This window comes from Saimiri boliviensis, chromosome 6, assembly GCF_048565385.1.
Source record: "Saimiri boliviensis isolate mSaiBol1 chromosome 6, mSaiBol1.pri, whole genome shotgun sequence".
Taxonomy (NCBI): Eukaryota; Metazoa; Chordata; class Mammalia; order Primates; family Cebidae; genus Saimiri; species Saimiri boliviensis.
Window position 1 is genome coordinate 59,640,836 of NC_133454.1, and position 60,948 is coordinate 59,701,783.

Below are 60,948 nucleotides of genomic sequence, written 5' to 3' on the forward strand. Positions count from 1 at the left end.
ATCATGCAAGATCGCCATTCTACAGTCCAGGTCTTCCCACACGTCCAGAGGGCTACGGACCACATCAGGACAAACCGGTGTACTTAGCACATGCTGGGAACCCCGTCGGTGTTTCTGGAATGAATAAATTTGATATTTATTATTTCTTACTCTGAATTCTCCTCACTAGGAAACTCAAATCCTTCTTGGATGTGGAGTATAAATGGTTTATATTAACCATTCCCTTACTTTTTCGAGCCATGATTTCTATGTTTTTAAAGCAGTGCCAGTAGTCAAGGTACTCACTTAAGGGACATCTAGCCTAGAATAGCATGGAGATGTCACCGTTTGTATTTTACGTGAATTTTTTCTTTCACATTAATTGTTGTAAGTGATTTCACTGATACAGAAAAAGAGGTAAAGGTAGGAGGGAAGCCATGAGTAGCTAAAATAATAGATGAAAGGTGAGACAGACAGCCTTTATCTCCTTGATTATTTACTTATTACATGCCTAACTTTGGGCAAATATCCAACTGGTATTATACTCCATTACCTAATAGTAAAATAGGTACATTAGAATTTGCTCTACTGAAAGAGTCGAGAGGATTACAAACAAGGCATGAGAAGTTCTTAGAACATTCAGTCAAAGTTATCAGTACAGTTCTTTGGGTGTTCAGGAATTGAGCAGTACCAATATCCACTCTTATAGCATAGAATACAAACAGAGATAGTTCTGAGATGTATCTGTGTATCCCATATTTCAGGGATCCCAGGGTCTTCTACTGCTAACATAGATGAGGAACAGGCAGAGAATTCCAATTACCTGGTTGAAAAAAAGGTTGAAAAAAAACTTGAATTTCGTTTCACATTTCATTTTGTTAGTGGGATAATAAATACCTAACCCAAATTTTCTTTTTCTCTTTCTACATAAAATGTCCAGAGAAAATGGTAGAAGGAAATCATTCCACAGTGACTGAGTTTATCCTCGCTGGACTAACAGACAAACCAGAGCTCCAGCTGCCTCTTTTCCTCCTCTTCCTGGGAATCTATGGGGTCACAGTGGTGGCCAACCTGGGAATGATCACACTGATTGGGCTCAGTTCTCACCTGCACACTCCCATGTATTATTTCCTCAGCAGTCTTTCCTTCATTGATCTCTGCCATTCCTCTGTCATTACCCCAAAAATGCTGGTGAATTTTGTGTCAGAGAGGAACATTATCTCCTACGCAGCATGCATGACTCAGCTCTACTTCTTCCTTGTTCTTGCCATATCAGAATGTCACATGTTGGCTGCAATGGCTTATGACCGCTACGTTGCCATATGTAACCCACTGCTTTACAATGTTGCCATGTCTTATCAGGTCTGTTCCTGGATGGTAGTTGGGGTGTATTCCATGGGTTTGATTGGCGCCACAGCTCACACAGTCTGCATGCGAAGAGTGCTTTTCTGTAAGGCTGATGTAATCAACCATTACTTCTGTGATCTTTTCCCACTCCTGGGGCTCTCCTGCTCCAGCAATTCTATCAATGAAATAGTAGTTTTGTGCTTCAGTGCATTTAATATCCTTTTCCCCAGCCTCACCATCCTTAGCTCTTATATCTTCATAATTGCCAGCATCCTCCGTATTCGCTCCACGGAGGGCAGGTCTAAGGCCTTCAGCACCTGCAGCTCCCACATCTCAGCTGTTGCTGTCTTCTTTGGGTCTGCAGCATTCATGTACCTGCAGCCATCATCTGTCAGCTCCATGGACCAGGGGAAAGTGTCATCTGTGTTTTATACTACTGTTGTGCCCATGCTGAACCCCCTTATCTACAGCCTGAGGAATAAAGATGTCAAAGTTGCCTTAAATAAGTTTCTTGAAAAAAGATGTTTCTTGTAAAGGGGGGTGTTTTGCTTTAGCAAAAAATTTTAATTTCTGGAAAAGGCTGATAAGGAAACAATCTAGACACAGCAAGGTATGTCCACAAGTAATGAGATGGTTGCTAGTACTTGGTTATTTGGAAGAAAGATGCCAAAGGTAAGGCTGAATTTATAGAATCAGTAACATATGGACACCATTTATGGGATGCAACAGAGTTCATCCAACCAGAATAACATGTATCATTTCAAAACATTTTTTAAAAATTTCAAAAGTCTCCATGTGAGTGATTATACTTTATATGTATAGAATATGGCAGTTTTTTAAGGCAAGACTATGTTACTTTAGGGAATAGTTATATCTCATCAGTCCCTGTGATATTCTCAATACCTGTGTACCTGAGCTTTTCTACTAAGTGTATAGGGAAACACTTTTGGAAGTGTTATCTCTAAAATAAATAACTGCAACCATTTTGAATACAAAATTCAATCACTAATTCTTACTGTGTAGAAATATATTAGGGAATATGGAGGCATATGATGGGTAATAAAACAGTTTCTACCCATAAGGAGATAATACTTAATGGAAGAGATTGACAGTAATAAATGCTACTAAATACATTTTGTATATTTTGACATATATTTATGTAACATTTCTTGCACCACAGTTTTGGGGCTATGCTACCATTTCCATTTTCCTAATAATCTTGTACTAATTTTCCTTTATCCCAGAGATATAATGCATTTTTTCCTCCACATACACTATAGAATCCCAGAATTTAAAATGACATTCTTTTATTATTGCAATTGTAGGGGTTATTTATTCCCACAGAAAAGTTAAAACAGGAAAACCATTTTCTGAATAATGGCAAATACCCCTCTTACCCAAAATGTACTGTATACTCCGGCTGAAAACATTTTTTTTGAGGGGGAAAGGAGACTTTCAGCCTATAAATTTCTTCTTCTATCCTTCACCTAATTAAGCTTAAGATTTTGAGAGCAGCAACCAGAAACCTCGGAAGTCCTTCTGGGAGATAATTGTTCCCATAAGTGAGTCTCAGTAGTTCTTGGTAGAACAGTCAGTGTCTCAGCTCCCGTATTCTCTCTTGTCTGTGGTAGCAGCACATAGATAATTTTTCTTGTGTCTCCCTAGGATAGCTCCTCAGAGTCTCGGAATCAGATATTTCAGTTTGATTCTGAGCTACTGTTAGAGGACAGGTCATGGTTGTATTCTTTCTGATGCCTCTGAGCTTCAAGGCCTTCAAAAAAAGTTGCATTAAGGAGATCAGCGTGGACATCTCCAGGGCTCTTCACTGTTCACATCTATTATGCTGTGCCCAGAAGCGGAGCACAGGGACACTAATTTGTCTTTAATTCTGAATAAAAATCACCTGGTTAAATCACATTTTATAAATCTTCTGTTGAATTGGGCAGGCATAAAATAGCACTTGCATTGTCATCTGCTTGCCTCCAAGTATGTAGCGTGAACACTCCAATGTGATGTCATCTTCGTCTCACCATAAACCCGTCTTCTAATGAGACAGAGGTTATTCCACTCTTTGAATCATAGAGGAAACTTCCTTCCCGATTTTCTGTGTACTAATCAATCCTTATCTTTATACTTCATGTTTTTATCCTAAAAATATCTGTGTGTATATCTAGTAAATATATATGTGTATGCTTATGTGTAGCACAGATGTATGTGTGTGTATTGTATATCAACATGCATTTGTATTGCTTATATATATATTTTTAAGTGTATAGACTGGGCACAGTGGCTCATGCCTGTAATCCCAGCACTTGGAAGGCCAAAGCGGGTGGATCATGAGGTCAAGAGATCGAGACCATCCTGGCCAACATGGGGAAACCCTGTCTTTACTAAAAAATACAAAAATTAGCTGGGCATGGTGGCGCACGCCTGTAGTCCCAGCTACTCGGGAGGCTGAGGCAGGAGAATTGCTTGAACCCAGGAAGTGGAGATTGCAGTGAGCTGAGATCGCACTATGGCACTCCAGCCTGGGCAGCAGAGTGAGACCCTGTCTCAAAAGAAAAAAAAAAGTGTATGTATATGTCTTTTTATTTAATTACCCTAGGCATTAAACAACATCTGGTAATTTTTGTTCACATTGATAGGTGATAGGTAAAATGATAGTTTATGATTTTTCTGTTTCTAAGCATTTGTTTGTATATTAAAACTATTAAAATGCATTTGTAATGATAAAATATGTCTGAACCATTTCTAGTTAATCTGACAACTGGTGGAAAATATGGTATTCAAGTGTTGGGATAGATATCTGGTGGATTCCAAACTGGATATAAAACACTACCACAGAAAAGAAGGATGAAGCACTGTGATAAACTTGGATATTGTTCTGAGTTTAGTTTATCTTTTATTCTCTGACACAACCATGTATTCATTTTCAAAAGAAAACAATTTCTCATGTGCACTTACCACTTTCAGGAACTATGGGTATGTTACAGAAGTAGAGTTTAGGCAGAATTATTTTTATGTTCTCCATTAGTTATGGTTAGGCTTGACTGCATCACATCACACACATACATGTACACACACACACACACACCATGGATGTGTGTGTGTGTGTGTGTGTGTGTGTGTGTACATGTATGTGTGTGATGCTTTAAACCAGAAGATGATTCAGGAGTGGTACAGTGGCTCATCACAGATACAAGATTTTTATAAATTGTTGCCTTCCTGGTTACAGCATACAGTGTTCATCTTTGGTCTCAAATAGTTGCTCCAGATCCATCCTTCATCTCCACCACCCAGCCGTCACACAGAAATATATGGAAAGAGAAAGGAATGTTCCTTAAGTTGAAGAACACTGCCTGGAAGTGATACACCTCAACTCCACCTCGTTTCCCTTTGGTAAAGACTTAGTCACATGGACAAACCTTACTGCTGAGGAATTGAGAAGTGCTATGGTAATCTGTATGGCCTTGTGCCAAACTAAGGTTCAGGAAATTTATTGCTGAAGAAAAAAGGGAGAATGAATAACAGGTTTTTCCACACTTTCCGCTATTTGTATTAAGTCATAGGTGACTCTATTGTTCTCTCTAGAGTTTAATATTTGGATTTAGCATTCCATGTAAGAATAGCGTTAATTGTGATTAAAATAAAATGTGTAGTACATACATAAAATATACCAACATTTTAATAACGATTAAGGTCTTCTTGGAAGGTATATGTAATGCTGGGTAGAGAAGTTCCTATAAAATCTTGGCAATTCTGGGCGCATTCCTATTGCCTTCCCTTCATTCATGCTGCTTCCCCATCCTGAAACGGGTTCTTGACTTCATCCTGACTTTCCAAATTTAAGCACCTTTCACTGACAAAACAAGTGTTTCATTCATACGCATTTCTCACCACTCCAGGCTATAATTAGGTACATCTACAGCTCATCACGCAAACTATAACAACGGCTCATCACGCAAACTATAACAATGATATATTCTCTGGTATGGTTTACTGTTAATGAATGCTTGTATTATGTCTATAAAGACTATTAAACTCTTGAGGAAAATAATTGTGTCTTGCATCAAATCATGTCATATTTATTATTCTATGGTTTTCTAATTATTGACAAGCAACAGTTTTTCACAGCTTGTGATTGAATCTATTACTAAGATTTTATTCTTTTTACAGCAATTTGCAAAAGAACTTCAAAAAGTAGATTAAAGCTCCACATCTAACAATAATTTAATGCATTTCAAAGTTAACTTAATTAAGAAAATTTATGGCGATTGCTGTTTCAAAAATGATATTGTTACAGGATCTTTGGGGTATTGCTTTTCTGGCCAGAAACCTCTGTGGCCAGTAGCACCTTTGCTTGAGTTTTGCTCAGGCCTTCTAGGCTTTTTCTGCCTACTAAGCCAGGCAGGCTGTGCTAGGCTCACACTGCTGGCCTGGATCCCACACCTCCAAGGGAAACTGTGAGTCAGGTGTAAAGCGGCAAGGGGTGTTTGAGTTAGTGTGGGGTCTAGCCACCACACACAGTCAGATACACCAGCTGCTGATGCAGGATGGGCAGCTCCAGGCGCTGATACTCTCTGCAAGGCTGCAGCTGGACCAGGTGCATGGCAAGCAGCTTCCCCAGCTGACACCAGAGAATGTGGTGGCACTCAAAAGCTTGGAGACACCAGGAACTGCAGGGCCCCAAAGAAGGAGTCACAGTGCTATCTCGGGGAGCTCCCAGGTCTGGGATCCTCAAAGCGCAGCAGCTCTTCTTTCCTTCTGTTCACCCACAACATGGTAAGCAAAGGGCATGTTTCAGCCCTGTTTCTGTTATAGCTCTTTTAGCCTTGCCATTCAGTGGGTCCCAAGTTCTCATCCTGAGATCAGAAAGAATGAGGCATGCAGACAAGTGGAAGGTGAGCAAGACACAGAGGAGCTTTACTGCACAATAGAATAGCTCAGAAGAGCCCTGCAAAGGGCAACTCCTCTCCATGGCAGGGTGTCCCAATGAGTGTCAAGCTCTTAGCAGAGAGGGTAACTCCTCTCTGCTAGGCAGGTCATCCTGTCAAGTGGCCAGCTCTTATGAGAGAGGCTGTTCCTCTCTGCAGCTGGTAATCCTATCATCTCTTTGGTTCTCAGAAGACAGGAGACCCTGGGGTGGGCAGCTCCTCTCTGCAGCTGGTCATCCCATCATCTCCCTTTTGTCTCTCCATCCTCTCTTCTACTCCAGTTTGGCTGAGTCTGGGTTTTTTACAGGCTTCAGAGGGGAGAAAGCTTGTACTGATTAGTCCATGAGTGGCCCTGGGCAGGCCTAGAGAAAATCACCGTAAGTTCCCCCTCAGGCCTATGGGACTGGTGACCCCATCCGCAAGCTTCAGGTCCTCTCCAGCTTGGAGGTGGGGCTTCACTAGGACCCCTTACCTTCTGCCCAGGAGCCAGTCTGCCTCCTGCTGCTGGTCATGACACCCAGGCTGTTCATGTCAAGGGGCACCTGCAGGTCAATGCCAGGCTGTCCTCAGCACCCCTTGGCCTCCCTCTCATGCTGGTTGGTGTCCAAAATTTAGGGGACGCTGAGGTTTCAGGGGCAGGCATGTAGTGCTGTTCTGACCATGTGGACCCCCTGCTGGGCTGCAAAAATGCCTGGGCTTGGTCCTGACTGAGAGCTGGCACCAACAGCAGGGAGAAGCCAGGCAGAGGGAGCAGGCACTCTCAAGCCCATGGAGGGTCAGGAGGGCCTTCCTGGCCCCCAAGTCTGCAGAGATGCCTGGGCCTGCAGCCACAGCAGATGAGGCAGGATGGCTGCAGCTATACCCAGGGAGTTCCCACCCTGCCAGCTTGGAAGGGGCCAGACTCCTGTTTGTCCCTGGCCCTGGAGCATGCAGCCCCAGCCATGCCTCTTTGAAGCCTGGGTTGGGGGATCTAGGCCCTCACTGGGCCTGGGCTGTCATCCAGGGGAGGGATGACATCAAGGCAGTTCTTCCCATGGCCCTAGTGCTAAGGGGAAGCCCACGGCTTCACTTGGCCAGCTTGTGACCCTGACTCAGGGGTACCTCTAGGAGCCAATCTCAGTCCCTGGGACTGGAGGTCGGGAGTGTCAGTCTTGGTGGTCACCCAGATGTGGGGCAGACCCCTGGGACTTGGCCCTGAGGGCAGAGCCTCCTCTCAGGGCACAGAAACCTGGCATTGTCAGCAAGGTGGGCACGGTGGCCATACCACTGGCCAGGTACCTGAAGCAGATGCTACCTCTGGCCCATCCTCCGCACTTCATGTTCAAGCACAGAACCATGCGGGGCCCAGCTCTGCCTTGGGGCCGTCTCTGCCTGGCCTCCATGCAGGACCGCACTACTCCCGGACCAGGCAACTCAACCCCGCCCCTTCACAGTAGTTCCCACCGGGACAGACTCCTGAGACTGCCTCCTCCCTAACTCCTCCCCACAGCAGCAGCAACAGGCAAAATTGGTGACACAGGGTCAGGAGCTGCAGGATCTCTAGGCCTGGGGGCGGGTCTTACATGGTCACGTGAAGGTGGGGACAGCTCAGTTGGCTGCCTCTGAGATGTGGGGGACAGGGGTCCCACCACTATTACTGCTGTCCCCGCAGCTGCTCCTGCCACCACCTCTGACCTCCCCACTGCAGCTGGCACTACGGTAGCAGCGGTTCTGGATGGCTTGCTGCTGCAATCAATATAAATTTAATAAAGCATGAAATATAATTTTACTTCTAAAATAATTTAGTTTTATATAAGTATAAAAATAATTTCTATAACACACAGGTCTTTATTGTCCCTCAACATCACTCTTATTTTTTGAAGAAAAAAAATTATCTCTTGTTAGTAATCATGACTCCCTGTTAGGCTTACTAGGAACTCCTCAGGGTCTTTGGTAGTATCTATCATAGTTTAACTTGGGGGCTGAATGAAAGCATTTTCTTCTCCATTGGTCTGAAGAGAAGCAGCCCCCAAATTAAAACATTTCAAGCATTACTGTTTTATAAATGCATCATATCAAAATATTGTTAGTAGAGGTAAATGAAAATGAACACTTTCAAATTTTAGAAACATGTGTTGTTATTTCTGATTTCCTATTTTCCCTTCGTGGGGGAAGCACAAATCACTTTGGACAATTCCTTTAGTTTATGTTTTTTAAATTTGCTGAAATTTTAAAGTTTTCGTTGTCTCACTAAAGAGATGAAACTCACTAGAGCTCCAACGAAGTCTCTCACATCCTTGATTCCAATCCTTACTATAACAAGAACAGTGAATCAACATGTGGCAAAGGGGAAACACGTGAGAACCAATAGGGGGAAAGGGAAATTCTAATTGTTTCTTTTCCCAAGAGTTAACATTTGTGGGAACAAAATCTAGAGGGAGGTCATTACCACTGTTTGTTCCTAATCAGACTCTTACTCTTACCCAGCACATAAAATCCTCACATCAACCACCCTTTGCAGAGTTCCAGATGGCTTTAGGCATCAGCTTTGCCAGAGACCAGGATGAATGACTCAAAATAATTGCCAAGGTAACTTTTGGGCTATGATCGCCTCATATCATCAGATTCATTTTTTCCTCGAGACTAATGGAGAAGAAAAATGTACAACACTGAACTCTGGCAGAAAGGAAGGGTATGTCTGTATTTCAGTCTTTGACTTTAAAATCTTGGAGTGTCCTGTTCTAGCCTCTCTCGTAGTGCAAAGAGAGATGCACACAGCTATTCATCTGTCTCTGCCAGTCCTTACTCTCACATTCACACACCTTGTTCAACAGTGGTTCCCTTGTCATCTACTTGTTCTCTGCAGTATACATTTATGGCAAACACATCTGTGTTTACTTGTTTCAACTCAGGCAGTATGAGGGTTTTGTTCAGTTATTTTGAATCCATGTTAACTTATCTCTAAGCTTCTTTCAGCAATTTAATTGAACATGTATTTATTGAGTTGCTATATGCAAGGCATTGTGCCAACCACTATATTGAATTTATAGTCTAGTACAGAAGAAAAAAAAGTAAATAAATGATAACAGCACAGAATGAAATTAGTGTTACATGTAAACATAAGAAACATGTATGGACATGGAAAATGACTTTATAAGGTGGAGTTTGCACTATGAAAGCCCTTAACTAAACATCCTTAACTATTAAATAGGATGTCATAAGATAGAGGTGATAGAGAGAAGAGAAAAATTAAAGGAACACCATGTTCCTTTAAATGAGAGAATATCAAATGTTAAAACTGAGAGAGTACCAAATCGTCAAATCATGTAATAGCCAAATTATGTAATACTTGTTGGGACATAAAAGAAGAAAACTTTTATTTTGGTTGTTAGATGATAGCAATCTTTGAATGGCATAGATATTGATTTGAGCTTCCTATGAGGAAATAGAAAATATTGATGATTTAAAGAGGCTACTGTTTAGTAAAAAATAATTCTGAATCTCTGTGTTAACATGTGTATTCATGCAGGAAGGAGCAAACACAAGATATGATGAAGGAGGAAAAAAACCTTCAGCCGTCATTATCGGAATAAAAATTTGGGCAAATAGAAGGTATTTCAGAAAAGGCTCAATAGATTACAATTAAAACAACACTGATATTTATTAAGTTCTTACCAACAGACAAGAACTATGCATGATTTGATTTTTACATGAGAATCCTATTAACATTTCTATTTTTTAGAGGCTTGAAGATGGGAAGTAATTTTCCCAAGATCACACAGCATGTGTGGGGTTGAGATGATATTTTAACCCAGACCGCCTAATCTAATATTAGAGCCCATTAGAATTATAAAATCATGAAATATAGGAAGCAGAAGAGATATTAAAGATGATTGAATTCAAGCACCCATCTCATGCTGTGTCCTTGAATGATGTCTCCTGAATGATTATACAGGTTTCACTCTGACATTTCTGGCTTAAATTAAGGTGTGTCTGACTTTTAAAATGTTCTTTTTTGTTGTAAAACCAAATATTTCTTTCCATCATTTGAAGCACTTAGCTTTAATTTTTTCTCTCTTAGAGACATATGCAATGAGTCCCGTACATCTTAAATACAGCAATAGTTTGAACATCTGGATATAAATGCCATGTGCCACAGATATTTATACTGTGCTAGCTAAAAATCCTCAGTCATGTCAATAATTTTTCAAACAACAATATTTTAGATCATGTTTCTGATATTGTCCAGTTTTTCTATATTTCACATAAAATATTGAACCCCAAACTGAAAACACTAATCCAGCTGTTGCTTGAGTGTTACATAAGACCATAAATTTCTTTCATCTAGAATCTACAAATTTTCTTTGCAAAAGTAAAGATGTATTAGCCTTTTTTGAAAAACCACATCATGCTGTTGACTAATTTTGAATTTAGACTAAAATTGTGAATTGTAGTCTAAATTGCACTGTAGTCTATTTTGCTCTATTAATCCACATAGCCATTATCTTTAAATTTTATGGAGTGCAGAGGCAAAATATATGATTGTAAAAGTGACCAGTATAGAAGACATCTAGTGTTTGTCTTCCAAAAGCCTTCTCGGTTTTGGAGAATATGGGTACTTTTCTGATCTTCTCCAATTCAGCCTTGAAGTACACTTAATGTAGACCAATCATAATTTTCTGCCCCACCCCCACCTGCCACCCCGCCTTGGCCAGAATGGGATAATACGTGACATGAATTGACACCAATATATTACTCCCTTGTGATTATTTAAATTAGAACAAGAGATGCCAGTCCCTCACTGTTGGAAAAGTTCCTGAGATAGAAGGATGCAATCAGCCAAGCAGTTATATTCCTTCCTTGCAGAATAGCAGGTCTGGATGAAGAAAGTTGAGAAATAAAGAACTAAAGTTTCAGGCTGAATGATGCTGGTCATTACCCAGTTCTTCAGACATTTTTAGCTGAAATTCTTGTAAGAAAAGTGACTCAGACCAATATAACTAATTTTATAAACTCATCCCTTCTATTTTTTTTTTTTTTTTTTATAGATGTGAGGTCTTGCTTTGTCGCCAGGCTTGTCTCAAACTCATGGGCTCAATTGATCCTCCACTTTAGCCTCCCAAAGTGTTGGGATTATAGACATGAGCCACTGCACCTGGCCAGGACTTCTATATTGGTAAATTATAAAGAGCATTTGGTTCTCTTTCCTATTTTGAGTAAAATGAAATTCTGATCACTGTGCAATTTGATGTGCATGATGTATTTATATCCTAGAGAATATGGTAGGAAGTAAAAGAATCTTCTGAAATAACAGTAGCTTGCTTTCATATTGAGCTCAAAAATTTAAAAATTGGCATTTTCTCTTAAAAGGTTATGAACTAAATTTTAATATGCTTGATGTCTGCACTTCCTCCTCTGGTCTACCAGAATTATTGACTGTTACGCAGTAGCAAGAGAGGCTCAAGAGACCACTGCATCCTGTTTCTCCTCTGATAAGGTATAGAATATGTAATGATCTGCAAATAATTTCTCACACACACAAACACAGCTACTGGGAAGGCTGAGGTGGGAGCATAGATTTAACCAGGTTCAACCAGGTAGAGGCTGCAATGAGCCATGACAACACTACTGCCCTGCTCTAACCTGAACAACTGAGTGAGACCATGTATAAAAAAAAGAAAGAAAGAAAGAAAGAAAAGAAAATAAACTATAGGTAGCTTTTTCTGAGCTTGTATTCAGGAACTCTAATCTATCCCAACAAATTGGAAATGTTTTCCCAATGGTGTAACTTTTAAATGACACTTAGAATAAATAAAATTTCACCAGGCAATTGAGGGATAGGATTTAGTTACTGTTTAACCTGAAAGAAAGCATAAATAAAAATTCAGATAGCTAAGATAATATGGCACATTCCAGAAACTGAAAGGAACCAAATGTGAACTAGATCTGGAGAATAAAAAGAAGTAGTAAGTATATTCATTCTTTATCTTAAAAACAATGAAGAAGATTTTTTACTTCAGGGTCTCCAAAAGTAGATTTTCCTCTGTTTTATAGATGAGTGTATTATGTAATTTAGAAAACGTACCTCATTCTATTTCTAAGAACTGAGATTGTTAGAAACTTGCCCTTCTAGCTAATAAAATATGTAGGTTTCAATGTTCCAAACACCACACATGGAATAAGTTTTCTTCCTTTTTGATTTCCTTTAGATATAAGACAATGAACACTAATTATCCTATTACCTTTGAATATTTCCAAGGTATTCACAACTTCTGTGTCCCTTTCATTTTGTCTATGTACCTCCTTACAAAGGATATTCCTAACAAAAAAATTTAAATATAATGTAAGCATAGCACAGTGCTTCCCAGCTTCATTGTACACATAGAAAATGGTAATATTTCTGTGGCACAAGAACTTAGCACTGTATGTTCCATTCATGGCATTTCAGTTCCATAGAACTCAAGTCAGAAAGAAATGTTACAGTTATGGCTCTTGTAAGGATGATTGTCCATCATATTCTAGATATTCTAGATCTGAGCCAAAGCAATCAGGAAAGAGAAAGAAATAAAAGGCATCAAAATAGGAAATGAAGAAGTCGAAATACCTCTCTTTGCTGATACAATTCTATACCTAGAAAATCCTAAATAATCTGCTAAAAGCCTCCTAGAATGGATAAACAACTTCAGTAAATTACAGAATACAAAATCAATGTAAAAACTCAGTAGGATTTTTATACAATAACAATGTCCAGGTTGAGAGCGAATCAGGAGCAGAATCTCATTTACAATAGGCACAAAGAAAATGAAATACCTAGAAATAGAGCTAACCAAGGAGGTAAAAGATCTCTACAAAGAGAACCACAAGACACTGCTGAAAGAAATCAGAGATGCTACAAATAAATGGAAAAATATTTCATGCTCATGTATTGGAAAAATCAATATAATAAAAATGACCCTAATGTCCAAAACAATTTATATATTCAATACTATTCCTATCAAATTACCAATAATATTCTTCATAGAATTACAAGAAAATATTCTAAAATTCATATGGAACCAAAAAAGATCCGAAATAGCCAAAGAATTCTTAAGCAAAAAGTATAAAGCTAAAGGCATCACACTACCCCACTTCAAACTATGCTATAAAGCCACAGTAATCATAAGAACTTGGTACTGGTACAAAAACAAACACGTAGACAAGTGGAACAGAATAGAAAACTCAGAAATAATGCCACAAACCTACAACTATCTGATCTTCAACAATGCCAACAGAAACAAGCAATGGAAAAAGGACCACCCATTTAATAAATGGTGCTGGGATAACTGGCTCGCCAGATGCAGAAGATTAAAGCTGGACCTCTACCTGTCACTATATGCAAAAATCAACTCAAAATGGATCAGAGGTTTAAACGTAGGACCTCAAAGAATAAAAATCTAGGAAGACAACCTAGAAGACACTCGTCTCAACATCAGTCATGACAAAGAGTGCTTGGCTAAGTCCCCAAAGGCAATTGCAACAAAAACAAAAATAGACAAGTGGGGCACTCATCACCTCAAACAAAAAGCATGGGAGAAGATAATTTGCAAATTAAGTATCCAACAAAGGCTGAATATCCAGAATCTTTTTTAGGTAGCTTAAATAAATTGACAAGCAAAAAACAAATAACCCCATTAAAAATAGGCAAAGGACATTAACAAACACTTCCCAAAACATTTAAGCCACCAACAAACATGAAAAAATGTTCAGCATCGTGAATCATGCGAGAAGCACAAATGAAAACCACAATGATGTACTATCAATAGAGTCAGAAAACAACAGATGCTGGCAAGACTGTGGATAAAATGAAATATTTATACTCTTTTTGTGAGAATGCAAATTAGTTATTACTATTCAACCCAGCACTGGGTATATGCCCAAAGGAGTATAAATTGTACTACCATAAAGACACAAACACTCCCAATTTATTTATCCAGTCATCTACTGAAGAACATCTTGATTGCTTCCAAGTGTCAGCAATTATGGATGAGCCTCTATAAACATATATTATCAGGTTTTGGTGTGGACATAACTTTTCAGCTCCTTTTGGTAAATACCCAGGAGTGTTTTTACTGGATCATATGATGAATTTGTTTAGTTTTGTCAGCAGCTGCCAAACTGCCTTCCAAAGTGGCTGTACGTTTTTGCATTCCCACAAGCACTGAATGAGTGTTCATGTTGCCTCATATTCTCCCCAGCATTTGGTGTTGTCAGTGTTCTGGATTTTTGCCATTCTAGGAGATATATACAGTATTTCATTGTTGTTTTTATTTGCATTTCTCTGATGACATATGATGTGGAACATTTTTCAAATGCTTATTTGTTGTCTGTATATTTTCTTTGGTGGAGTATTGGCTAAGGTATTTGAGCCTTTTAAGATCAAGGTTTTTTTTTTTTTATATTATTGAGTTTTAAGACTTCTTTGTATATTTTGAATAATAATAGTCCTTTGTTATACGTGTCTTTTACCAATATTTGCTTTCGATCTTTGGCTTGTATTTTTATTCTCTTGACCGTGTATTTTTGCAGACCTGAAATTTTAGCGTTAAGGAAATGCAGATTAACAATTCTTTATTATGAATCATGAATTTCATGTTTTATCTAGAAAGCCATCACTAAATCCAAGGTTATCTAGATTTTTGTGTTTTTTATAGGTATTTTATAGTTTTGCATTTAATATATTTAGGTCTGGAATCCATTTTGGGTTAATTTTTGTGAAGACTATAAATTTTGTCTAGATTTTATTTTATTTTATTTTTATTTTTATTTTTTTTTGAGACAAAACCTCACTCTCTCACTGCAACCTCCACTTCCTAAGTTGAAGCGATTTTCGTGCCTCAGCCTCCTGAGTAGCTAGGATGAAGGTGCCCACAACCATGCCTGGCTAATTTTTTTATTTTTAGTAGAGATGGGGTTTCACCATGTTGGCCAGGCTGGTCTCGGACTCCTGACCTTAGTTGATCCACTGGCCTTGGCCTCCCAAAGTGCTACGATTAGAGGCGTGAGCCACCATGCCAGCCTTTTTTTTTTTTTTTTTTTTTGAGACGGAGTCTCTCGCTTTGTCGCCCGGGTTGAAGTGCAGTGGCAGGATCTCAGCTCACTGCAACGTCTGCCTCCCAGGTTCAAGCAGTTCTCTGGCCTCTGTCTCCTGAGTAGCTGGGACTACCCACATGTGCCATCAGCCCCACCAATTTTTTGTATTTTCGGTAGAAACGGGGTTTCACCATGTTAGCCAGGATGGTCTCGATCTCCTGAACTCATGATCTGCCTGCCTCGGCCTCCCAAAGTGCTGAAATTGCAGGCGTGAGCCACCGCGCCCAACCTAGATGTTATTTTTTTACATGTGACTATCCAATTTGTTTAAAAGGCTTTCTTTTTGCTATTTTATGTTGTCTTTGTTCATCTGTCAAAGATCAGAATCTTTGTGGATCTATTTCTGAACTCTATATTCTGTTGTGTTAATCTATATGCCTGTTATTTTTATGAATTACAAATTGTCTTGATGACTGTAACTTTAAAGTAAATCTTGAAGTTAGGTAGTGTCAGTCCTTCAACTTCATTCTGTTCCTTAATGTTGTGTTGGCTATTCTGAACAGAAGTTACAGAAGTTCAGTTTCATTTTTGCGTCCCCTTTAATTTGCAGAGAGTGGCTATGGACATCCAGTGGGTAGTACGCACACACACACGCACACACACACAGACACACACACACACAAAGATACATTTTCTGGAAGAACACGTACATAAAAATTAATCAATTGTTAAGTATTTATTAAGTACTGCCTTAAATGGTGATGCTAATTGTATATATCTACCAATTCCCAGAAACGTTTATGCAATTAAAGTACAGGTGTTGAAATGTTACCACAGGCAAAAACATAAGCATATAAGAGACAGGCACAAAAAGAAGCATGAATCCTTGAGGTCAGAATTGGAGTCCGTTCTCCAAGCAAGCACACTAGGAAGAGATGTAATATTTTCTATTTCACAGCATCTCACTATTATTATCTGATTTGGGGTGGCAAATGGGGTTAACTTTAATTGCTCCCTCATTGCCACCAGTGACTAAATCATGAGAAATGCCCAACGGTATCTGAAGAAAGTAATCCAGGGAGAATGAGTGTGTTCAAGTATTGATAGTATACCCCCTTGGGACCTCCTTACATAAACACCAAATTTCAGTTCCTGAGGCTGAGATACTACACTCTACTGGAAACCTGAGAAGGTGACTTCGATTTTATTTTACGATAGGGCAGAAAATTCCACATGGTCTATATGGACAGCATGAGTGTTCAGAGATATTACAGTTTCAGATTTTGTATTTAAATTTATGATTCATTTAAGCATATTTTTATATGAGGTGTTAGATATGGATCTGGGATCAATGGTTTTGGTTTTGGTTTTGTTTTGGTTTATTAAATGAACGGCCAATTGTTTCAGAATTATTTGATATTTGTTGAAAAGACCATTTTTCTCTATTTACTTGCCTTTACACAATTTTTCAAAAATCAGTTGACCAGCCGGGCGCGGTGGCTCAAGCCTGTAATCCCAGCACTTTGGGAGGCTGAGGCGGGTGGATCACGAGGTCAGGAGATCGAGACCATCCTGGTCAACACGGTGAAACCCCGTCTCTACTAAAAATACAAAAAATTAGCTGGGCATGGTGGCCCGTGCCTGTAATCCCAGCTACTCAGGAGGCTGAGGCAGGAGAATTGCCTGAACCCGGGAGGCGGAGGTTGCGGTGAGCCGAGATGGCACCATTGCACTCCAGCCTGGGTAACAAGAGCGAAACTCCGTCTCAAAAAAAAAAAAAAAAAAAAGAAAAGAAAAGAAAAGAAAAAATCAGTTGACCATATATGTGTGATTCTGTTCTCAGGTTCTCTGCTCTGTTCTATTGCTCTACAATTTTCTTCATCTATACCACATGGTCTTGATTTAACATATAATTATAGTAAGTTTTAAAATCTGGTATTATGAGCCCTCAAACTTCGTTGTTTTTCAAAAGTGTTTGTCTATTACACTTATTTTTCTTTACATATACACTGTAGATAATTTTCTTAACATCTAAAAAATTTCTGTTGGAATTCAGATTGAGATTGCATTTATGATACAGTTTAGGAAGAACTGATTTTTTAACAATATTGGTCTTCCAATCCATGAACACAGTTCATTCCTCCATTTATATATGCCTTCTTTGATTGCTTTCATTAACGTTTTGTTTTCAATATACTGATCTTGTGCATACTTTACCAGACTCAAAACTGTATTTTGGTGCTGTTATAAATGATACTATTCGTTTTACTTTTGATTTGCAATTTTTGGTTGTTAACATATGGAAATATAATATATGTTTGTATATTGACTTATCTACTGACTTTGCTAAATTCCCTTATTAGTTCTAGAAGCTTTTATTGTAGAATCTTTGGGATTTATTATGGAGATAAACATACTGCATGTAAAAAGAAAAAGTTTCATTTTTTATTTTATATTCTCTTTCCTTTTTTCTTTGTTGCACTAGTTAGAAGTCCCAGGATGATGTTAAATGTTTCTAATATTTTAAGCATCAATTCTATATTTCAGTTCTAAAAGTTTTCTCTGCTTCATTTTTTTATAGCTTATATTTGCTTGCTGAGAACGTCTATTCTTCCATTTATTTTAAATTTGTTTATTTATACCTTATAGACCACAGTCATAATAGATGCTTTAATATTTTTGATAATTCTAATATCTGGGTAATCTCAGGGTTGGTATCTGTTGATCATCTCTTCTGTTGAGAACTGATTACATTTTCTTGATTTTTATATATGCTAAATGATTTCAGATTTCATTCTGGACACTTTTCATGTTGTGCTATTCAGACTCTAGATACTATTAAAATTATCTGGAGCATACTGATTTTTGCTTGCTTCTTTGTTTGTCTTAACACATTGTCAATCCATAGCATCAGACAAATAGTTCCTCTCGCCTTCCATGGGCAATGTTTCCAATGTCAGTTCGATTTTCAAAGGCTTTAATATGCTGCCTTGTGTTTGTCCTTTAAACGTACCACTCAGAAGTTAATATAAGGTTTTGCCATTCACAGGTCAGTCTAAGACCTGGGCGGTGTTTAAAATTGTAGTTTAGTTTTCCAAGCCTTTGTGATAGTTTCTTGGGTCTGCTCCACATATGTACAGCTTAGGAGTGAGCTCTGGCTTTGTTTCTTTCCCCAGTTCTCTTACGTAAAAAAATATACACCAAACTCTCCTCTTGACCCCTTTATGCAAACACAGCACACACACACACACACACACACACACACACACACACACACACACACGCACTTCTCCATGTTGGCATCCTCTGTTCAGAAAGTGAATTTTGTCTCCAAGCTTTTGTTTCTCATGCTATTGATTCATAGTTTCAAAATTGAGGCTACTCTTGCAATACCGCTGCAATTAAAAATAGAGAGAGAGAGACAATGCAGGAATTCCCTCACATGCTTTGCCCAAAGAGGTCTCTTTTATCAGATTTCCTAGTGAAAAACATGGGTTATCGATTGGGGTTTCAGCATGCTGAGCAGTCCCCACACAGTTCTGTAACTTTGGTCACTCCCACCCCATTCAAAACCACAAGATTAGAGGAGAAATGTAGTAAAAACTCATATTTGTAAGGGTTTCTCCTCTAGGTTTTGTTTCCTCTTTCCCATCTGCCTCTGTCTGCTTGCTTTTCAGAGTTTTTATGCAAATAACTTTTGTGATTTTACCTGGAGTTTTAAGTGTATTCTGTAATAAAGAGGCTGTGGTGACCTTAATCCAAATTGGCCAAAACCAAAAGTTAAAGACTACAGTCAAGAATTTTTATCATCCTTATATTTTTATAAATCTGCCCTACATAAGAAGGCTGACTGTGGAATGTTAAAGCATGAAACCAGCACATCCATCAGACAGCTTCTTTGTTTAACGTCAGTATTTATGCTTTGCAGATGTGTGATCTTTTCTGAAGCTCAACCCTCTGGCAAAGATGAGGAATCTCTCGGTGGTGACTGAATTCATCCTGCTGGGCATCCCACACACGGAGGGTCTGGAGACTATGCTCTTGGTCCCGTTTTTGTCCTTCTACATCTTCACCCTTATGGGGAACCTGCTCATCCTGCTGGCTATTGTCTCCTCCACTCAGCTTCACACACCCATGTACTTCTTCCTGTGCGAGTTGTCCATATTTGACATATTTTTCCCTTCTGTGAGTTCCCCCAAGATGCTGTGCTACCTTTCAGGAAACAGCCGAGCCATCTCCTATGCAGGCTGCGCATCCCAGCTCTTCTTCTACCATTTCCTGGGCTGCACTGAGTGTTTCCTGTACACGGTGATGGCCTACGACCGCTTTGTTGCCATTTGTCACCCTCTACACTACAGCGTAACCATGAGCCCCAGAGCCTGCGTCATCCTAGCCATGGGGACCTCATTCTTCGGCTGCATTCAGGCCACCTTTCTAACCACTCTCACCTTTCAATTGCCTTACTGTGGCCCCAATAAGGTGGACTATTATTTCTGTGATATCCCAGTCATGCTGAAGCTGGCTTGTGCAGATACGTCAGCCCTGGAGATGGTGGGGTTCATCAGTGTGGGCCTCATGCCCCTCAGCTGTTTCCTTCTCATCCTCACCTCCTACAGCCGCATCGTCTGCTCCATCCTGCAGATCCGCTCTGCCAAGGGCCAATGCCGTGCCTTCTCTACCTGCAGCGCCCACCTCGCTGCCATCCTCCGCTCCTTTATGCCAGTGGTTCTCATCTACTGCAGCCCACCCCCAATCCCTGGCTTAATGCAACTGTTCAAATCCTGAATAACTTGGTCATGCCGATGCTGAATCCTTTGATCTATAGTCTGAGAAATAAGGAAGTTAAATATTCTCTGAGAAAGGTTCTGCAGTCAGTAGCTTTTCTTCCTGGGAGTTGATAGAGAAGGATCCGTAGCTTAACACTAATAACACCACAATACTTATAAAAGGTATTTTCTTTTGTGCATTAAGGAGCACAGATAATCATCACTGCCTTCTTTTTACAGGTGAAAAAGCAAACACTTGAAGACATAAAATGAATGACTCAAGGTAAAGTAACTAATAAATTTTCCTGCCTGGGGAAAATTATTTCTTCCTGCTTGGCAAGATATTCTGGACCTTCTCTTCAATTGTCTCTTCTATTTTCCTGCTCTTACATCCTCTCTTTCTCTCCTCTTTCTCCTTATTCTAGTGCTTTTTCATCTTCACTGGCATGTTTATCTAATTAACCCCTTAAATGTCAGTGCTGATTACATAAATCCTTCTTTGAAAGTCTAGAAGTTGCTGCAAAATGGAAGAGGTTCAACTCCATGGAGGTGGTATCCCACAACTTCTTAAGCATAAAGAAGTTGTATAAAATAAAAGAACTTCTGGATGCAATGTAAGGCAGGTCTCTTACGGATGAATCTGAGGCACTAGTGCACTCTGTCACCTATAAAGCCTGTTGGTCTTAGGCCTATAAACAGGCCTTGGCCTGGTGCTGAAGCAGTAGATGAAAGAGAATGTGGAGAGGGTAGATTAAAATGTCTGTGAGGGGTGACTGGTTCTGTCATTTTTTGGTATTAGAAAATTTAAGTTTGGCTGTGTAATCCCCAGCACAGACATGGGACATGGCAAAGTCCAGCCAAGCTGCTGTTTTATGATTTTGGTTACTCTGTTTACACAAAGACTTTGACTTTAGTTTTCTCCCACTTATATGTCTTTGTTCTTCTTCCTAGTGAGCTTAGCATAACAAATGTGCTATTACAATTCAGACCTCAATTTGATGGGAAGAAGAGCAGTGAGATTCCCTGAGAAGAGGGTGATGGGAAAGAAGGTGACCATGGGAAGAAAAGGAGGTGCTGAGAAGGGAAAGGCAGAGGCAAGTCTTCCTTCGTTTTGACTCTCTTGAGGATCTGAGGTCAGTCAAGGAATCTGCTAGATTGAATCAGACACAACATTTGTTTGGACCTCGTATGAGGGCGGTGAGCAGGTGCAGGCTTTTGTAGGGAACACATTGCTCACTTTTCTTAAGTTCCGTGCCTTTTCTTCTCCCCACCTGTGGTGCTCTTTCAATTCTTCAGCTGGACAAACTCATTCTCATCATTCAACATCCAATTCAAATACCATTTTCCATGCAAAATCTTTATCTCAAACAGAGTCAGAGTCCCCACTTTTCTATGTTTTGAATCAGACTTGACAATGTCATCACTCCATTGTGTCAGAATATGCTTTGGCAAAGCATTTTCCAAAAGCGAAAGTCAGGTTGGTTCATGGAGGGTGAGGACAAAAAAGGGCCAGATGGGGACTGACAATATGAAATTGACAGCTCATTTGTTGAGCAGATGTAGATCTGAATCCCAGATGATTTCTTGTTGTGGTTGGTGAAGCAGAATTTCCGTCTTTTCATATCCGTCAGTAAGCATCTCCAGAGTACTGAGAGCATATTCTTTTTTTAATCTTTAAATCAGATCATATGAATTTCATATGGAAATGTACACAACCTAGAAGAGTCAAAACAACTTTGAAGAATAAAATTAAAATTAGAGTACTCACATAATCTGATTGATTTATGATACTTTTTCAAAAATAGAAATGAAATGTACTTGTTTCTATATATATTTTTTAAGTTACGGGGTACATTCCTCTTCTAGGCTTTTGCACAAAACTTCGGTGATAGTCACAGTCATTGTCTTTTCCTCAAATGAGGGAACCTAATAGCCGTCGTATTTCGTCTTTGTTCAAAAAAATATTTATGGAGCTGTCATTAGGCAAAGTGCAAAACAGACAGGTAGGCAGGGAAATAGGGCACCAAAGAGCAAAATGTAGTAAGTGAACAGCACACACATTCAATAGATACTGAGGATATCAAGGCCCTCTGTCTAATCCTTCCTTCTCGTAGTTACTTAAAGTTTGGCCAAAAAGAAAATGAGTTGTCGAGGTGAGGAAATCTTCATTAACAGAACTTTAAGTCATCATTACTTACTAAGCACCATACTAAGCAGGGAGCTTAGTTAGTAGAAGAAGGAATTCATCTGTCTTGAGTTGTGAGCCTCATTTTCTTCCCTCGCAACATGTAAATAGTAATACCTTTCTTTCATTGCTGTTGTAAAGATTGAATGACGCAAAAGCAAAATACTCATCTGATTTAATGTAGGTACAATATCTTTTGTATTTTCAAGAACTTTTTTAGCTTATACCCTCACTTCATTCTGGTCTTTAATGCTCAAATGTTACAACCATGGAAAAGACTTCTATACTTCTGCTACTAAAATATCTCCCTTTCATCACACTTTTCTTATTTGTCTTGCTACATGTATATATTTTTAACTTTCATTTTAAGTTGAATTTTCTCTGCTTCATGTTTTACAGTTTATATTTGTCTACTGCGAACTGCTATTCTTCCGTTTACTTAAATGTTCCTTATGGAGCATAGTCATAATAAATGTTTTAGGTATTTTTCATAATTCTAATGTCTGGGTAATCTCAGGGTTGGTATTTGTTGATCATCTCTTCTGTTGAGAATTTGTTACATTTTCTAGATTTTGTGCATGCTAAATAATTTCAGATTTCATTCTGGACACTTTTCATGTTATGCTAGTTAGACTCTAGATCCTGTTAAGATTATCTGGAGAATATTGATTTTTGTTTGCTTCTTCGTTTGTTTGAACACACTGTCAATCCATAGCATCAGACAAGTAGTGTCTTCTTGCTTTCCTCTTGCCTTCCATGGGCAATGTTTCCAATGTCAGTTCAATTTTCAAAGGCTTTAATATGCTGGATTGTGTTTGTCCTTCAAATGTACTACTCAGAAGTTAGTATGAGATTTTGCCATTCACAGGTCAGTCTAAGCCCTAGGCGGTGTTTAAAATTGTAGTTTAGTTTTCCAAGCCTTTGCGATACTTCCTTGGGTCTGTTCCACATACGCATAGCTTAGGAGTGAGCTCTGGCTTTGTTTCTTTCCCCAGCTCTCTTATCTAAAGAAATATACACTAATATCTCCCTCCCTACCCCTTTATGCATACACACATACACACTGACTCATCCATTTATTATTATAAACTGGGGTTAATAATAGAAATGTAAAATTCATTTAACATTCAAAAGTCAATCAGTGTAATCCACCAATAAACAAGATAAAAACGAAAAACTTATATGCATTCTTAATAAAAACTCAGAAAATTCAGAATAGAGGAGCACTTTCTCAACCTGTAAAAATGCATCTACTAAGATTGATTGCTAACATTTCTGCTAAGTGGTGAAACACTGAATGTTTCCTCCGTCCGTTTTTGATCTTTCATCTCTCATTTCTAAATTCATCCTTTTTGCAGGCTCTGTAACAGTGAAGCTGAGCATTATAAAATAGTTTTTCTTTGCCCTCAGATGATGTGTTATGTGTTGTCAATACAGGGTGCTGAAGGGACACCTAAGGAGAAAAAAGTTTTGTCCTCCTGGTTAAGTCTTGTGTCTCCTGCCCAGATCCTATAGAGCATATTTTCTTTTTTCTCCAGTGTAGGGCCTCTCATGGTTTCTTTAGTGCTAAGCTTGTGTGGCTGGAAATTTATCCAGCAGTTGGCCACCACTGTTTTTTTTTTTTTTTTTTTTTTTTTTTTTTTTTTTCAGCACTAAACTGAGGCAGTGGTGGCATTGTGTTGCCAGAAGGCTTGGAAGAAAACTGCAACCCAACTGAAATCACTGTTCTTCATGCCCTCTCCCTATCAGAGCACATGCATGTACCCTGGGGGTGGTCCCACAGGGCAATTAATGTAGCAAGCTAGGTGCACAGTTTTGACCTGATGCAGTCAACCTGCTGCCTCAGCCCAGGATGGACAGTTTCATCATTTAGATCACTAAACCTTGCTAATTGTACAGCATTAGGTAGAGAGTTTGAAGACCAGTCTCTTACATTGTTATAACTCTGTTGGGGGAAGCAGCAAAGGAGAAAGGACTTACTGAGTGCATACATAAACCGGTTATGAGTAACATATAAACAAGGAGCAACAAACTGCGCAAGGCCGGAGGCCTCTGAGGAAGAAGGCCTCTCCACACCTCATGTTCCAGTGCAGGGTGGCCTCGACTCTTACCGTAAACATTGTGCTCAAGGATGTAAAACCCCTTCATGGCACTATGATGTGGCCAGACTTGTAGACTCCTTGTAAGGCCCGCGTTCCACCAGCTACACATAGATACAGACTAAAGATAACCTCATGTTCTTGTTTTGTGAAATTCCCAAATCGCCACTGTTATCAATCTTTAAAATGACACACCAGTTCCGGTTCACTGATTCGGTTCTGGCTCACTGATTCACTCCACCATCACCCTCTCCCCACCATCACCCCACCCCTACCCTGTAGATCAAAGTGATTGTCATCAATAAATAGTGTGAGAGACCAGAACTCGGGGCCTTCACTGTCTCCTCCAGTAATAAGTGATGCCGCCTGGTCCCACTCTTTGCACTCTTAATCTGTCTTTTTCTCATTCCTTTGTTGCCCCTGAACTCAGGGTACCCACAGGTGATGTGGGGGCTAGTTCCCTACAAATCCAAATTAAATGTACAAGTGCCTTAGAAATTATGTTTCATATAGAAAATATAAATTATCAATTACTACACAAGTAATATACATATTTAAGTATCGGTAATATACATTTATTATAAATATAAAAGATGTAAGCATAGAATAAAGACAAATAGTATACCCCTCAGAAATAATCATAATAATATATTCTTGTATGATTTTTACCAATATATGTGAAGTTGTATTCATTTACTTATATAACTACTAGATGACATTTAATTTGGTATAATCTTTCTGAAATGCAATATATAGCAAAAATTTGTAAAATACTCTTATTGACCCAGAAACTATTTTTCTAAGAACAAATTTTAAGAAAAAAGTATGAATAATGACTCAGCTATTAGAATGACTACATTTTGTATCATCAAAAAGGAAAACTAAAAGCAACCTAAATGTTTAATTAAAAGGAATGGAATAACACTCAATAAATATTAGCTATTCCTACTAACAGGATGCCTTAGAGCTGAATATAGTCATCAAGTTTATTTCGTCAATTCACCATTTTTAATTGAGGCCCAGAAAGAGGACATTATATGCCTAAATAGTCATTCCATGATAGTTACTTTTAAATATGTATCCAATGAACGTTTATTTTATCTTTTATGTTATTTTACCTAGTACAGCAACAAACATAAATTAAAATACTATTTAAATTATGATTAAAACAAAATGAAGGGAAGGACCAACATAGCTGATTTTTTCCACTTTGTTCCATTTTCCTACTTAATAGATTGTACTTATTTGGCTTAACACTCAGCCTTTCTGCAGAGAAAGAATATGTCATGCAGACCGCATTATGCAAGTTCCAGTGACAAAGTCAATTCTCTTTTAAATTAATATATGACCTTCTGGTTTGGATATATCTGCCATGTAACCTGACTGAATTGGGGGACTGACAATACCTTCAAGTGTCCTGTGTTTGGTATAATTTTAAAACTGGCATTCTGCTTATGTGCATCAGCTTGTTGGCTTGGTTATTATGAAATCCATTCCCAAAATAATGACTTCCTCTGGACAGACAAAATTAGATTTGCAAGTTTGCAGGGCTGAGAGCAGCTTCTAGGCTAAAATTAATATACCAGGGTTGTGACTGTCATTCTGTGGGGCCTTTTGAACAGCCTGCCAGGCTTCTCCTGGGATGTACTTATCTATATTAAAGATTCCCTACGCAATTATATTGATAGAACTGTGGAAGACAGAGGCTTAGGCATTTTGTGCTGGAGCCAGATTTCCAATGCAAGTCCTTGAAGTCCTGATTCTATGCCTTTTAATAACCAATAAACATATCCATGTAAGATAATTCTTAAATTTTTCTGCTAAAGTAACTCAAATGGCAGACGAGTTAATATGCTAAAAGCATGAAATGAGGAAGAGAAGACAGGTTAAAATTGTGGCAATTTTTAAGTCCCTTCTTTATATTCAACCTTCTAGTACATACACAATTTTAATGTAAAAATTGCTGGGTTTACACCATCACATTTATTTTTTATTTTTATTTTTAGAGATCATGAATGACAGCAAAGCACAGTGCTCCAGTCAAATTTATTTATTTACTACTATTATTATTATTTAAATATATATTTTATTGTGTTTTAGGCTTTTGGGTAAGTATGAAGAACATGCAAGATTGTTGCATAGGTACATACATGGCAATGTGGTTTGCTGCCTTCCTCCCCATCACCTATATCTGGCATTTCTCCCCATGTTATCCCTCCCTATCTCCTCACCCTCTGCTGTCCCTCCCCTAGTTCCCACCCCCACAGATCCCAGTGTGTGATGTTCCCCTCCTTGTGTCCATGTGTTTTCATTGTTCAACACCTGCTTATGAGTGAGAACATGCGGTGTTTGATTTTCTGTTCTTGTGACAGTTTGCTGAGAATGATGCTTTCCAGGTTCATCCATGTCCTTGCAAAGGACACAAACTCATTGTTTTTTATGGTTACATAGTATTCCATGGTGTATATGTGCCACATTTTCCCTGTCCAGTCTATCATTGATGGGCATTTTGGTTGGTTTCAAGTCTTTGCTATTGTAAACAGTGCTGCAGTGAACATTCATGTTCATATGTCCTTGTAATAGAATGATTTATAATCCTTTGGATATATACCCAGTAATGGGATATCTGGGTCAAATGGAATTTCTATTTCTAGATTCTTGAGAAATCACCACATTGTCTTCCACAATGGTTGAACTAATTTACACTCCCACTAACAGTGTAAAAGTGTTCCTATTTCTCCACATCCTCTCCAGCATCTGTTGTCTCCAGATTTTTTAATGATCACCATTCTAAATGTCATGAGATGGTATCTCAATGTAGTTTTGATTTGCATTTCTCTACTGACAGTAATGATGAACATTTTTTCATATGTTTGTTTGCCTCATAAATGTCTTCCTTTGTAAAGTGTCTGTTCATATCCTTCACCCACTTTTGAATGGGCTTGTTTGTTTTTTTCTTGTAAATCTGTTTTAGATCTTTGTAGATTCTGGATATTAGCCCTTTGTCTGATGGGTAGATTGCAAACATCTTTTCCCATTCTGTTGGTTGCTGATTCACTCTAATGACTGTTTCTTTTGCTGTGCAGAAGATCTGGAGTTTGATTAGGTTCCATTTGTCTATTTTGGCTTTTGTTGCCAATGCTTTTGGTGTTTTAATCATGAAGTCCTTGCCTATGCCTATGTCCTGAGTAGTTTTGCCTAGATTTTCTTCTAGGGTTTTTAGAGAGCCAAATCAAGAATAAACTTCCACTTACAATTGCTACAAAGAGAATAAAATACCTAGGAATACAACTAACAAAGAACGTAAAGGACCTCTTCAAGGAGAACTACAAACCAATGCTCAATGAAATAAGAGAGGACACAAATAGATGGAGAAACATTCCATGCTCATGGTTAGGAAGAATCAATATCATGAAAATGGCCATACTGCCCAAAGTAATTTACAGATTCAATGCTATCCCTATCAAGCTACCAATGACCTTCTTCACAGAACTGGAAAAAAAACCACCTTAAACTTCATATGGAACCAAAAGAGATCCTGCATAGCCAAGTCAGTTCTAAGCTAAAAGAACCAAGCTAGAGGCATCCCACTACCAGACTTCAAACTATACTACAAGGCTACAGTAATCAAAACAGCATGGTACTAGTACCAAAACAGAGATATAGACCAATGGAACAGAACAGAGGACTTGAAGGCAATGCCACACATCTATGACCATCTGATCTTTGACAAACCTGACAAAAGCAATGTGGAAAGGATTCTCTGCTTAATCAATGGTGTTGGGAAAACTGGCTAGCCATGTGCAGAAAGTAGAAACTGGACCCCTTCCTGACACCTTACACTAAAATGAACTCCAGATGGATTACAGACTTAAACATAAGACTTAACACCATAATGACAACCACCTTTTGATTGTGAAGTGATAAGCCTGAGGTCTAAGACTAGCAGACTGAAGACAGTGGCATGAAAAGCCCTGATTATTGATGAGAATTCATAGTTGCTGAACCAATCTTAAGACACTCTTCCTCCAGATTTATTGTTACATGAGGAAAAAATACTTCCTAATTAAAATAGGTTTTTATTTGAACGTTCTATAACGTTCTAGAAACTTTCTAACTGATATCATCAACTGGAGGCTACATTCTTGAGATACTAAACAAAAAATTACTTTATTTTAAGAAATGAACACCTTGAAGGAGATGATTTTCTTTTCAATAAATATTAAAGAGTAAAACTAATTTAGCATGAGTAGAAGAGCTGTGAATACAATATTAGATATTAAATACCTAATATTTTAGATATTAATTTTAAATCTAATCTTTGGTTATTCTTTTTAGTGTTCCTTGCTTATTATACCATTGGGGTTATTTTTAAATGTTTATTTTAGGTTCTGGGCTGCATGTGAAGGTTTGTTATACAGATAAACTCATGTCATGAGGGTTTGTTATACATATTATTTCATCACCCATCTGCTAAGCCTAGTACACAATAGTTATTTTTTCTGCTCCTCTCCCTCCTCAAAATCATGCAATTACGTGCAAATTAAACAACATGCTCCTGAGTAACTTTTGGGTAAATAATGAAATTAAGGCAGAAACAACTGTGGTCTTAAAATGTAAACATTGTCCAACCTCTTCTATCTTTTTAATTGTGAGAGGACTAAGAGTTTTAAAAAAAATGCTAAGAATCCTAAAAATACTTAAACCAATTAGAATAGTACTTTCATGGCTTCTTATCAACTACATGCTTAGCATCTCAAATCTGAAAATTCAAACTTTTAAACACTTCAAAATCTAAAACTAAGTTTTTCTTTTTTCAATTAAAAAAAAATTTTTTCCTTAAGTTATACAGGTGGTTTTTGGCCACATGAGTAAGTTCTTTAGCAGCGATTTGTGAGATTTTGATTCACCCATCACCTGAGTAGTATACACTGCACCCTACTTATAATGTATTATCTCCCACCCCCTCCCAGTCATTCCCCCCCCAAGTCCCCAAAGTCCACTGTGACAGAGCAGGAGCATGGTCATCTTGGACACTGTCACTTTACGCTCCAGCTCTCTTTCTAGCCTCATGCATTTCAGGAAAATCACTTCTCTTCTAACTACAAGCAGCCAGAAAGAGCAGACGGTAAAACACAGGTAAGACAGCTCAGGCACAGAGAAAGGTAGCAGGAAAGTATTTTGGGTAACTGCCAAACTTCACCCTCATACAGTGAGCCCCAGTAAAACAGTGGGCCTTAAATAAGCACATTCCTTTACCTTCAGGTACAAATAAGATAGGCAAGCTAAAAGCAGACTCCAGGTGTATGCCTGTCACTGCAGAAAAATGTATGGGAACTGACATACAACTCTCCCTCCCAGATAAGCACAATAAAGAGAGACAGAAGCAGTTCAAGCCTGTGATAAACTCTCCCACCCTGAATTCTTTTCTTTTTGTTTGTTTTGTTTTATTGTACTTTAAGTTCTGGGGTACATGTGCAGATTGTGCAGGATTGTTACATGGGTATACAAATGCCATGGTGGTTTGCTGCATCCATCCCCCTGTCATCTACATTAGGTATTTCTCCTAATGTTATCCCTCCCCAATCTCCCTACCCTCTGCTATCCCTCCCCATTCCCCCACCCTCCAACAAGCCCTGGTGTGTGATGTTCCCCATCCTGTGTCCATGTGTTCTCATTGTTCAACACTCATTTATGAATGAGAATATGCAGTGTTTGCTTTTTTGTTCTTGTGTCAGTTTGCTGAGAATGATGGTTTCCAACTTCATCCATGTTCCTGCAAAGGATATGAATTCATCCTTTTTTATGGCTACATAGTATTCCACTGTGTATATGTGCCACATTTTCTTTATCCATTCTGTCACTGATGGGCATTTGGGTTGGTTCCAAGTCTTTGCTATTGTAAACAGTGCTCTTAGTCTGTAAGAGAGTATGGCTCTGACCTAACTCAGCCAGAAGCCCATCTCTGGTTTATTTTCCAACATAAACCTATCCTTGTTGACTGTTGAGCCATGCTTTATGTTTCTTTACTCTTTCTTTAATTCTTACACATTGTATCATTCTTACGCCTTTGTGCCCTCATAGCTCAACTCCCACATAACAGTGAGAACATCATTGTTTGGTTTTTCCATTCCTGAGTTAATGAACTTGGAATAATCTCCAATCTCATCCAGCAAATGTCATTAATTCATTCCATTTTTATGGCCGAGTAGTATTTCATTGCGTAAATACATCACAGTTTCTTTATCCACTAGTAGATTGATGGGCATTTGGGTAAGTTCTATGATTCTGCAATTGTGAATTGTGCTGCTATAAACATACATGTGCAAGTATCTTTTTTGTATAATGACTTTTTTTCCTTTGTATAATGACCTTTTTTCCCACTACTCAGTAGTGGGATTGCTGGATCAAATGGGTCGTTCTACTTTTAGTTCTTTAAGGAATCTACACATTGTTTTTCATAATGGTTATACTAATTTACATTCCCACCAGCAGTGTAGAAGTGTTCCCTGTTTACTGCATAAAACTTTCTCCAAGGTAGACCAAATAATAGGCTGTAAAACAAGCATTAATAAGTTTAAGAAAATTGAAATTATATCAAGCACTCTCTCAGATCACAGTGGAATAAAACTGGAGATCAACTCCAAAAAGAAGCTTCGAAACCATGCAAATACATAGAAATTAAATAACCTGCTCCTCAATGAGCATTGGATCAAAAATGAAATCAAGATGTAAATCAAAAAATACTTCAAACTGAATGACAATAATGACAAAACCTATCAAAACCTCTGGCATACAGCAAAGCGGTGCTAAGAGGAAAGTTTATTGCCCTAAATACCTACATCAAAAAGACTGAAGGAGCACAAACTGACATTCTGAGGTCACACCTCAAGGAACTAGAGAAACAAGAACAAATCAAACCGAAACCCAGCAGAAGAAAGGAAGTAACCAAGATCAGAGCAGAACTAAATAAAATTTAAACAAATGAAAAAATACAAAAGATAAATGAAACAAAAAGCTGGTTCTCTAAAACTTTTTGAGCATCAACACAGTGCTCAGAGGAAATGTTCATTGGAGCATTTGGATTTCAAGTTTTCAGACTTGGCATGCTCCACTCATAAATATGTAATACAAATATTCCAAAATCTGAAAGAAAAAAAATCCACATTTCTGGTCCCAAGCATTTTGGATAAGGGATATTTAACCTGTATAACCAGGACAGAATCATCATTCTCTCCTCTCATCATTGCTTCATTCACTTCAGTTTTCACTTCACCAAGAAAATTAGAGGCAGAGGCTTCAGCAACCTGGTGCTGGCTTCTAACACATGTTAGACGCATGTGGGATGGGAGCAAAGAACACTGTTTGTCATCCACAAAGAACCAGCATTTAGGAAATGGAAAGTTACTGCCTCATGTCAGAGAACAAAAGACCTACATCTAGAACAGGGAGAGTTCTGTCTATGGAGAGAAATAGTAGTAACTGACGTACTACTCTCCCTAAGGCCCCTAATGTCTATGAATCTTCTCTGATCTTCCACCAGTTTTACTTGAGTGTCAGAAATGCACAAAATGGGAAAGAAAGTAGTGTATCTAAGTCTTGGGTTACTATTTGGAATGAGGAGGACATTAGGCTAAGTGAAATAAACAAGACACAAAGAGAAAAACACTGCATGATCTCACCTATATGTAGGATCTAAAAGAGTCAAATTCGTAGTAGCAGAGAATAATGTATTTGTGGGTTTCCAGGGGCTGGAGGGAGGAAAAATTTTGCTAGATCTTAACATTCTCTATATATTTTGGAATATAATCTATGGCAAAATGCAGAGGGAATACTAGATCTTCAGGAAAAAACCCTAGAAACTTCAATTGTCATAGAAAGTAAGAATTTTCTTCTGTACCAAAATGACTATAGTGTGAAAAATTAAGCTATCACTCCCTGTGAATTAAGACATGTAGTTATGTGGCTGAAGTAGGTCCATATCACAGCATAAACATTTTCTCATTTGGAAATTAATGTTTCAGTGGTAACATAGGTAAATAGCACCCTCTGATGGGAACTGTTGACTTAGACACGATCTGTACTAATTAAAAGGAAAAAGATGTTCTAAACAATAATCCAAATACTTTTTTTTTATTGCATTTTAGGTTTTGGGGTACATGTGATGAACATGCAAGATTGTTGCATAGGTACACACATGGCAGTGTGCTTTGCTGCCTTCCGTCCCCTCACCTGTATCCGTCATTTCTCCCCATGCTATCTCTTCCCACCTCCCCACCCCCCGCCCCTCCCCCATTTCCCCCCAACGGATCCCAGTGTGTAGTGCTCCCCTCCCTGTGTCCATGTGTTCTCATTGTTCAACACCCCTTACAAGAAAATCTAGGCAAAACCATTCAGGACATAGGTGTAGGCAAGGACTTCATGACCAAAACGCCAAAAGCAATGGCAACAGAAGCCAAAATAGACAAATGGGACCTAATCAAACTCCACAGCTTCTGCACGGCAAAAGAAACAGTCAGTAGAGTGAATCGGCAACCAACAGAATGGGAAAAAATTTTTGCAGTCTACCCATCTGACAAGGGGCTGATATCCAGAATTTACAAAGAACTAAAGCAGATCTACAAGAAAAAAACAAACAAGCCCATTCAAAAATGGGCAAAGGATATGAACAGATACTTTACAAAAGAAGACATACGGGAGGCCAAATACTCTTAAGTAGGGTAGAGCTTTGATTTTTGACTCAAAACTCAATTAAGATTCTTGGAACATATGTCTAATTTTAACAACTGAAGAAAATATTATATATTGCAATCTGGTAGAAGAAAAGTTTGATAACTATTTCGTACTCTCCTTTCACTTCCCCTTCTGTCACTACGAAAAACATTTGAGCTCACGAGTTTTAGAAGTAAGGCAGCACTGAAGAGCTCTTTCACTTTCCTCCCCACCTTCTCTCTTCTTATTCTGGATGATAACAACTAATGAACATAGTCATCTGAAAACATTCTACGGCCACCTCTACCTTTATTTTTTATCTGTTAACCAATGGGAATGATAACCCTTAAAGAAGACATGCCATATTAGCCAGGCATGGTGGCACGTGCCTGTAATCTCAGCTACTCAGGAGGCTGAGGCAGGAGAATTGCTTCAACTCAGGGGGCAGAGGTTTCAGTGAGTCAAGATCGTGCCACTGCACTCCAGCCTGGGTGAGACTGCAAGACTCCATCTCAAAATACAAATAAATAAAAGAAATGTCAGTATAGTAAGAAACTCATACAAATAACAATTGAAAGAAACTAAAGAATTAGAGAATAGACACAAATTCACTGTACTTACTAGATTTTACTTGCATGCATGCACATACACACATAATTTATGGTCACTTTATTTTTGACAGGGATGCCTAGACAATTAAATAGAGAGAGAGCATAGCCTTTTCAACAAATGGTGCCGGAACAACTGGATGTACATATTCAAAATAATAAATTGGACACCTGCCTTACACTATAAAAATTAACTACAGGTATAATTATGCATCTAAATGTAAGAAGTAATATTATAAAACTATCAGAAGAAAACAATAGACATCATCAAGAGAGAAGAGACAATCCACAGAACAGAAGTGTTTCAAATCATATATCTGACAGGATCTAGTATTCTGAATACATTGATAATTGTAACAGCATAAAAATAGCAAAAGACAACCCAATTTTAAAATAAGGAGAGGATTTGATAAAACATTTCTTCAAAAAGATATTTAAAAAAAAACTCAGAAAAAGATGTTCAATATTATTGGTAATGAGGGAAATGTGAATCAAAACCATAATGAAATACTACACTAGCATGACTATAATTAAAAAAAAAAAGATAATACCAAGCATTGGTGAGATGAGGTTGTAAAGGAAGTTGTCGCTGTGGTGGGAACACCAAATAATGCAGCCATTTTGAAAAACAGTCTAGCAGTACCACAAAACATTAAAGATAGAATTACCATATAACCCAGTGTTTTCTCTCCAAAGTATGTGCCTAAAACCTATGTCCACATAAAATCCTGTATATGAATGTTCATTAGCACCATTACTCATAATAGCCAAGAACTAGAAAAATCCAAATACTCATTAACTGATGAATAGGTAAATAAAATGTGGCGTATTCATACAATTGAATATTATATGATGAAATAAAGGAATGAAGCACATTTATAAGTTACAACATGGATGAACCATGAAAATGTTATGCCAAGTGAGGAAAGCCAGTTGCAAAGAACACATATTATATTACACTATTTATATAAAATGTCCATAGCTGCAAATTCACAGACAAAACATCCCTAAAAAGTAGACTGGTAGTTGTCTAGGGTCGGGGGTAGAAAGATAGGAGGACAGTGGCTAAATGGTTTGGGGTTTCTTCTGGAGGTTACATGAATGCTCTAAAATTGACTGTGATTATGGTTGCACAGCTCTGGGAGTAAAGCAAAAACCATTGCATTGCACACTTCACATGTGTGAATTACATGGTATGTTAATTTTATATAAATAAAGCTGTTTCCAGAAAAAAATAGTAAACTTTTCATAAAAGAAAACAGGAAATAAAACATAAATCAGAAAATATTTTGAAGTGAATGAAAACATAAATACAATATATGAAAATACATGTAACATAGCTAAATATAGTGCTTACATGGCAATTTATGGCACCCAAGTGCCTGTTCTGGAAAAGAGGTTTCAAGTTAGACATAAACTCCTATCTCATAAAATGTCAAGAAAAAAATCATTTTAAATTCAAAATAAGCAGAAAACAAAAGAGTAAAGATAATGGTTTAAAAAGTAGGAAACAAAATAAGAATATATAAGTAAGTTCATTTAAATGCTGTGTTTTTTGTTGTTTGTTTGTTTGTTTGTCTTTTGTTTTTGTTTTTGTTTGTTTGTTTGTTTGTTTGTTTGTTTTTTGAGACGGAGTTTCGCTCTTGTTACCCAGGCTGGAGTGCAATGGCGCGATCTCGGCTCACCGCAACCTCCGCCTCCTGGGTTCAAGCAAAGGCAATTCTCCTGCCTCAGCCTCCTGAGGAGCTGGGATTACAGGCATGTGCCACCATGACCAGCTAATTTTTTGTATTTTTAGTAGAGACGGGGTTTCACCATGTTCACCAGGATGGTCTCGATCTCTCGACCTCGTGATCCACCCGCCTCGGCCTCCCAAAGTGCTGGGATTACAAGCTTGAGCCACCGCGCCCTGCCTAAATGCTGTGTTTTTTACATCAATGAAAGTGATAATTCCTCTTACTAGACAGTTTGGCCAAAAAAGGAAAAGATAAAAATTAGCAATATCAGATACATTAGAGAATGTGGCTATAAAGCCTACACACATTAAAAAAAAATAAGGGAATATTATGAACAAATTTACAGTTATTTAATTTGCAAAACAATGAAATGGAACAATTATTGATATAAATTGCCATCATTGGGCAAATGAACTTACATAATATGAAAGAGAAACTGTGTCCTCATTCTGATACCCTTAAGCTAAACACAATGATATATAATATACTACAAATGTATATAATAGGATTGTATACTGACTTTTATCCTCCTGTAGACACTGGAGAAAATCCCTCATCTCAGACTAGATGAGAATACTCTCTGTCCTGGTCTGCACTGGATTCTTCTGTGTCTTATACTACTTCTGCTGCTCCTCTTCTGTATAAGCCATTCTGCATTAACAAGCTGTTCTCATAACTTGGGTCTTTATTCTCCATCTCTGTTTATGGATTAATTAATTGTTCCCATTAAGTAGAGTTCTAATTAAAGTTTTGTAAAGTTATTGTATTATGATATATAGCATAAATATACATAGATGATATAAACTTGTATAAAATATTTACTTCAACCAATTTTTATAAAATGAGCAGCTTTTTAAGTGCTCAATTTTACTCAACAGAAAATTTGAAGTACACATTCTTGATAATATTAATACAACATTTTGCTATGTTTAATAATGCTTTCTTTTAATTTTTTAGTTATACTTCAAATTCTGGGATACGTATGCAGAACGTGCAGGTTTGTTACGTAGGGATACATGTGCCGTGGTGGCTTGCTACACCCATCACCGTGTCATCTATGTTAGGTATTTCTACTAATGCTATCCCTCCCCTAGCTCCCAGCTCTCCAACAGACCCCAGTAGGTGATGTTCCTTTCCCTGTGCCTATGTGTTCTCATTGTTCAACACCCATTTATGAGTGAGAACATGCAGTGTTTGGTTTTCTGTTCCTGTGTTAGTTTGCGGCTGAGAATGATGGTTTTCAGCTTCATCCATATTCCTGCAAAGAACATGAACTCATCCTTTTTATGGCTACATAGTATCCCATGGTGTATATGTGCCACATTTTCTTTATCCAGTATATCATTAATGGGCATTTGTGTTGGTTCCAAGTTCTTGTCATTGTGAATAGTGCTTCAGTAAACATATGTGTGCATGTGTCTTCATAGCAGAATGATTTACATCCTTTGGGTATATACCCAGAAATGGAATTGCACGATCAAATGGTATTTCTAGTTCTAAATCCTTGAGGAATCACCCTATTGTCTTCCACAGTGGTTGAGCTAATTTACATTCCCACCAACAGTGTAAAAGCATTCCTATTTCTCCACATCCTCTCCAGCATCTGTTGTTTCCTGACTTTTTAGTGATCACCATTCTAACTGGCGTGAGATGGTATCTCATTGTGGTTTTGATTTGCATTTCTCTAATGACCAGTGATGATGAGCTTTCTTTCACATTTCTTGGCCAAATAAAAATGTGCAGCATTTAACCACCATACAGATCTATAAATAAAAAATTGCCAGCACTCCAGAGCCCTCCATGTGCCCCCTTCTTGATTGTAGCTCTCTTCATTTTTACATTCCCCATCCTGACTGTGTGGCAGTCACTCTCTAGCTTTGCTTTATAACTTTATAACAAACTAGAGCATCTTTGACATCCGTATTCACCTCAGAAAAGGACAAAGAGAATGTGGAAAAGGCACACATTGGCTTCGAAATCATGTACATCATGTCTGGAACGCAGTCACATGGAAGAGCACACTGCAAGAAAGACTGGGAAATGTGTGTTTTGGAGGAAGAGTGAATAGCAGTAATCACTGCCACACTGTTACGTAATGATATAATTATCATTATATCAGTGTCTGTCAATTATTATCAATGTGAGATTAAATAAAATATTAAATGTAAAAATGTGCTCCTCACACTGGAACTTAGTAGGCACCAATAATAATCATGATTTATCTAGGCCACTCTTATTTTTTAATTTATCATATAGGCCAGAAGAAAATAACATATTCACATATTCTAAACTGAAGAAAAGAGCTATGAAATGTGAAATATGAAGGATACTTAAAAGATTTTTTCTTGAGCATTTTGCTTTTATTTGCTGTTTCAAGACATTTTTATTTACTAAAGCAGTATTCATAATTAACTGATTTTAAAAGTAGAAAAACTTGTATAATTAAAAAGAAAATAAAACCCTGACCAATTTAGAATTCAATACCCAAGTCCTAATCCCAGCTCTGCCACCTATATGTTATGATTTGGAACAAGCCACAAAAATCTCTGAACACCAAACCCATCATCCCTGAGACTGGATCTAGAATTGCCCCCCTCATTTACCTCCCACTTCTCCCTGAAGAGCACAGAGACTGACAGATGGGACAGTGCAAAGGAAACTGTGCACAAATCTCCTCCAAAGAGCAACTGTAACACCTGGATATTTTTCTATATTGATGTTTGCAGTGGGTTAATTCAACTCTATGGCAGAAAGTCTTTAAACAGGGCAAATGATTCCACCAGCCTCTCCTTTACTGAGGAAGATAAGGTTCTGCCCTCAAATGTAACACTCCATGACAATAAGGAATAATTTAATGTTTAAAAGTATTTCTTAGTAAGGCATGGTGGCTTATGCCTGTAATGTCAGCACTTTGAGAGACTGAGGCGAGCGGATCACAAGGTCAATGGTTCGAGACCAGCCTGGACAACAGGGTGAAACCTCCTCTTTACTAAAAATACAAAAATTAGCCAGGCGTGGTGGCACATGCTTGTGCCAGCTACTCAGGAGGCTTAGGCAGGAGAATCGCTTGAACCTGGGAGGCGGAGTTTGCAGTGAGCAGAGATCCCGCAACTGCACTCCAGCCTGGGTGACAGAGCAAGACGATGTATCATTAAAAAAAAAAAAAAAAAAAAAAAAAGTATTTCTTTTGCACAAAAAAGCCAAAGCCGTACAGATAAACTATACACTTGATCTGGTACAAAGCTTAATTAAGAGTGAGTGACATGTCCCAGCACCAGAGAGAAAAACCAATTGGGCCAGATTTATGGGATTTCTCAGGATTAGATTGGAACGTATTTTAAGTTTATCTTTTCTGAAAATAAAACTGATTTCATCTGTATTTTGAGGCTCTTCACATGAAGGATGAGCGACCCAGTTTAATCCACCTCTTTGGCCACTTCAAATAGTGATAAAACGCATAAAGTATGGGCACACCTCTAAAATGTCCACAGAGTACCAAATAGCACAGGTAATATTTACTTATTTAAATACACTGTCTTTTAACTAAGGAAAACAATTTTATCAAAAGGGACAGCAAATAAAAGAAATGATAAAAAGAAACCTCCAATCAACTTCAACTATTTTATAAGAATATAATTTGTTAAGGGTTAAATCAGGTACGTTGCAACTAAGTTCAGCAATGAGAAATGAGTGGACATTTCAAACCGTAAGTCAAAAATTTAGCAATGCCGAACATCAAAAGCAAACAACGAGCCAACAAACAAGTTAAGCTAAATTTTCTAATACCAAAATATTGAATGGAGATTAGAAAAATGGAAAAATAGTAAATATCATTATAGTTATCTTAGAAAATAGTTGTTCATATCAGATTGATGATTTTTGAGCAATCATATTTTTGTCTGATTTCCCAAAGGAAAGATAATCTACTCTCCCATTCCAGAAAAGGCTGACATGATTTGTTAACTTTGATAAGTCCAATCGTTTTCAAATTATCCTATCTCTCTCAGCTGCAGCTTGAAGTTTTCATTGCTTAAAATCCATATGGAAGGAACATACGAAAGCCAAGAAAAACAAGTGTGATTTGGTTTTTCCTAGGACTCCCAGGCCTCTGGGATTAATATCAAACAATTTCAGCTTTTACCCCACTCAGATAAATCCTGTAATCTCCACAATTCTCTAGAGCTTCCAAGGAGAGGAGAATTCTAAGTAAATGGTTTTATTTTCCATCATTTTACGTTCTAAATTCTGTCTTCCTAAGTAGAATTTCAAACATCACTCACTTTTTTTTTTTAATCAAGAAGTTGCTATTCCTTCTCCACCTGATTCCCCACAAATGTGGACACAGCTTTTCCAGTTTCATTCCTCAAATAATAATACCGCTTGTATATTATAGTTGTTATCAAAGCCTCACGCAGAGTACAAGATACAGTGCTCCACAGAATAGAACAGAAATTCAAATTACTCACAAAAATTAAAAATAAAATAATTAAACAACAACAGAAAATGAAAGTGGTTTCTATAATCTTATGGACCATTCTCTACAGAGGGACCTCATTTATCAGCTGTTTGTCTCTTTGGGTCTTTTTCACTCCCATGCCTGGATCTCTGAAATAAATGACCCTGATAACAGTTCAAACTCATTTTTTAAATTTGCTGAAAAACTCACGCCCCTGTTTGAATTCATGCTGGCTTTAAAAATGTCCTCTTTCACACAATAAGAACCAGCAAACTGTTTTCCTAAACAAACAAACATGACAGACTGGATAAAGCAAATGTGGCACATATGCACCCTGGAATACTATGCAACCATAAAAAATGATGAGTTCATGTTCTTTGCAGGGACATGGATGAAGCTGGAAACCATCATTCTCAGCAAACTGACACAAACAGAAAACCAGACACCGCTTGTTCTCACTCATAAGTGGGTGTTGAACAAAGAACATGTGGACACAGGGAGTGGAATCACACACCTCGGCCTGTTGTGGGATGGGCAGCTAGGGGAAGGAGAGCAGAGGGGTGGAAGGCTAGGGGAGGGATAGCTTTAGGAGAAATATCTAACGTAGATGCCGGGGTGATGGATGCAGCAAACCACCATGGTGTGTGTATACCTATGTAACAAACCTGCACATTCTGCACATGTACCCCAGAACTTAAAGTATAATTTTAAAAAGTTTAAATTTACACAAGAAAAAAATAAAGAAGCGATACCCATTCCCAACAATAAGAACCATCAAAATGTTTTTCTAAACATACATAAAAGAAGTGATACCCATCCTGTTAGAAATCCATGTATCATTCTGGAACAAAGCACAAACAACTTCCAAATTAGAAACATTTTCTTATATTCCATGTTAACTAAAATAAAAATAGTGAAACAGTAACAAAATATACTAAGAAGACTAGTGGACTCGAAATCAGAAGGCAAAGCGTTTAGTCTAGACTTTTTCATTAAGAAGTTGCGTGACTTTAAGTAAATCATTACCATGAAGAGCTTCACTTTCCCATTTATTTAATAAATGTCCTTCTTTTATGTGCTGGTTTGTGTGTAAAAAGAAATAAGAAAACTATTTGACAAGAAAAAGTTTAATCTATGCTCTTTAAAACTGTAAACTAGGTTATACTTACTAGTCCTTAGGAAACTTTCCATCTCTGGCTTTTAAAGGAGACATATGTTTGCCCAGAAGATGATGGAAAGATGGTAACAGAAACAGACTGTCTGATTCCCGCCTCCAATGACAAATGGTGGATAATAATTTCCATCTCTCTGACAACACAATGATTCAGAAAGTGTTAATTTGCTTGATCATTTGCAGGCAATTTGTCTTTTCCTAGAAGAAAGAGTAATGTTGAAAATGACAATATAAAAATATAAATTTCTTCTTTAATGCTTCCACTATACAAGAAAATATGTGAGGAGAAAAGAATTACACAAATGATGAGGAAAGCAGGAAGACATGCTCTATGGAAAGGGGAAATAAATTACTGAGAGAAGACTCCAATTTTCTTCACTGTAGTAAGAAAGAATTAGGATAAGAGGAGTACTACTAAAATATCATAAACAACAATAGAAGCTCCCTATCCTATATCTACATGTGCAGAAAGATACTGTTTCTAATCAAATTTTTTTCCTACTAGGGTGTTTTCTCAGAGAAAGTGGAACATTTATTCATCAAACTGTGGATTAAGGGGTTCATCAAAGGAGTTGTATTGGTGTAAAAGACAGAAGAAATCTTTCCCTCATCCATGGACCCAGCAAAAGATGGTTTGAAATATATAAATGCACATGATCCAAAGAACAAATAAAGAGCAATTGTGTGGGAACTACAGGTGTTCAAGGCTTTGGACCTGCCCTCCTTGGAGCTGATGTGGAGGATGATGGAGAGGCTGCAACCACAAGAGATAAATATGGTGGCAATGGGCACAATGAAAATGATCGCTGCTGCAATGGAGCCACCAGCTCATTGATGTAGGTGCCAGTACAGGACAGCTGAGCAGAGGGAGGACGTCACACAAATAGTGATCGATGGTGTTTTCATTGCAAAAGGTCAATCTCAGCATGCATCCTGTATGGGCCATGGCCCTAGAAAAAGCCAGCAAGTATGAACCAAGCATAAGGTGAGAGCACACTTTAGGGGACATGACAACATTATGCAAAAGTGGGTTACAGATGGTTACATGGTGATCATAGGCCATTGAGGTGTGCACATAGCATTCAGAAATGCAAAAAAAAAAAAAAGGAAAATAAAAGCTGAGATATGCACCCCATGTAGGAGATAATATTCTTCTTTGTTATGAGGTTCATTAGCATTTTGAGCATAAACACAGAAGAATAACAGAGATCTATGAAGGACAAGTTAAAGAGGAAAAAGTACATGGGGTATGAAAGTGTGAATCGAGCACAGTGACAGTTATCAAGCCCAAATTTCCCAACACAGTGACCATATACACTACTAAGAACAGGAAGAACAGGGTAAGTCGGAGATCTGGCTGTTCTGTTAACCCCCAAAATGATTTTAGTCATGAAAGAGCCATTTTCAGGAGCCATTCTTCTCTAAGGGTACCTGTGGACACAGGAAAAAAATCTTCCATTCAAGAGCAACACATCTCTCCCCACAATTTCTCCTCTTGTACAAGTAGATTATACGCTGGGATTATCTGAGACTAGCCTAATATGGACCCACATAATCTGCCTTTACTACTGTGACAACACTGAGTGACACTGACTTCCCCTTTTTCAAGTTGTAGTGAGTCAAATACAGCAGAGAATACCACCACTTTAGCCTAATAGCATGAAGGCCAATGCTATTACGTGCAAATATGACTGCTGGAAAAAACAAAAGATACGGGAGAAGACTGGACCAGGACACAATCATTCATCCTTCATTTCTTAGTTTCTTCATTCACTTGAGTCCTTTCATTACCAATAAAGTTAAAGGCAGAGGCTGTGGCAACCTTGTGCTGGCCTCTAATGTAGATTCAATGCAGGTAGGAGGAGGGAACAAATGACATTGTTTCTAATCCAAAAGTAAGAGACCAAAGTCTAGGAGAGGTTATGTTACTGCCCCACGTCACAGAATCAAAGCCCTACATCTAGAATGGAGAGAGTTCTGTCTATGGAGAGGGACCTTACTGATTAGACTCTGCAGTCACCAGTTTCACTGGTGCCTCTGAACATTATCTGCTCCCTTGTTGAACAGATTTTTCTACTGGGTTCACCTGAGTATCAGGACAGCATTGAAAGGGAATGTAAATACTGTATCTTAGCGTCCTGGATGTCCATCTCAAAACAAAGAGGACGTGAATGTACGTGGAATTCAGAAACACCCTCCTTAGGCCAGAAAACCTTGGTGTTTCCTTATCCTTATTTGCCACTGTGGCCCTGGAAGTGCAATTTCAACCTCTGAGATTTTAGTTTCTTTAATTCTAAGATACAGACCAGACTTAACCTTCATTATGTCCTTCTGAATTATACATTATTGTTTTCATTATAAATTTGATTTCTCTCAAGCAGCAGACAAAACAAAGTTTTTATTATTATCTTTTCTGTCACTTAGTAGGACATGAAAGATTTAATGTCCATTTAATGATATAATGTACCTTGTTATAAGCAGGGTTAACGCCTCCTCAACCACTTCCCCAGGGAATACGGGTTAGGTTTAAGCAAGATGTGGGCTTTGTCTTTATACCCTGGACTATGATTTCTCTTTTGTTTCTTAGACTCTGTATTTTATCAAGTTTTTCTTCTCCCAAGGCACTGTACATCCCCTAAAGCAGAGTGCAAATAAAGTCCCATCTCCCATAATCTTCACATCTGACAGGAATTCTATTTCATTGGTTCTTTCTTTTTTCCTCATCCTGAATGAAAATTCTTCACAGGATCTGCCTGCAGTCTTTATTTCTTTCTCTCTCTTTTTTTCTTTTTCTGAGACAGGGTTGTCACTGTATCACCAAGACTGAAATTCAGTGGCACCTTCACAGCTCACTGCAGCCTTGACCTCCCAGGCTCGAGTGATCCTCCCACCTTAGCTTCTCAAATAATTGGGGCTACAGGAAAGTGCCACTATGCCGGGCTAATTTTGCTTATTTTTTGTAGAGATGGGGGTGATCTCCCTATGTTGTTCAAGCTGGTCTTGAACTCCTGGCCTCAAGCAATACTACCACCTGGACCTCCCAAAGTGCTGGAATTATAGGCCTGAGTTGCCACACTCAGCCTTTGTTATTTCTTTATCAGAAATTGTTCTAGGTGGCTTAGTCTGATCGGGCTACTATGACAAAATATCATAGACTGGTTGTCTTAGGAAAAACAGAAATTTATTTCTCACAGTTCTGGAAGCTAAAGGCCAAGATCAAGCCCCAGTGTTCAGCATCTGGTGAGGCCCTGCTTCTAGGTAGACAGCTGCCTTCCTACTCTAACCGCACAAGGCAGAAGGGCAAAGGCTACCTGTGGACCTCTTTTTATAAGGATGCTAATTTCATTCAAGAGAGCTCTGTCTCCACTATCATCTACAAAAGATCTCACCTCCTAATACTGTTGCTTTGGGGGTGAGATATTTAATACATATAGAGGAGACATACATTCAAACTACAGCACAAAGGCAGCAGTAACTCACTTCAGTTGTCTCTCTTGGGATATCACTGAAAAAATTAATATCTTAATTCCCTTTTAAAATTTCTACATCTAAACACCTACATGAGTGTCCTACTGAGTCCTTAAATGTAATATTTCCCTAATGAGGTCATCAATTTATTCTCACCATAGTAGTTCAGAGTTTGGTCTATGCATTACAGGAAATGTGTGGGAATCCCATTCCCAGGCTGACTAACTTAGGCAACTTATTTAGCTTCCCTGTGCTTTTCGTTCACATTGGTAAAATATTTAAAAATAGCATTATTCATAGGGTTTTTATGATGATTAAAAAATATAAGTAAAATGGTTAGAACAGTGGTAAATAGGCAATAAATATCAGCTGTCATTATTTCTGTTCTCACAGCTTCTGGTACATCCCTTATAAAACTCCGTGTGTGTGTGTGTGTGTGTGTGTGTGTGTGTGTGTGTGTGTGTGTGTGTGAAGGCATTGCTCTTCTCCCAGGCAAGAGCTCAGTGACAGGATCACAGCTAACTGCAGCCTCAAACTCCTGGACTCAAGCAATCCACCTCAGCCTCCCAAGTAGCTAGAGTTACAGGTGCATGCCAACATAACTGGCTAATTTTTGTGTTTTTTTGTAGGGACCGAGTTTCAACAGGTTGACTAGGCTGGCCTGGAACTCCTGGGCTTAAGGGATCTGCCCGCCTAGGCCTCCCAAACTGCTGGGATTACAGATGAAGACATTTTTGCCGCCTTTAATTTCTGTGTTCCCTCTTTACACTGTAAGTTCTGTAAGGATAAATTTCATTTCTGTCTTCTTTAATATTTAATTCTTTGTTCCAGGTGCTAAGTATGGTTTTTAGTACACAGTGTGTACTAAGTAAATATTTGTTGAAATTACATCATTCTCTGGCCAAAGCCATTCAGAATATTTTCTACATCTTTTACATGCTAAACAACAGACCTCACGACCCCAACAACCCCCAGTCTTTTACCTCAATTCCTACACAATTTCTAGCACATTTTAGTTTGTAACTGAACTGTGCAACTGAATTATAATAGCTCCTAACAAAACACCATAGACTAGAGAATAATTCTAATCTTTTCTCATGTACTTACTCTATTCAGCCATATACATTGCTACTGGAGTAAACTCTGAAGGCACAGATCTCTCTGCCTAGCTGAAGAACTTCAAATGGTTCTCCGTTATCCACTGGGCAATCAAAACTATGTAATAAAAATACATTTTAAAATTATAATTTAACCTTGTTTAAAATTGAAGCGGAAATTGAGTCAGGGTCAGAGTTCATGAGAGGCCATGAAGAACTATTATGATTGGTTCAAGTGTTTTGGACACATTGAGTATTGTGCAAACTATGTCTTCCTAGGAAATATAAGAAATAAAATGTTAGAAATATTCACATTTTAGAGACCATAGCAATTTTTTAAAAAGGGGAAAAAAAAGATTTAAAAAGAAGATAACCAAACGAAACAAAGAATATTAGCAGGCAACCAAAGATTATACTTAAAATTTAAGTTTAAACCTATACAAACTTTCCTTCTCATCATAATAAATTACTGTTTCTCTTCTTAATGTTTACTGAAAAAGAGGCAGGAATCACCCAATGGTGTTCATCTGCTAAAATTACATATAATATATAAAATTACGTATTATATTTCAAATGTTTCATTATTACTAGATATGCAATAAAATTAGATATTATATATTATATATATAATTACATGTATACACATATATATTACATATACTATATAAGAAACATAATTAAATATATATGCAGTCATGCATCATGTAATGATGGGATATATTCTGAGAAATGCATCATTAGGCAGTCTTGTCATGCAAATATCATAGAGTGTACTTACACAAACCTAGATGAAACAGCCTACTACAAACCTAAGTTATATAGTATTGCCTACTGCTCGTAAGGTACAAATCTGGACATCATGTTACCATATTAAATACTGCAGGCAACTGTAACACAATGGCAAGTATTTATGTATCTAAATGTAGAAGAAGTGAAGTAAAAACATATTATATAAAAAACTAAGAATGGTATAACTGTATAGGGCAGCTACCATGAATAAAGTTTGCAGAAATGGAAATTGCTCTGGGTGAGTCAGTGAGTGAGGGGTGAGTGAATGTCTTCACCTAGGACATTACTGTACACTACTGTAAATTTTATAAGCACTGTTTGCTTGGTCCACACTAAATTTATAGAAACTTTTTTCTTTCTTCAATAATAAATTAACCTTAGTTTACTATAATTTTTTTACTTATAAACCTATCAAATTTTTTCACTTTTTGACTCTCTTAAAATATAACTTAGCTTATAACACAAAGACACTGTGCAGCTAAACAAAAATATTTTTTTCTTCCATATCCTTATTCTATTAGCTTTTTTACTTTAAATGTTTTTATTATCTTTACACTTTTTAAACTTTCTTGTTAAAATCTAAGACAGAAGCACACACACATTCGCCTAGGCCAGAGTCAGCATCATCAATATTACTGCCTTCCACCTCTATATCTTGACCCACTGGAAGGTCTTTAGAGGCAATAACAAAACATGGAGCCATCATTTCCTATGATAACAATGCTCTATTCTAGAATATCTCCTTTAAAAAACCCTGCGTGTTGCTTTTTTTTTTTTTTATCATACTTTAGGTTCTGGGGTACATGTACAGATCCTGCAGGATTGTTGCATAGGTACATACATGGCAAGGTGAGTTTACTTCACCTTTTATAATTAGAAGGAGTACCCTCTACAATAATGATAAACAGTACAGTATAGTAAATACATAAAGCAATAACATAATCACTTAAAATTGTATGCATTATACTGGCAGCACAGTAAGCTGTTTACCTCAGCATCATTACAAACTTGTGAGTAATGCATTGAGCCGTGACTTTCAATGGCTACAATGTCACTAGGTGATAGAAATTTTCCAATTCCGTTGTAATATTATGTGTATGTGGTCCTCTCTTTGATCAAATTGGCTTTATGCCATGAATAACTGTATATACAAGTATATCTCATTGTATTGTGCTTCACTTTATTTTGCTTTCCAGAGATTACATTTTTTTTTCTTTTTTTCTTTCTTTCTTTTTTTTTTTTTTGAGATGGAGTTTCACTCTTGTTACCCAGGCTAGAGTGCAATGGCGCGATCTCGGCTCACCGCAACCTCAGCCTCCTGGTTCAGGCAATTCTCCTGCCTCAGCAGCCTCCTGAGTAGCTGGGATTACAGGCACGCGCCACCATGCCCAGCTGATTTTTTTTTTTTTTTTTTTTTTTTTTTTTTTTTTTTTTTTAGTAGAGATGGGGTTTCACCATGTTGACCAGGATCTCTTAACCTCGTGATCCACCTGCCTTGGCCTCCCAAAGTGCTGGGATTACAGGCATGAGCCACCGTGCCCAGCCCAGATATTACATTTTTTACAAATTGAAGGTTTGTGGCAACCCTTTGTCCAGTAAGTCTATCAACATCATTTTTTCAACAGCACATGCTCATTTTATGTCTGTATCACATTTTGATAATTTATGCAGTATTTCAAGTTTTTCATTATTACTATATCTGCTATGGTGATCTGGGATCAGTAATCTTTGATGTTACTATTGTAATTGTTTCAGGGCACCAGAAACCACACCCATATAAGATGGAAACTTAGCTGGTAAGTGTCCGGTGTGTTCTGACTGCTCTACTGGCCAGCAGTACCCCACCTTTTTCCCTATCCTCAGGCCTCCCCATTGCCTAAGACACAGCAATATTGATATTAGGCCAGTTAATAGCCTGACAATGACCTCTAAGTGTTTAAGTGAAAGGAAAAGTCATGTCTTTCACTTATCAAAAGCTACAAACAATTTAGCTTAGTAAAGAAGATATGTCAAAAGCTGAGATAGGCCAAAAGGTAGGCCTCTTGCACCTGTTAGCCAGGATGAATCCAAAAGAAAAAATATTGCAGAAAATTAAAACTGCTACTCCAGTGAGCACACGAATGATAAAAAAATTAAATAGCCTTATATAGCCTTATTGCTCATATGGAGAAAATTTCTGTCATTTGGGTATAAGATATAACAAGCCACAACACTCCTTTAAGCAAAAGCTTTATCTAGAGCAAGGTCCAAACTCTCTTCAATTTTATAAAGTCTGAGAGAGGTGAGGAAGCTGCAGAAGACAAGTTGAAAACTAACAGAGGTTACTTCATAAAGTTTAAGGAAAGAAACCATCTTCATAACCTAAAATGCAAGGTGAAGTAGCGAGTACAGACACAGAAGCTGCAGCGAATTATCCAGAAGATCTAGCTAAGATTATGGATGAAGGTAACTATACTAAACAACAGATTTTCAATGATAAAAGAGCTTTCTATTAGAAGAAGAGGTCAGATATTGTAGCTCACGCCTGTAATCCCAGTACGTTGGGAAGCCAAGGTTGGCAGATCACCTAAGGCTGGGAGTTTGAGATTAGCTTGGCCAACAACATAAAACCCTGTCTCTACTAAAAATACAAAAATTAGCTAAGTGTGTTGGTGCACCATTGTAGTCCCAGCTATAAGGGTAGCTAAGACACGAGAATCACATGAACCCAGGAGAAAGAGGTTGCAGTGAGCTGAAATCACATTATTGCACTTCAGCCTGGGTGACAGAGTAAAACTCTGTCTCAAAAAAAAAAAAAAAAGAAGAAGAAGAAGAAGAAGATAGGTGCCATCTTGCCATCTAAGACTTTCAGAGCTGGAGTGGAGAAGTTAATGCCTGGCTTCAAAGCTTCAATGGACAGGTGATTTTATTATTAGGGGCTAAGTCAGCTGATGACTTTATGTTGAAACCAATACTCACTTATCATTCTGAAAATCCTAGGGCCATTAAGAGTTATGCTACATATACTCTGCCTGTCCTCTACAAATGGAACAACAAAACCTAAATGACAGATTTGTTTACAGCATGGTTTAGTGAATATTTTAAGTCAACTGTCGAGACCTACTGCTCAGAAAAAATATATATTTGTTTCAAAATATAACTGCTTATTGACAATGAACCTAATCACCCAAAAACTCTGATGGAGATGTACAAAAAGATTAATGTTACTTTCATGCCTGCTAATAAAACATCCATTCTGAAACCACTGGGTCGGGGAGTAATTTACACTTTCAAGTCTTCTCATTTAAGAAGTACATTTTATAGGGTTATACCTGCCAAAGATAGTAGTAATTCCTCTGATGGATCTAGGCAAAGGAAAACATTCCAGAAAGAAATTACCATTCTAGATGTCATTAAGAACATTTGCGATTCGTGGAAGGAAGTAGAAATATCAACATTAACAGGAGTTTGGGAGAAGTTGATTCCAGCCCCCATGGATGACTTCAGTGAAGGAAGTAACTACAGATATGTTAAAAACAGCAAAAGCACTAAAATTACGTAAGTGGAGCCTGAAGAGGTGACTAATTGCTAGGATCTAATAATAAAACTTTAACAGATGAGGAGTTGCTTCTTATGGATAAGCAAAGAAAGTGCTCTTTTTAAATAAATCTACTTCTGATGAAGATGCTGTGAATATTGTTGAAATGACAAGAAATGATTTAGAATATTACGTAAACTTAGTTGATAAAGCAGTGGATGGATTTGAGAGGACCAACTCCAATTTTGACAGAAGTTCTGCTAGGGGTAAAATTTTATCAAATAACATTACATGCTACAGAGAATTATTTCATGAAAGAAATAGTCAATTCATGAGCAAACTTTATTGTTATCTTATTTTAAAAATTGCCACAGCACTACATGCTATCTACAAGAAACTCACTTCACCTGCAAAGACAAACATAGTTGGAGAGGAAGACATAGAAAAAGATATTTCACACAAATGGAAAAAATAAGCATGCAGGGGTAGCTATACCAAAACCTCTGAGATACCATCAAAACAGTACTAAGAGGGAATTTTATTGCAATAAATGCCTACATCAATAAAGTAGAGTAAACTTTTTAAAATGATCTAAGTAAGCATCTCAAGGAACTAGAAAACCAAGGGAAAAAAGAACCTAAAATTAGTAGGAGAAAAGAAATAATATAAACCAGAGCAAAAGTAAACAAAATGGAGACTAAAAAACAATAAAAAAATCAAGTAAGTGAAAAGCTGATTTTTAAAAAGAGAAACAAAACTGACACACCATTATCTAGCCTAAGAAAAAAAGGGAAGACCCAAATAAATAAAATCAGAAATGATAAAAAAGTTATTACAACTGATACCACATAAATACAAAGGATGATTAGTCTATTATAAAAAAAACTATATGCAGAAAAACTAGAAAGCCTAAAAGAAATGGATAAATTTTTGAACCCATATAAGCTATTGAGATTGAACCAAGAAGAAATAGAAAACATGAACAGACCAATAACAAGCAATGAGATTGAATCAGTAATAAAGTCTGTCAACAAGGGAAAGCTCAGAACCAGATAACTTTACTGCTGAATTTTACCAAACACATAAATAAGAGAACAATGGTTCTCAAATTTTTTCAAAAAATTCAACATGGAGAAATTTTTCCTGACTCCTTCTGTGAATCCAGCATTACCTTGATACCAAAATTAGACAAGCACACACACACACACAGGCCAACACTGGTGATGAACACAGATGCAAAAATCCTCAACAAAATACTAGAAAAGTGAATCCAGCAATCCATCAAAAAGTTAACACATTATGATCAAGTGGGGTTTATCCCAGGAATGCATATTTTCTTCAATATAAGCAAATCATAAATGTAATACATCAACAGAATGAAGGACAAAAATAATAATTTTTTTCAAGATGCAGAAAAGGCATTTGATAAAAATCAACATTTCTTCATGAGAAACACTTTCAACAAATTAGATATAAAAGGAACATACATCACCATAATAAAGGACATATATTTAAAAACCACAGTTAACATCATACTAAATGGGAAATAGCTTGAAATGTTTCCTCTAGGAAATAGGACAAGACAGGATGCCCACTTTCAGCACTGCTATTCAACATAGTACAGGAAGAGCTAGCTAGAGCAATTAGCCAAAAGGTAAAAAAAAAAAAAAAAAAGGGCATCCAAATTGGAAAAGAGAAAATCTAATTGTCTCTTTTTGCAGATTACATAATCTTACATATAGAAAAACTTAGACACCACCAAAAAACTCTCAGAATTGATCAATGAATTCAGTAACATTTCAGGATACAAAATCAACATACAGAACTCAGTTGTGTTTCTATACACCAATAATAAACTAGATGAAAAAAATCAAGAAAGCAATGACATTTATAATATTTACAAATAAATAAGAAAATACTTAGAAATAAATTTAATCAAGGAGGTAAAATTTCTTTGTAATGAAAACTATAAAATGCTGATGGAAGATACTGAAGAGACCACAGAACAATGGACAGATATCCCATGTTCCCGGATTACAAGAATTAATATTGTTAAGATAGCCATATTACTAAAAGTGATATACAAATTCAATGCAAACCCTGTCAAAATACCAAACACTTTCTTCACAGAAATGGGAAAAGTAATTCTAAAATTCACTTGGAATCACAAAAGATCCTAAATAGCCAAAGGAATACTGATAATAACCAGCCAAAGGCATCATACTACTTGACTTTAAGATACACTAAGAAGTGATAGGAACCAAAACAGCATGATAGTGACAAAAAAACACATGTTCGATGGAACAGACTAGAGATCCTAGGAATAAATCCACATATTTACAGCCAACAGGTTTTTGGCAAAGATGCCAAGAATGTGCACGTTGGGGAAAGGACACCCTCTTCAATAAATAGTACTGGGAATACTGAATATCCATAGGCAAAAGAATGAATCTAGACCCCTATCTCCAATATATACAAAACTCAACTCAAAATGGATTAAAGTCTTATATGTAAAACCCCAAATTGTAACATTACTGGAAGAAAACTTATGGGAAACCCTGCAAGGCATTGGTCAAGCAAAAATTTTGTAGGTAAGACTTCTAAAGCACAAGTAATAAAACAAAAACAAGTAGAACTCTCTGACACTAAAAACTTCAGGTACAACAAAGAAAACAATGGTGAAGAGACAACCTATAGAATGGTAGAAACTATTTTCAAACTATTCATCCAACAGGGAACTCAAACAACTTGACAGCCAAAAAAAAAAAAAAAATCTGTTTTAAAATGAGCAAAGGATCTGAATAAACATTTCTCAAAAGAAGACATATAAATGGCCAAAAGGTAAAAAAAAAAAAAAAAAAAAAAGGCTCAAAATCAGTAATCCTCAGGGAAATGCAAATAAAAACCACTATAAGCTACCATCTCACCCCAGTTAAATTGGCTATTATCAAATATATATATATAACAAATCCCACAAGGAGCTCTTACACACTGTTGGTAGTAATGTACATTTGTAGGGCCATTATCAAAAACAGTATTGAGGTTTTTCAAAATACTAAAAGCAGAACTACCATAGAATCCAGGTCATGTAGTAGCAGTGAGAGTGCTGTCTTGGGAGGCTTAATATTCTATTCAGAATTTTACATCACAAATAGCACATTCCTCCAGACCTAAAAGATGGGAAACTTTCTTCTCCCCTCTTCTAACAGTGATTGTTTGACTTTTAGGTACAGTTATTATCACACAGTTAGTGACCCCTGAAATGCCTGCCAAAAGATATGTCACATTCACACACACATAGTCTTCATAGTTATATAATTTTAACATTATGACATACATGGTCATATAATACATAATAACTCTCAAATTTTTTAGGAGAAATCACTTTTTTTCTTTTTACACAGCACTACCTTCCCATTCAGCTCTCTCCAATTCATTGCCCTTATTTATTTCATGTTAATAACCTAGTACACACCCTCTCCTATGTTATTATGGGTTTATATAATTTCACAACTGCAATATGAGGTTCTAATACCTTAAAATCCATATGAAAATAACTAATCAAAACCACAAAACTATGAGTGATTTAGTTGCCTGAGGGTTCTTCCAAGCCTCAGGTTTAACCTTTCTTTGATATCAAATAGCTTATGCCTTCATCCTACTCAGAAAAATTCTATGATCACCATAATGTTTGTAAGGCCTTCCAATTTAGAGAAAAAGGAGTCATAGGTAGAAGCTTTAATGGCTCTACTTTCTAGGTTTCTCCTTCCTAACTTGAGATCCTATTACCACTCATTATTTTTCTGGTTGAAGTTTCCTTTCTTTCTCTTCCTGGTTCTCCACAAATGTGACCACAGACTTTTTACATTCACTCCTTGAAACACTATTTAGTGTATAGTCATTGTGGATTACAAATTTTAATAAAACTTTTTGTTAGTAAAAGATAGTTACAGTAATTTACAGAACAGATACAAATTAAGATTGAGAATTTAAATTGATTGAGAATTTCAGATGGTTTCTAAATCCTCATTGATAATTCCCACACAAAGACCTCTTGTATATTGGCTATGTGTCTCTTTGGATTCTTGCCTAAATGACACATTGCTAGGCTCCTGTCTCTCTTATACCTCTATTCTCTGAATTATAAACACCAGAAAATATTTCAGTATGCTTTTTGATTTTTGTAAAATACATCAGCTCCCTACTTGAGCCAATCAATTTGCAACTATCTCAGCTAAATAGATCTCTACTTTCACACAGCCCCCAAAACACAGATTCTTTCCCAGAACAAAAAACTAAAGCAACAACCATCCCGAGATTAACTTATATATCATCTAGAAGCAAAGTGCACTTAACTGTCCAAAAGAAATGTTTTCTCGTGTAGTATTTCATGTTTAATGAAGTAAGATAATAAAGTATACCAAAAAGAGTAGTAGACTTGAAACCAAGAGTCTATTAACTTATTCTAGGCTTTTTTAAATAAATAAATTGCATGACTTTAAGTGAATCATTAGCGTCTGTTAGTTTCAGCATCTCATAGATGCAATCAATGTGCATTAATGACCTGTGTAAGCTATTTGGGATATACGAGGGTAAACGTAAAATTAACGCCAAAAGAAACTTCATGTATAGTATTTAAAACTGCAAAGGTGTTGTTGAACTTTGCCTGTCTGGAAAACACTGGCATTTAAAGGACGCATGATGCTGCCCAGTGGAGGATGGAAGGACAAGAGTAGAGACAGGTTGTCAGATTCTTCATGCAACGGAACACTGTCATCCTATTTTCCTTTATGTGGTCATTTGAGAAACCAATCATCTTTTCAAAAAGAAAAAAGGAAATCCATAATGACAATGAAAAAAAAGAAAAACTTTTTAAACTTTATTATTAAGCAGGAAAAATGATGAAAAAAGGACAGATGTGCCAAGGGTAAGGGAAAAAAAATCTGCTATAAAAAATTGGAGACAAATTAGCAGGATGATATTCAATGAATCATCATCACAATAACAAATAGGAAAAAATATTTCCTTCTAAATTATTATAATAAAATATAGATAATCCCATCCTGTAACTACATGCACAGAGAAATACGTTTATGACAACATTTCTCCTACTCAGAGCTTTTCCCACAGCTAATTTAACACCTTTGCTTCATAAGCTGCAGATCAAGGAACTCATCATGGGAAGCATATTCATATAAAAAACAGAAAAGAATTTTCCCTCATCCATAGACCACGCAGAAGATGGATTGAGATACATAAATGCACTAAATACAAAGAACAGAGAAACAGCAATTGTGTGGGAACTACAAGTGCCAAAGGCTTTGGATCTCCTCTCGTTGGAACTGATGGGGAGGATGCTGGAAAGGATGCCACCATAGGTGATAAATAAGGTGACAGGGGGCACATTGATGTTGATGGCTGCCACAGTGAAAACCATCAGCTCAATGATGTAGGTGCTGGTGCAGGAGAGCTGGAACACAGGGAGGATGTCACAGAAGTTGTGACTGATGATGTTTGCGTTGCAGAAGGTCAGCCTCAGCATGCATCGGTGTGGGCCATGGCACCAGAAAAGGACAGGAAGTAGGAACCAAGCATAAGGCTGAAACACACTTTAGGGGACATGGCAATGTTATAAAGAAGTGGGTAACAGATGGTCACATAGCAATCACAGGCCATTGACGTCAGCATGCAACATTCAAAAATATCAAAAAAAAAAAAAAAAAACGGAAAAAGAAAAGCTACATCATGCAAACCATGTAGGAGAGAACATTCTTCTCTGAAATACAGTTCCTTAGCATTCTGAGTATAAACACAGAAGAATAGCAGAGGTCTGTGAAGAACAATTTGGAAAGGAAAAAGTACATCGGGGTGTGAAGATGTGAATTCCACGTAGAGTTACCAAGACAAAGTTTCTTATTACAGTGAAAACATACGCTACAAGAAACATGAAGAGCAGGGGGAGTTGGAGATCTGAGACCTGACTGGTCTGTTAACCCCGCCAGAATGAATTCAGCCACCAAAGAGTCATTTCCAGGAGCAATTCTACTCCAATGGAATCTTTGGACACAGGATAAAAGGGTTGCATAAGAAGACAACCCAGAACTTCCCAGGGTATTTTCTCCCACAACTTGGAATATGGCTGAGATGATCTGAAACTAGACTAATGAGAACCCACAGAATCTGCCTTTACCACTACTGTGTTACTGAGTGACACTGACTTACCCATGGTAGACTCTTACTAAGCCAAATATAGCACCAACTTAGCCTATGGAGTGAAGGCTGGTTCTGACATATGCAAACATAACTCTTAAGAAGAGATAGCATAAGGGAGAAGGATGAACCGGGACAGAATCATCCTTCCCTCATCTCAACATTTCTCCATTCACTTGAATCCTCCCTCACCATTAGAATTGGAAGCAGAGACCTTTGCAATCTGGTGCTCACCTCCAGTGCAGAGTGGACTCTGGTGTGGTGGGGACAAAGAATCTTGTTTCTAATACACAAATAAGGGACCCAAGTCTAGAAAAGGTTACATTACTACTTCAAGTCACAGGTGAAAAAAAAAAGCCATAAATCTAAAAGAGGGAGATTTTCATTCATGGAGAGGGAAATACTGACTGAAATACCACATCCACTCCTTTCTCTGAACATTCCCAGCTCCCACTTTGAATCGATTCTTACACCAGTTGCACCTGAATATCAAGACTGACAAGGTGTAAAATAAAGAGCAATATCGTACATCCCTGTAATTCCATTTCAAAGCAAGACAGTAATATAAATAGAATTCAGAAATATACCCTCTTATGCCAGACAATCTCAGTGTTTTCTATTGTTTACTTATCTTGTGGTACTAAAAGGGCAATTTCAGCATCTGAGGCTTTGGGTTTTTGCTTCTAAGAAGATGTAGCCCAAACTCTATTTCCAGTATGTTCTGAAATTTTTTCTGAACCACAGGTCATCTAATTTATAATTATTGCTTTGCATCCTCCCAAGCATCAGAAAAAATAAAGTCTTTATTGTTACCATATATGCCATTTGATAAGACACCAGAAGATTTAATATGAGCTTAATGATAATAATACATGTGGTTATAAACAGGGTAGAAGCTTGCTCAAGTCTCTTCCCCAGGAAACAGATTTTAGGAGTAACAGGAAAACATGGGAATTGTATTTACACCCTGGACCATAATCTGCCTTTGGTTCCTTAGAGACTCAATATTTTATTCAAGTTTTCTTTTCACTTGGAGGATTGTACATCAGGCCTGCAGAGCCAGAAATAAACTTTCATTTCTCAGTCAGCAAGATGGTGCAACAGGAAGCCCTAGATCCTCTTTCCCCCATGAACAAAGTAATTCCATAACAATTCATGGACAGATTCTATTTGTGACACTTCTCAACCTAGTTACAATGTTCCTATACCCTAGTCTAGCATAAAACCAGCCACATGGAATCTGGTAGGAACATTTGCCTTATCTTTGTGCCATAATCTCTATTTCTGGCAGAGCATCATGCAATTGGAATAAATGCTTCTCCTTGGGAAGGACATTGAGGTACACCATGCGTCCAATGCCCCACCTTTTCCACAGGTTATGCCGAGGACTTGCTTCTATGTAGCCTGTCTCCTAGCACTGACGTGGACATAAGACTTGGCATGCTCTGATTATTAAAGGCCAATGGGAACAGAGTAGGCAATGCAGACAAAATAGCTTAGTACAGAGATAGAAGAGAGAAAGAAAAAGAAAGAAAGAGAGAGAGAGAGAAATGAGAGAGAAAGAAAGAGAAAGAAAAGAGAGAAAGAGAGAAAGGAGAAAGGGAGAGAGAAAGGAAAAAAGAGAGAGAAAGAAGAGAGGAAGGGAGGGAGGGGAGGAGAAAGGGAGGTAAGAAGAGATAGAGGGAGGGAGCGAGGAAGGGAGGAAGGAAGAAAAGAAGGGAGGAAGGGAGGGAGGCAGAAAGGGGCCCTCCTAGCTTCTCCCTGGAGAGGGAAAGAGATACACTTCGCTCTTCCAGTGCCTTAATGCTCAATGTATCTGGGGACTATACAGAAGACTGGCTCCTGTCTAGACAATCTCACAGTGCTGGCAGGACACAGGTTGCAACATACTCCAGCTTCCAGGGTCCAATGAGAACAGAGTTTGTTATTTGAACTGATAATTAGTGCAGCCTCTTCCCAAGGTCCATCACAGACACTAGCAGTTAATGCAAACTCTCGCTCTCAGCATTTCCCTAAGGAGGGAAAGAGGTGTATCAGAAGTCCAGTGATCCAACTATTTGAGGGCTACCTGAGCAAATGGCTTCTTCCTCACTTGTTTCAGGGTGCTGACTGGACCTTGCACTCTCTGAGCAACTGGCAGCTACTGAGAACAAAGACATCTGGCGTATTCTACCAAACATTTAAAGAATTAATGCCAATTCTTCTCAAACTCTTTCAATGCATTGAAGACAAGGGAACACTTTCAAATTTAATTTATGAGACCAGCATTAACTTGATGCCCAAGACAGAAGAAAAATCACAAGAAAAGCCTTCTCTCTATTTTTCTTAGTTAATATAACTAAGGATTTCTCAGTTTTGTTTTGTTTTATTTTTTCACAAAACAAAATCTTATTTATGTTGATTTTTTATTGTTTCCATTCTCTATCTGATTTATTTATAGTCAAGTTTTTATTACTTTCTTCCTATTTCTAGTTTGCAGTTTACTACAACAACATATTGGGTTTTCTTCCTAGCTCCTTAAGGTATAAAGTTATTTGAGATAGTTTCAATTGTTTAACATAGGTGTTTATACCTTTAAGTTCCTTCTTAGCACTGCTTTTACTGCAACTTGTAAGTTTTGTTATGTTGTATTTTTGCTTGTGTGTTTTGATACATTTTTTAAATTTTCTTTCTGATTTCTTCTCTGACTCAATGTTTGTTCAAGAGTATGTTGTTTAGTTTCCAAGTAATCCTGAATTTTCCGATTTTCTTACTATTATTGATCTCTAGTTTTATTCCTTTGTGGTCGTAAAAGATATTTGAAATGATTTTAATTTTCTTAAATTTGTCCAGATTTATTTATGACCTGAAACGTGATGTATCCTGGAGAATTTTTTACTTGTGCTTGAGAAGAATGTGTATTCTGCTGCTGGGTGAAAAGTTTTGAATATGTTTGTATATATATTTGTTAGTTCCATTTGGTCTATTACATTGTTAAGTTATGCTGTGTTCTTATTAACTTTCAGCCTGAATGACCTACTTATTATAGAGAGTGAGAAATTGAAGTTTTTTGCTATTATCATATTCCTGTCTATTTTTCCATTCATATCTGTCATTGTGTGCCTTCTATACTTGGGTGTTTTGATGTTGGGTGCATACATGTTTATAGCCGTTACATCTTCTTGTTTAATAAACTCCTTTATCTTTATATAATGAATTTATTGACCCTGTGACACATTTTACTAAAGTCTATTTTGTCTGATATGCTCTCTTCTGATCATCACTGAATAAACAATTTTCCTCCACTGCTTTAGTTGAGATGTGTTCTTAAATCTAAAGTGAGTCTCTTGTAGATAGCATATAACTTGGTCTTTTTTTTTTTTAATTCACATAGCCACTATATATCTTTTGATTTAGAAGTTTAGTCCATTTACATATACATAAAGTAATATCTCACAGGTAAGGACTTATTCTTGTGATTTTAAAAATTGATTCTAACCAGTCTCAGCTGCTCTGATTACAAAGAAAACTTTTTATCACAAGTCTCCTGTTTCTTAAAGATAGGCAGAGCTAGGACAGGGTAGAAATTCTACTATAGCACATAAGCATTATACCATGGAATGAATCTGCCCTTTCTCTGTATTCGCTCTTCATTCTTGAGGAGTGCTGCAAGGTGGATGAATGTCTGTCTTCTATGACTCCTTCAAGCTCAATTTGTATGTTGCTATGGGGCCCATTCAAGAAGTGAAATTTTTCCCTTGCCTGTCAGTAGGTCTGGTTATTTCCTGGGTGTAAATCTAGTTGTTCCTATTTCTGTATGACTTCAATTCACTGAGATACAAAAGAGATCAGACAGTTTAAGAGACAGGGCCCAAAGATCAAGAGAAGCTGCTGGCAGCTGAAGGATCCAGGAAGAATAACAACTGGGTGAAATTAGGGAAGGCCTGTTTAACAATTTCCCATAGGCCCTGAGGGTTTGTATTCTTTTGGTTAAGTTGGTACAACCACTTGACCTGATAGTAAATGACTTTGATGTCTTTTTTTTTTTTTTTTTTTTTTTTTTTTGAGACAGAGTCTCACTCTGTCACCCAGGCTGGACTGCAGTGGCAAGATCTTGGCTTACTGCAACTTCCACCTCCCGAGTTCAAGCAATTCTCCTGTCTCAGCCTCCTAAGTAGCTGGGATGACAGGCACCCGCCACCACACCCAGCTAATTTTCATATTTTTAGTAGAGACAGGGTTTCACCATGTTGGTCAGGATGGTCTCAAACTCCTGACCTCAGAATCCACCTGCCTCAGCCTCCCAAAGTGCTGGTATTACAGGCGTGAGACACCAGGCCTGGCCCAATTTTTAATTAATCTTGAATTATTTGCCAAGGAACAATAGAGAGAGTTGGTGACTACACACACCAGACCTTGCTCTGCCAAGAGGTAATCAAGAGGCAGTTATCAAGTATAATAATGGCTTTGAGATGGGTGCCCTAGGGTGCACTCTCTTTGATGCCGTGTGTTTTCCAGAGGCGTAAACTCTAAACTCTGAAAGCAAAGATGAGACTACCTATAAGCAAGGCAAGTAGATCAAGTCCTGGCAGAAAGAACATGTAGGTCCAAGGTTACCTATCCGATCGAGGTTTCTTGACTGTCTGTTTGAACAGGAATCTTAGATCTGAGAGTGGTTCAGCTTGGTAAGTGGGACTTTCTTCCTTGGGTTCTGTGGCTGCTTTTATCTGAGTGTGGTGGTGTCAATCCTTGTAACTTTAAGATAGAGTTAGTTGTGAGAATCAACAGATATGGACCCATCCATTTTTGTTTTACATTACCTTGTAGTCTTCTTCTCTCTAGTT

At 37.6% G+C, this 60,948-nt stretch overlaps 2 protein-coding genes and 2 pseudogenes across 2 annotated transcripts; 2 read left to right on the forward strand and 2 right to left on the reverse strand.

Annotated features, from left to right (window-relative positions):
- The first annotated feature begins 924 nt into the window (after positions 1-924).
- Positions 925-1,860, forward strand: LOC101054025 (olfactory receptor 8G50-like). Its single transcript, XM_003923563.2, has one exon. It carries the CDS (start codon positions 925-927, stop codon positions 1,858-1,860), a length of 936 nt encoding a protein of 311 aa, XP_003923612.2.
- Positions 1,861-19,274: 17,414 nt separating this feature from the next.
- On the forward strand, positions 19,275-20,093 carry LOC120364689 (olfactory receptor 10D1B-like). Its single transcript, XM_039471450.1, has one exon. It carries the CDS (start codon positions 19,275-19,277, stop codon positions 20,091-20,093), a length of 819 nt encoding a protein of 272 aa, XP_039327384.1.
- Positions 20,094-37,285: 17,192 nt separating this feature from the next.
- LOC101047432 (olfactory receptor 8B3-like) lies at positions 37,286-42,459 on the reverse strand (annotated as a pseudogene).
- A 12,002-nt stretch (positions 42,460-54,461) lies between these two features.
- On the reverse strand, positions 54,462-55,591 carry LOC101047115 (olfactory receptor 8B8-like; annotated as a pseudogene).
- Between the last annotated feature and the right edge of the window lie 5,357 nt (positions 55,592-60,948).

Coding starts and splice junctions, on each gene's coding strand:
- LOC101054025 (XM_003923563.2), top strand. CDS start 925: ATGGTAGAAGGAAATCATTCCACAGTGACTGAGTTTATCCTCGCTGGA.
- LOC120364689 (XM_039471450.1), top strand. CDS start 19,275: ATGAGGAATCTCTCGGTGGTGACTGAATTCATCCTGCTGGGCATCCCA.